The sequence below is a fragment of the Chenopodium album genome, chromosome 9 (assembly GCF_948465745.1).
Source record: "Chenopodium album chromosome 9, dcCheAlbu1.1, whole genome shotgun sequence".
Classification (NCBI taxonomy): Eukaryota; Viridiplantae; Streptophyta; class Magnoliopsida; order Caryophyllales; family Amaranthaceae; genus Chenopodium; species Chenopodium album.
Genome location: NC_137842.1, coordinates 22,500,900 through 22,572,988, shown reverse-complemented (window position 1 = coordinate 22,572,988; position 72,089 = coordinate 22,500,900). Strand labels below are relative to the sequence as shown.

The following is a 72,089-nucleotide window of genomic DNA, read 5'->3' as shown; positions in this document are numbered from 1 at the left end:
GCTGTGGAGCCGGGTTAATTAACAATTACTTTCTCCCGGAAGGGGTCCGGTTAACATTTGATCCATTGCAACCGTTTGGTTGAATGGACTTTTATGAAATGCACCGACTAAGTCGGTTTTGATCATTTTGCATTTGAGTTTTTAATTTTTGCCTAACTTATGAAAAGCATGCGGCGATTTCTTGCCTAACTAGTCAATAGTCTGGCTGTCCTTGCCCCTGGACGGCTGTGTGATTGGTTTCAATTGGAGCTGGTTGATTGACTTGAAAACGTCTGATGCTGCAAAGAGCATGATATGTTTGTAAGTCAATCAATTACAGTAGTGATTGCCCCAAACCAAGTGCACAGCCGTACACCAACAGGCGATTCGGTCACTACCCAGACGGCTTATGCCCGTATTGGTAGAGATTTCATAGCCATTGAACTCTTGCCCCAATTGGGGTGAGGTGCAATTTTTGGAATAAATAACCTAAGTGAGAACTTCAGTCGGTGACCGACTGATGCCTATGGGCATCCGGTATTTAGGAACTTATTCGTTCTTCGTAGGTTATTTCGGTCAGACGGCTATGAGTTGACCAATTTGGTCGTTCAATTTTTGCCGTCTGCATGGATACGTAGAACCGACAGATAATCTGTTCTCTGCGACGATTGCACCCGGAGGGGTGTCGCCGGACGCCTTTGTCCATGTTGGGACAGGCGATTTTATAAAAAGAGCAACCATCCGGCCATTTTAGCCTCTGGTCTTGTTTGAGACCGGTTGTGTAGCCACTAAACGTTTTTGTGCTTAGTTTCTTAATCAGTGTTGAATTTACACTAAGTATCGAACTTGGTTTTTTAAGCAAACGAGTCTGTCTGGGTATTACCCAGACGGACGGGCAAATACTTGATCATGCTAAGTATCAAACTTAGTTAGATAAATGGAGAATCCGTCTGAGTATTACCCAGGCGGATAGTTAAGCAGTTGAATAAACAAAGTATCCAACTTAAATTGGAGAATCCGTCTAAGTATTACCCAGGCTGATAGTCAAGCAGTTGAATAAACTAAGTATCCAACTTAAATAAACAAGGGATCCGAGCATTACCCAGGCGGATAAACAAATGTAACCTTCACTAAGTTTCGAACTTAGTTAGGTAGATGGGGAATCCGCCTGGATATTACCCGGATGGATAATCAAACAATAACTCAATTTTGCAAACAAAGACTGAATCTTCAATAATTGACTCATTGTTTACAAAAAGTTACATTCTCAGAAGTAGTACTTTTTTAGATTGTCTACATTCCAAGTTCTAGGCAGGCGCCTGCCGTCTGGGGTTTCCAGGCGGTAGGTGCCGTCCCTTACTTCTTCATAGATCCGGTAGGGACCTTCCCAATTTGGTGTTAGCTTTCCCAACTCATTGGCCCTACCGGTTGCCTCCATTTTTCGTAACACTAAGTCGTCAACTTTCAAAGGACGCTTGTGTACTTTTTTGTTGTAGGCTCTAGTCATTCTCAGAAGGTAAATCTCATGACGCAAGGCGGCATTGCCCCGGCATTCTGGGAGTGAATCCAATGCCAGGCACATTGCTTCCCAATTTGCCTCTTCATCATACAGCATGACTCTGAGAGTCGGCTCGTAGTGCTCGATGGGCAAGACGGCTTCAGCACCGTAAACCATGAGAAACGGGGTTTCACCGGTTGCCCCTTTCGCTGTTGTCCGGATGGCCCATAGGACATGGATTAATTCTTCTGCCCATAAGCCACCGGCTCTTTCTATTTTCTTTTTAATGCCGTCTGAGATGATTTTGTTGAAAGCTTCAACTTGGCCGTTTGCTTGGGGCCGGCCAACAGATGCAAAATAACTTGAGATCCCCTGATCTCCCAACCAAGTTTTTAGCTGAGGCGTCTCAAACTGAGGACCATTATCAAACACCATAGACATGGGTACCCCGTACCGGGTGATAACATTCTTCCAGATGAAGGAAATGACGTCTGAGGTCTTGATGTTTTTAACCGCTTCAGCCTCAACCCACTTGGTGAAATAATCCACAGCCACTAAGATATAGCGCTTTCCGCCTGGAACAGTCGTGTAAGGACCTAAAATGTCCATCCCCCACTTTGCAAACGGGATTGGGCTGTGGATGGCCGTCAGATCAGTAGCCGGACAATGAATAAGTTTTCCAAACTTTTGGCACTTGTCACATTTTTTCACCAATTCCTTGGCGTCTGCCTCAAGAGTGGGCCAAAAGTAATGTCGTCTGGCTCTGACGGCTAGGGACTTGCCGCCTATGTGGGAGGCGCAGAATCCCAAGTGCAAGTCTTCGAGAACTTCTTTCCCTTTTTCTGGGGTGACACACTTCAACAAAGGCTTCAGAAACCCCGCCTTGAAGAGTTCTCCATTTTTAAACTCGAAGCTTGCAGCTCGCTTCTTCAGGACGACTGCTTCCTGTGGCGAATCAGGAAGTGTGCCGTCTGAGAGATAAGCCCGGATGCCATCCATCCAGGTAGAGCTTCGGTCCAAAACTCCAATGGGATCTTCATTGATGCTTCTCTTTTCCAGAACTTCCCAAAAGACGGACCGAGGCGTATCATGGCAGGCGGAAGATGCCAGTTTTGACAACGCATCCGCCTGGTTATTTTCAGACCTAGGCACTTGGTTCAGCCGGAATTCCTCAAGTGCCCCGGCCTCCTCTTTGACTGCTTGAAGATATTTGATCATAGCCGGATGGGTAGCCTCATAACTTCCCTCATACTGGCTAACAACCAATTGAGAATCAGAGTAGGCGTCAATTTTCATAGCCCCCGCCGCCTTACACATACGCATGCCGGCTAGCAGGGCTTCATATTCCGCCTCATTGTTAGAGGCCTGAAACTTGAAGCGTAGTGCATACTCAAATCTGTCTCCTTCAGGAGACTTATAAATTACGCCTGCACCACAGCCGTTCTTTGTAGAGCTCCCGTCTACATACACTTTCCAAACCTGATCAAGATTATCCGGAGCCACCGGACGAGTCATTTCTACAATGAAGTCGGCAAACGCCTGACCCTTCACTGCCTTTCTTGGTTTGTAAGTGATTTCAAGACTTTGCATTTCAATAGCCCATTTCAACATTCTCCCGGATGAGTCCAAGGTAGACATTGGCCGCTTGAGTGGCTGGTCTGTGTAGATCACCACCGGATGTGCCAAAAAGTAAGGCTTTAATTTTTTAAATGCCATATACAAAGCAAGACCAAATTTTTCAACCATGGGGTACCGGAGTTCAGCATTTTTAAGAACATGGCTAATGAAGTAAACCGGGAGCTGCACGCCGTCTCGCTCAGCAAGGAGAACGGCACTGAGGGCATGGTCTGAGACGGCTAAGTACATGTACAACGTCTCCCTAGGCAAAGGACTGACCAACCTAGGCAGAGAGTGTAAATGCTCTTTCAGCCTCTGGAACGCCGCCTCAGCATCATTCCCCCATTCAAATCTGGTCTTCTTCCTGATTGCTTGGAAGAAGTAGAGGCATTTGTCACCTGACCGGCTAAGGAATCTTCCCAAGGCGGCCAGGCAACCGGTGAGTCTCTGGACTTCCTTGACAGAACGGGGTGACTTCATGTCAATCACCGCCTGTATCTTCTCAGGGTTAGCCTCTATCCCCCTTTGATCAATCAGGAATCCGAGAAACTTCCCAGACTCAACACCAAAGACGCATTTCTTAGGATTTAACATAACCTTATGCCGCCTGAGTGTGGTGAAGGTTTCTCGGAGATCAGCAAGGTGATCCGCCTGCTGCTTGGATTTGACTATCATGTCATCAATGTACGCCTCCACATTCCTCCCAATCTGATTAATGAAGACCGTATTAATCATCCGTTGGAAAGTGGCAGGCGCATTTTTCAAGCCAAACGGCATCACAGTATAACAGAATAACCCCTGATCAGTGACAAAGGCCATCTTCTCTTGATCTTTTTTCCACAGGGGTATCTGATGGAAGCCGGAATAGGCATCCATAAAACTCATCAAGGCGTGGCCGGCTGTAGAGTCGACCAGACTGTCGATCTTTGGAAGCGGATAACTGTCCTTTGGACACGCCTTGTTAAGATCTGTGTAATCAACACACATGCGCCAGGTCCCATTCGGTTTCTTAACAAGGACCACATTGGCCACCCAGTCGGGAAAGTTACAAGGCCGAATGAACCTGGCGTCTAGCAGCTTTTTGACTTCGGCAGCTGCCGCCTGACTTTTTTCCTCGCCGTGATTTCTTTTCTTTTGCCGGATGGGCTTCTTTTTGGGGTCCACGGCGAGCTTGTGGACAGCAAGATCCGGGCTGACGCCTGGCATCTTTTCCACTTCAAAGGCAAAAATGTCTTTGAATTCTTTTAGCAGAAGGTGCAAGCTTGCACCCAAGGTAGCATGAGCAACCGTCCCAACCTTAACAGTTCGTTCTGGACGGTTGTCATCCAGAACGAGATCAATGCTTTCGCCAGCCGGTTGGGGACGGAGCTCATCTGACCGTTCACCGGTCAGTGATTGCTATTTTTTCTCTTTCTTCACCTCCACCAGCAGAGGTGCCTTTCTTTTCTTCCCGGCTGCTGGTGGGACGGGAGCCGGATCGGCATCCTTGACATTGTCAAGGTCTATTGGTTCTTGACCGCCTAGGGCCACAGTATCTCGGACGGCTGAGAGATAGCACTCCCGGGCCGTCTTCTAATCCCCATTTAAGGAACCGACAGAGCCGTCATCCCTCTCATACTTGATGAGCATGAGAGACGGGATGATTACGGCCTTGGCTACGTTAAGGGTTGGCCTGCCAAGGATGATGTTGTAGGCGGTCAACTCCTCAACGACCAAGAATCTGACGACAATGTGTCGTCCCTGGCCTTTCTCCCCCAGCCGGATGGGTAAGTCAATTCTCCCGGCTGGGTAGACCATCCCACCCCCAAAACCAACCAAGGGGTGGGTGACTGGATGCATGCTGCTGACATTGTATTTCAGCTTTTGCAGGTACCGGAGGCTGATGATGTCTGATGAGCTGCCGGTGTCTATAAGGATCCGTCCAACCAGTTGGTTGGCAACCTTACATTCAATGACCACCGGGTCATCATGCGGGCGGCGGACGCTGCCCCTGTCCTTCTCAGTGATCAGGACGTCTGGGAAGGAGGAGTTGGCTTCCGCCTGCTCATCATCATCTTTGTCCATCTTTCGAAGATGGCTCTTGGTGCCCCGGATGGTAGGGCCACCACATGAGAACCTGCCTGCTATAGTGTAGACCGGCTCCTTGTCGATATCCGAACTACTAGCAGGCTGGGGGTAGTCTTGGAGGACTGACCCTTGTTTTTCTTTTTTGCCCCGGCTGGGGACTTAGAAATGTAGGACTTCAGCAGCCCTTTGTCAGCCAGACGGTCCAACGCCCGCTGAAGACTAAAGCAGTCGTTGGTGTCATGGCCAACTTCCTCATGGAACTGACAGAATTTATTTTTGTTCCGCGATTGGACAGAACTCTTCATAGGATTCGGCTTCTCAATGGACAGCCGGTCCTTTACCTCCATGAGGATGGAGTTACAGTCTTTGTTAAACTCGTACTTGGGAACGTACGGTTTAAACTCTTTCTTTTTCTTCTGGGACGGCTGGTCAGAGTCAGTAACCGCCCAGACTTCTTTTCTTTTCTTGCTCTCTTCTTTGTTTTTGGCCGGCTGAGCTGACCGGCTGTCTTTCTGCTTGTCGGACTTTTTAAAGTCCGACTGGCTACCAGGCGAGCAGAGGTCGGTAGCTTGGATGTAGCTCTCCGCTTCCCTCAGGGCCGCCTGTAAGGTGAAAGCCCCTTTTCTGACGAGGTCGAACTTAAAGGTCGACCCGTCTCTCAGACCCTTAAAAAAGTCTGTAAAAGCTACCTCGTCAGACAGTCCTTGAATCTGAATTCTTATCAGATTGAACCGCCTGACATATGAGCGCAGCCCTTCTCTCTCTCCCTGCTTAACAGTGCTCAAATCAAGGCTCGTTTTCTTAGCAGGGATGTTCATTGAGAAGTTGGAAGCAAACAGGAAGGCGAGCTTCCTGAAGCTATCGATGGATCCGGCTGGCAGATTGCCAAACCATTGTTGGGCAATGCCCTTCAATGTAGCCGGAAAACACCGACACCACGTGGCATCATCCAATCCCTGCAGATACATGAGGTTGGTGTACGCCATGAGGTGGTCTTCCGGGTTGGAGGTACCGTCATAGGTACCAACCAACACATTCTTAACCTTGGCCGGCTGAGCCGCCTCGGTTATCTCCCGAGTGAACGCTGAAGGTTGTTCACCCAGGCGCAGCAGGCGAAGCTGCCAGTCCAATGGTTGGACGTTTGGGTATGCCGCCTGACCCCCAAAGAAGGCCGGCTGCATGAAGTGAGGAGGATACTGCCCGTAGGCCTGAGTAGGCACATACGGGACAGCTCCGATCATATGAGGGCCAGTATGGACGGTATTACCGCCCGTCTGACTCTCATGCAAGGAAGGTGCATTTTCTGCAGAAATGTTTTTGAAGCTGTCTGGGAAATTCGTCGTTGAAGCCGACTCAGACAGCGATTGATTTCTCTTCCGGTTGATGATCTCCCGGGTATCAATAATTGATTTTTTACTTCTCACCGGCTGCTGAGGCCGGCGAGTGTTGTTGGTATTGTTCCCAGGAAGGAGAATCTTTGACCAATCAATGGTCCCGGCTGCCTTCTCCTTTGGATGGGGAGTGGGCTGCCGGTTTCTGACTGACTTCCCCTTCCCTGGAGGAGTCTTCTTCGCCGACTGGCCTTTACTTGGACCAGTCCGGCTCTTGGTGATCAGCTCTGTGATTTCACCCTTGAAACTCGTCATGAACCTCATGAGTTCGTCTCGGGTGACAGGGGCTGATCCTGCTGCCGTTTGGGTTGCCCCATCCGGCTGCCCAGTGGGCCTGCTCGGACCTGCCTGGGAGGCACCCCGCTCCAGAGTTTCCCTGGTCCGGATGTGCTTGACTCTAAGAGAGCCGTCTTCGGCTGTGGAGGTTTCGACCTGAGGATCCTCATCCTCCTCATGGCCTATAAAAATTCTGGGTCTTCACCCAGACGGTTAGGAGGTGGTACAGACTCTTGAACCATCTTCGAGGTACTCTCCCCACAGACGGCGCCAAATGTTTTGGGTGTTTTTGTCCCTCGGGAGAGTTATAACACGAAGACTTATCCGGGATGAGCTGTACCTGCAAAACAAACGGAGACACCTGTTGGGTGGTGCTCCGCCTCCAACGATCAAGTTAGTAACTTGAAAAGGAATAAAGAGTACGGAAATTTAGGTGGGTATCTGCTCGGATTCCAAGCTCAGGTGTTTCTCTGATGTAAGAGAATGCAGGTGTATTAGATTATCAAAACGTGCCCTCAAAATGAGGGACATCTCTCTATTTATAGGGTAATTGGGAATTGTGCCCCTGATTAGGTCACTGAACCCAAATCATTGGTGGGCTGCGCCGTTTTGCGGCATTCTCGGGATTTGGGCCTGAAGGCCGCCTTTTCCCTTGATTTCTGGAATGACACGTGTCGAGCAGGGATTGGTCCATTTTAGACCAATTTGGGGCTGACACGTGTCACCCTCTGATTGGGCCACGTGGCAGGGTGAAATTACCCTAAACACATTCCGTTCATCCATTCACTATATGTGAATGGCCCATGCATTTTACAACGATAAACAAGTAACCATGCATAAAATACACGCACGCACACACGCACGCACACAGCACTGCCGCAGCACGCTGCTGCTTGGCTGGTGCTGCTGCTATGGCTGGGTGCACTAGCCACGCACATGGCTACACGCACGTACGGACTGCATCCTTGGCAGTTACATGCGGGCTGCTATGCAGCCCGGCTAGCCAAGTGATGTTCTTGCCTCGTTTTGCGTTTCATAGCCTCGGGATTTCAATCCCAATTTCGCGTGACATATAATTAATTCTAAATTAATTTTAGAAATAATTCAATGTGCAATAATTGAAAATTTAAAGAAGTCTAACTAAAATAAAATTTATCAAGGTGCATTCAACCAAAATAATTCCCAAGAACCATTCTTTAATTAAATTGGTTTAACTAGGTGCAACAAAATAAATAAGGCAATTTCTCATTATTAATTTAATCAATTTAAATTAATCTTGAGATTTTGACAAAGTAAGAGGGAGTTGGAAAATATGAACTTTACTGTTCAAATGAAAAATCCAACTACTAACATTTGTGAATCCTTGAAAATTATATCTTCCAACATGAAGATAACCAAATTTCTATCACAAAGTTTGAAACTTTATGTTTCCAATCAACCAAAAATGATTAAAACAACAAAGTTCAACATAAAATTCATGGAATTCAGTAGCTTTTAAAGTTTCAATCACTTAACATAATTAAAGATTGGATCTTTATCACTTTAGAAGCCTCAAAAACAAAAATTTCACACTCAATGCAATTAATTTGCAATTATGTGAAAAATAAAACCAAGCTTTCAAACACAAATTACCACCAAGTAATCATGCCTAAAGAGGTTTAAAATTGCATATAAAATATGTATTAAACCAATTACATAACCACCATAAATATGCAATTAATTTTCAAGGTTAGAACGACTTAAATTTTTCGTTAAAACAAAAAACCCCTCGAAAAATGCATTTATGGTCGTTTTTGGCTAAAAAAACGAGTACAAAAAGGGTAAAACCATTTCTAAAATGCCTTTTTCACCCAAAATTCACTATATTTGGGTTGAAATCTGGGTTTAGGAGCTGAAGTCTGCTCTAATACGAGGTTAAAATGGATAAAACGAGCTACTAATCTAATTAGCAACTTATAACCTCAAAAATTAAGCCATAAAAATACCTTGAAAAATATTATGATTTTAAAAATAAACAAGCGAGGCTCCGATACCATTGTTGGGGTTTGGTGAGTCATACACACCGCGGAAAAAACCCGAGCCAAGGATCACGCTCGCAATAAATAATATCACTAATGCATAAAATAAACACCAAAAGGGCAAAATAGGAAATATACCTTTGTCGCGTGCTTCGCCCGACCGGTTTGGGCTCTTACTTGAAAGCTTAGCCCCGAAAACACGAGAGCCTCCGACGGAGATCCACCCGCAAAAATGACTACCGACTTTTAGGTCCGTTACCTCGAGGTTAGCGAGGTCCGATCAAAACCCGAGTATTATATGAGTTTAAGGGTTTTTGCAAATGTAATGCCCTATTAAACTCCTACTCAAGCAAAGAATTCTCAAGCCATGCTTTGGCTATTTATAAGGAAGGATAGCTTGTGAATTCCGCTCATCTTTCAATGTGGGACTTTTTCATAAAAATATCTCACATGGAAAGATTGATGAATTCAACCCTTAGTTAAATAAACCAAGGAACAAGTAACAAGTGTCACATGGTTAGGTGAGGACCACTTTCTCACTTGGTCCCCAGGGCATTTCTCATGCATTGTGAACTAACCATGTGTCACCCAACCTTGAGCCCCAAGTTGGGTTCGGTTGGGCCATTTCCTTTTGGCCCGTGTCCATGACCCGTCACCCGGGTCCACGGCCTTCTTGCCATACGTGCCGCCACCGTGGCGCGCTACCACTGTGGTGCGCTGCCACCATGGCGTGCTGCCACGTGGCACGCTACCAACATGGCACGCTGCTATTGGGCGCGCTTTCCAAGCCTTTCGCGTGGCTAGGATTTTACTTGTTACTTGAAGCATTTTCCCGTCTTTCCAAATCCTAAATTTTGGCTCGACATTTGAGATTCTCCGATGCTCGGTTTCGACGCTCCAAGATCGAATTTACGACGTCTAAATATTAATTACTCGGCCGACTTATTAATTTCTTCCGAATTAATTCGTCGAGTCAGTTCGTTAATTGCTTGGGTGTGACCCGAAGGGTTCAGTCAAGATTAAGGTGTAATATTAATTATACATTAATATTACTAATCGGAAGCGGCCTCCACCTAGGCATTCCGAACACTTGACCTTACTGAATATATTAGCTTTCTAATAATTCTGAACCTATTATCAGAATAATACACTTGTTTAAAGGACACCATTCCTTTCAAGAAGCACGGTCAATTTTAGCAACTAAAGACAAGCCCTTTAAACCCCTAAATCGCCTTAAAGGACAAGTGTGCTCTCGTGAGGGTTTCCTAAGAGCTTAACCCACAACTCTAGACAAAACCAAAACAAAACAAAAAGAAAAAGAAAAGCAAAAACAACCATGACCAACATAACATGACAAGGTTTAAGAAAACCAATCAAGCACTAAGACGGAAAATGCTTCATTTGGACTCAACGAAGAGTCATGCGCCAAAGAAAACTCACCTTTCTCAATTAAACAAAGGAATACACGTTCCAAGATGCTCATGGTTGAAAGAGACAAACCTAAGATAAGCATAGAGGACTAGTGATTTCATTCTCTGCACTAGTCCCATCCAAGACGGTCCACGTTCTCTCCACTAGCTTCAAATCACCCCCTAGTTAGCTCCTCGTGATTCCATGAAGGAACCGAAAAAGATTCAATTTGTGGAATTAGTGGGCCATCCCAACATCTCAACTATGCATACTCTCTCCATAGGGTTGAAATCTATCTCCCTCCACTGGAATTTGACCTCACCCCTCTAATGTCTAAGGGTCTTAACTAGGGTTGTAACGTAAGGCAAAGGGTTAAGGCGGGGTAAAAATTTGAAAATTTTGGTGATATTTCCTAAGTGAAGCAAAAGGGAGATCAAAACTTTAAAACAAACTCAAGAAGTCACCAAACATCAAACAAAAATACCAATAATGCCATCTCCCCCAAGCTTACTCAACACCAACACTCCATAATAACAAAAACGAAGTAACGCTCCCCCCCAAGCTTGAACGAAGCATTGTCCTCAATGCTTAACTTAGGGAAGAAAACGAAACCTACTAATTATTTTTTTTTACTCTTATTTGATGTCCTTGCATATTTTAACTATGGACGGATTTTTTTTGGGATGCATTTGCTTTATTACACAAAAAATATACAATTTACTTTCTTGCTTGGTCCAAAGAGCATAATACTTTCTCATCTTCATTACAACACAAAACAACCTCTCAAACCAAAATTCTTCACAAAACTAAGGGTAAGGGAAACAAAAGGTCATAAGTCTTGTAATGTGGCTCATAATCAAGAAAGGGAATAGACTCAAAGGGTTAGAAAGAGGAGCAAATGCAAAATAAAAACAAAATATGTAACAAAACAAAAAGAAGATAAAGAAAAATGAGAAAAGGGTGCCCTTTTCCTCCCCTAGAGTTGTTGGGTCATGATCTTAGGAGCTAGAGGACAACACAAGGATTAAGATATGCATAGTCAAGGATCCTAAATGCCGCTCAACAAGATTGATGAAGGCTTGAACAATATTAGACCTCACAAGGGATGGGAAGTAAGCAAATACCAACTAAAGGGAATCCTATCCACTATAGAGAGCAACACCATCTTACCACTTTCCCGTGAACTAAGGGTTCAAACGTCCTCAATAGTTCTTAACCTTGCTACCTTATCTAAAAAATTTGTCTATCTCAACCACAAGCACTCTCAGTCTGTGTAGGCCATCAACAATTAGGAAGAGAAACATTCTTTGGCACATTATCAAAGTAATCAGTTCCAAATCCATGAGCGATTTCCAAAACAAATTCATTCATATTGACATAGTCACTCTTGTCACACAAAAAAGAAAGAAAAAAAAATAAAATAAAGAGAAAGAAATCTAAAAGGTTCACATACGAGGCATAAATTCCAAATAAGTCCCAATCGTCAAACAATTGATCGTTCGATAACAACATCAATGATCCCGGGTTCCATAGAACCAATGCAAACAACCTCGAACCATTCAACTTCTTCCTAAACTAATCCTAATCTAAGCACTCAAAGAAAAATTAAAAGAGTGAAAACAAGAAAGGTCTCACCGGGAGGTTGGCTTAAAAGAATAAAGGAGCATAAAATAGAGTTCACCAAATGTCACTCAGCTCCAAGCTTCCAAAAAGCAACCTACAAGGCAAGACAAGACACAAAAGAAAACATTAAAAGAGAAAAAATAAAGGAAATAAAAAGAAAAAGAAAGGAGGGGGAGAAAAAGGGTTAGAAATCCTCCGGGTTGCCATCCGGGAAGCGCTTGTTTATGGTCTCTAGCTTGACCCTTCACCTCATTTAAGGTGGATTAAAGAACATCACCCTCATCAACTTGAGGATTGAATCATAGATGCCCCCAAGCTTGAGAACTAGCACTCCTTGAGGTCTCACATCACCACAAAGGAAAGGAGGGAATGAATCAAGAGCCGATGGTGGCTCATCTTTTCTCTTTCTCTTTTTCTTGTTGTTTCTTCTTCTTTTTTTCTCTCTTCTTTCTTTTCCATCTAAATGGGCGATTAAGCTTGGAATCCTCAATATTAGGAAGGGAAACCTCACCTTCCTCAAAAGAGCCATCAAACAAAACGGGAACTTCAAGGAAGTCATTATACCTCATTGTCACCTTATCATCACATGGAGGTAAGCTCTCATTAGCCATCACACCATTGACCACATCAACTCTACATACGCTCACCGCCATAGGGCTCTTCAAAACAACATTATCAACTAGCCTACAAGAAAAGGGAACCGGGCCTTCAAACTTGTTTGGTTCACTAAAATCAAATGGCTCCTCATTTTGTTCTTGAACCTTCTTCTCAACCACATCCTCTACAACCTTGTCCTCCTTGCTCTCATCCTCCTTGCAAGTTTTGGGTTGATAAGTATGTGAAGGGTTAGTAGATGATTGTAAGGGGATTTTTGTGGTTAAATGGAGAGAATAAATTTTGGCTAATTGGGAATCAACAACTTCATTGTGAGATTAGATCTCTTGGAATTGTTGAGTGATAATTTGACGTTGTTGAAGAATTTGGGTTTGTGTGTGGTCGGGTGGGGATTGTTCTTCATACGCTTGAGGATTTTGGTCATGATGTTGATCTTGAAATTTCCCTATTTGGATGGAAGGGTTGAAAAAAATTTGGGTTGGTAGATTAAAGAGAGGTCTATCATGGGGATAGGAGTTTTCTAGTCTTGGAGGTTGTTAAAGTTGTTGAGATTGAGTTTGGGTTACAAACTCTTTTTCCCTCAAAGTCAAAACCTCACCATTCTTGGGATTGAACTCTCTACAATAGGATGCATCATAATTCGTCCCACCACAACGAGCACATGAGAAATCAATGATTTGTGACGGTTTTGAACCCAAACCAACACTTGAGTTCAACTTGGAAAGACCTTCATTCAAGAGCTCAATTATGTGCTTAAGTTGGCCGACTTTCTCCAACTCATAAAGATCTCCTTGCTTCCCTTGGGACCTTTTTTGGCCTCCCCATTAATAGCTAGTAGCCACTTCTTCAATAGTAGCTTCAACTTGGCTTTGAGGGATTTTAATCAATTGGCCACCGGCACCCGCATCTAGATTGGTCCTTGACATTGGCTCCAAGCCATCATAGAAGAGTCTCATGAGTAAATTATGGTTGAATTCATGATGAGGACATGCTCTAATCAAATCCTTAAACCTTTCCCATGCTTCCCCAAGAGTTTCATCCGGTTCTTGCTCAAAAGAAGCTATCTTCCTCCTCATTTTTGCGGTTTGCTCATCCAAAATGAACCTCTTGAGAAAGGCCTTCGCAACTTCCTTCCATGTGGTGAGAGAGTTGGGCTTCAAAAGCTTGAGCCATTTCTTTTCTCCTCCGGTGAGAGATTGCCGAAAGAGATGCATACGAACGTAATCTTGGCTCACTTCATTGGTTTGCATCATTGCACACAACTCAATGAATCGGTCCAAATGCTCAATGGGTCTTCACTTGCACCTCCGGAAAATTGCTCAATTTGTACCATCCTAGCATATTGTGTATGGATAGTGAAATTAGTCTCGGTGGTTGGGAGAAGTATTCCACTGGTGAGCTCATATATTTCCGGATTTCCAAGCTCCCTAAAAAGAAGGTCATCCTCTTGCCTTGCCATATCTCTTTTTGAATACAACAAAGCTAAGCACACGATTAGCAACGACAAGCAGGATTAAACAAGCGAAATAAAAAACAAAGAAGGCAAATAAAATGACTCTAACAATAGAAAAAATAAATGTTAAACAAGCTGCTTCCCCGGCAACGGCGCCAAAATTTGATCGAAGGTTAGATAGGTCGTTAAACTACTACCCTAATCAAATTAACCATCTATATTCCTAAACTACCCTAATACAAGTATAGGGGCATGTAAAGGGTCAAACCACTAAGGAAGCTCACTCATTCAACATCAATTTTAACTAATGCAAGAGTAAAAAGGGGAATGTTTATGTCGGTTTTTTGATAAAAAGCACCAAGACTACAAACAAGCAAAGACAATGATGATTAAAATCTAGATAGAACGACGCTAGGGGTACGGGGGTGTCAAACATGATTAGAAAGAGGGGAACAATAATGGTTATCATGACGAACATGCCAAAGAACACAAGATTCTACCTAAACAATTCATTCACATGCAATAGTCTAGGCTAATCAATGAAAGAGGTCTATACTAATTAGGATCATTCTCATGCATCATATTAGTTACAATCAAATCAAGATAATAAAGAAGCACAATCCATAAAACTCCACTTTAACAACTTATTCTCATGTAATCGTTAAAATAGAGATGATCTTAATCTAGTTCAAATCACTTTCATGCATTTAAACTAGAGAACATCAAATAAAGTGCCACAATAATCTCAAGCTATCAAAAATCATGTCTTTCAATCCAACCATCATCATTTATCCAATATCAACACATATTTTCTACCCCCTTCCCCTAGCTAAGAAATTAGCCTAGGGAAGGGAGATTAAGCTTAATAACAATACTAAACATGAATTCAAGAAGCACAAAACTAAGCATGATGAAGAACAGTGAAAACAATACCAACTAGTTCACCTAAAACGATGAATGAAAATAATTAACAATAAAGCAAATAAAAAAAAGCTAAAAGAAGGGTTTAGAGATTACTAAAGATGAACTTGATTAAAGATGAAAACTTGGAAGAATTGCTTGATTGAAATGAACTTGACCAAAAGTTGAATACAGTAGAGAAACTTGAGCAATAATCTACTTTCTCTTTCTAAAATTATCTAATCTAACCCTAAGAGGGAGAAGCTCTCCTAAAACTCATTAAGAGAATAGAATAATTGGTTCCTCCCCTTAATTACCCTAAAAATGGGTATTTATACTAAGCTAAGAAAATAGAAAAATAAAGGAAGGAAAGAAAAGGCAAATAAAAATAAATTAAATTAAATTAAACTAAGAAAGAAAAATAAGATAAAAGGAAATAAATAAAAGGAAAACAAAATTAATAAAAAAACGAATTCCCCCCCCCCCCCATCAAAACGTGACCCTTAATTTCTTTGAATTTCAGCTACTCTTACTCTTCATCATCACGCATCACCGCCGCACATCACATCATCAATGGCTATCATGGAGCATCATCTTCGATCTTCAATCTCAATCATTCGATCTTATTAATTATCATGTGTGAAGCTCGTGAAATGGTTCGATCGAACCGAGAGCAGGTTTGACCGAACTACGAGGTTGGTTCGGTCGAACCGTGGGTGTGTTCGACCGCTCCTCTTCAAATAAGAAAACATCCAATGTTTCTGACTCTTTTCACACTTTTTGGCATTTTGATCGAACTTCTATGCGGTTTGCTCAAACCCAATTGAAATTGAATTTTCTTTGATTTGGGGCTGTTGCTGTGCGATTTGTTGTTGTGGTTGGAGAAGATGTTGCTGCAATTTAGGGGCAACGAGAGGAGAGATGGGGTTGATTCGGGTTTGCGGTGGCTGCTGCTCTGAGTTGCGGTGGTGCGTGAGGAGGGAGTGCGCAGAGATGTTGCGGGTTGGACGGTGGTTTGTTGTGGCTGCCGATTTGGGTGGCTGAAAGTGGTTGATTGTGGTGGTAAATGAAGGTGGGTCAGGGCTGCTAGATGCGTGAGAGAAGTACAGGGGCTTCTCTGTGGTTTCGGTGGTGAGACTGTGAGAGGACGCAGCTGTGGTGGTGGCTGAAGATTGAGTTGCTGCTGTTGGTGGAGGTATGTGTGGGTTGCTGCGGTTCTTGCTGGAGCAGGGGGGATCTGATTGGTGTAGTGGGGGTTAAGAAGGGTGGGGTGAAGGATAGGAAATGGAAGCAGCCTAGTAAATGAGTGCTTGGATTAAAGCCCGAACTTTGGAGTTCCGAACACGGCCTCAAATTAGAACACGAACCTTGACCCAAGCGCATACCTACACACATCAAGAAAATCGAGAAGAGAAGTAAAATAAAAATAAAATGAAAATAAATAAAGTAAAAATAAAAACAAACAAAATAAAAATAAGAGAAATAAAACTAAAACTAATAAAATAAAGAAGTTAAACTAAAACACTCCAAAATTACCAAAAAAAAAAACTAGAAACTTAACCAAAACACTCAAATAAAAGACGAAAGACAAGAATAAGAAAATAATAGAAATAAAGGATAAAAAGAGTGAAATTATTAGAAAAATAACTAGAAAATGACCATATACGGACCCCTAAAAGTGAAATAAAAGTCACTTATCATACTCAAGTAAGACCTTTACTGGGATGTTCATTAGAGAAATTAGAAGCAAACAAGAAGGTAAGCCTCTTGAAGTTGCCAATACATCCAGCCATCAGACTACAAAACCATTGTTGGGCAATACCCTTCAATGAAGTCGGGAACCATTTGCACCAGCTGGCATAATACAACCCTTGTAAATACATGAGGTTGGCTTAGGCCATGAGGTGGTCATCAGGGTTGGTGGTACCATCATAGGCGCCCACTAATATATTTTTAACCTTTGTCGGTTGTGCCGCCTTGGTTATTTCCTTGGTGAACACAGAGGGTTGTTCACCAAGTCTAAGCAGACAAAGCTGCCATTATAAAGGTTGGATGTTAAGTGTTGCCTGACCTTCGAAGAGGGCCGGCTGCATGTAAGGTTGCCCTTATGGCCCGTATGACATCTGGGGCACAATTGGGGCTGAGTTTATCATTTGAGGGCATGTATGGATGGACTTGTCACCTGAATGGCTCTCATGAACAAAATGAGAATACTTAGCCGAGGTATTTTTGAAGCTGTCTAGGAAGCTCGACGTGAAGACAAGTCAGACATCGTCTTATTTTTCTTTTGCTCGATGATATGTTGAGCATCAAAAAATGATTTTTTGCTACCGTCCGGCTGAATTTGCCGAATGACCTTCTTGTGGTCCATCTCGAGCATACGGACTTTAGACCAATCAATCAAGGTCCTGGCCTTCTTCCTATGACTATGGTGTGGAGTTGGTTGTCGGTCCCTGACGGACTTATTAATTCCCCTCAGCATGAGGAGACTTTTTGGCCGACTGACCCTTGCTTGAGCTAGATGTCCTTTTGATGATCAAGTCCTTGATCTTCCCTTTAAACTAGTCATGAATTTCATGAGTTCGTCTCTAGAGACGGGAGTCTTCCTTCTTGCCGCCTAGGTTTCCCTAGTCAGCTGTCCGGATGGTTTGCTCGGACCTGCTTGGATTTTGCCTTGTTCCAAGTTATCCCTGCGACGGATGCGCCTTGTTCTGAGTGACCCGTCAGAGGCCACACATGTTTCACTTTAACGTCATTATCAGTATCATGGTCCGAATGGACCTCCCTATCAACCGCCAGTTGTGTGGGATCAGGAAGCAGTACAGAGTGTTGTGAAACCATCTTAGAGATACTCTCCCTAAAGACAGCGCCAAATGTTTTGGGGTTTTTCTAGTCCCTCGAGAGAGTTACATCACTAAGACTGGAATCAGGCCGTCTGTACCTCCAAAACAATTGATGCTTCAGTTGGTCGGATTTCCGCCTCTAACGATCAAGTTAGTTGAGGTTTGAAGTAAAGAATGCGGAAAAGTAAATATCTTCTCGGATTCCAAGATCAGTTGTTTCTCTGTTTTCGAGAGTAATAAATGATGTAATGATTGTAAGTTGCCCCAATATTAAGGGAATCTACCTATTTATAAGGTCGTAGAAGTTTATGCCCTTATCCTAGGGTTTGGTGACCTAGGAACATGGGCTGCGCCGTTTTGCAGGGATCTTGAGAATTGGGCCTTGAAGGCCGCCTATCCCTTATGGGGTATCCGCCTGCCACGTGTCGTACCCTATTTGGTCCATTTGGACACCTTCCTAGGGTGATACGTGTCACGCTCTGAGAGGTCCAAGTGGTAGGGTAAAAATACCCAAAACACAACAGACAAGCTAAGGGCAAACTATTATGCCAAAATTTTCACTACAGTTTCAGATGTCTGTAGGTTGTTAGATTGCATGTTACAGGTTGATACGATGTCAACGACTAGGTTACCAGAAGTCCAAGAAAGTTAAATGAATATATTACCAAGGAATATTCTAAGAAAATCCAAATTTGAACAAGTTAAACTTGTTATAAGTTTTCCTACAATCAAGGAAGGGATATTTCCCAACATGAATAAGTTAATTGGAAGTGTAAATTGTATCCGCACCACAAACCAGTCCACATTCGTCAAAGACCAAATCAAAGAGCCAAACTACTTCTCCGAGGACACTCCCACTACTCTCCCACTACTACCTAAGCACCTTAAAAATAGAGAAGTCTTCTCCCACAAAAGCCAATTCATTCCTACGTACACTAACTCCCTAAATAACCACTGCATTCATGTAGCTCTCCCACTACTACCTAAGTACCTTAAAAATAGAGAAGTCTTCTCCCACAAAATCCAATTCATTCCTACGTACACTAACTCCCTAAATAACCACTGCATCCATTTAGACATTCCACTAAAAAATATATGCCAAACCTTCTACCACTCGTAGCCTGGTAAATACTCTTGTCAATGCTATCTTGTTACTCCAATATGCATTTGTATAATCCACTAACCAACCTACTATAATTTATCTAAAGTTATATATATGCGAAGACCCCTCTGACATGCATTTAAATAATACACAAATAATAATCCTCCAGTTGTTCCTCCGATCGTCATCAAAGCACCGTATATTCTCTAATCTCATTCCTTTTAAAACCTTTTGTATTTTTTAACTCACAACTTTATACTATCAAATATCATATATGCAATGTAATTGTACTCACTGGCTTTACGCCTACGTACTAGTAGATTGGTGGAGTCAACGCCCCTTGCGGTTTTTACCCTTATTCCTGGGTTTTTCAGTATCATCATCTTGTGTCTCTTCTTCCATGTCTTCCCCCTTTGTTCATCTTTTGTAGGTTATTTATCCTTATTCATTGAGCCTACATAATTATTAGCATCTTTATTAATCTAGATGTTGTCCTATTGACTCTAGTCAAATCTAGCGATCAGATTCTGTCCTATGTTCGTTTTTTAAATAAACATTATCTTCAAAGAGGTAAATCATCTACTACAATTCTTGGTTAATTTACACTTGTTTTTTTTGTTTGATTTGGGTTTGTTTTTCATTTTAATCGTTATTTTTTGTTGCATTACTCAAATTAAAGTATACCCTAAATTTGCGTTATCCTTCCAATTGTACTTCGCATAATAAGTTACATATGTAGTTGTAAAATTCAGTTGTTATTGAAATATTAATTTAAGATATAGTTTAATGATGTAGGTTTGCTTTTTTTTTTTTTTGAAAAAATTGTCAAAAGTAATACAAATTTAGAGCTGTCCACCAAAAACAATTCAATCTTTTAATTAGTTTTGAATAATACAAATTTTGAGGGCATCCGCTTAAAACAAGTTAAAACTGATTAGTTATCTCATGAACAGGTTTTATGGAGCACGTGACATTGTATTTTTTTTTAAAACTATTAAACAACTTTATAAGATAAATAAAAAAAATTAACCGGCCAAACAAGTTGTAGGTAAAATTACTTGTTTTAAAACAGGTATCCCTCAAAGTTTGTATTATTTAGAAATAATTAAAATATTGACTTGTTTTTAGCGGACCGTTCAAACTTTGTATTATTTTTTACAATTCTTTTTTTTTTGGGAAAATTAATGTACAATACACGAAAAAATTAATAAATTATTTTTGTTTTAGACAATTTATTTCAATTAAAATAGTTCTTATTCTATGAGTTGTGCCCAATTTATTTTCCATATAAATTTGTTTATCTGGGGTATAATAGTCTTTTCAAGTACAATTGGGGGGGTACATGCATCTTTTTATATAGAAGTTGAGGGGTACATGTGCAATTTCCTAAATGCAAGTTGCAAATAGTCTTTGGACAGCTCACCAAAAGTACTGAATAAATGACCATGCTTTTTGAATATATTTACAGAAATGCCACCAGATTAACAAAGATTAACAAAAAAAATCATTTATCTGGCTGATAAAACTTGTATCTGCCCTTATTGTTTGAAAGGAGAAGTTGGGTATCTGTATACACCTAATTGTGTCTCTCCAAAAACCAAAATCAGTGATGAGTACCTTTCACGTCGCTTGATTATCGAACGAAGTGAAAGTGTTAATAGTCTTGTGATGCAGTTGTTTTTATAAAAATTACTTTTCTTTCTGTTTTCGAAAATGTACTCTATTTATTGAAAATTTTCATTCCAATTTAGTTTGGTCCATAATAAGAGTTCAATAATAGTGTAGTTGGGTTGGGCTCGAAAAGACCTTTTCCGACGATATATTATAAGCCCAATTTCGATGAATAATGAGGAAGTTGTGCCCAAAATGCTAAATTGGGCCTGAAATGGTTTTATGGCCCAATGATCTAGTGGAGGGCCCATTAATTCATATTCCTAAAGTTATTAGGATTGATTTTAATCTTCCAGAATAATCTAAAGGTTGTTTTGAGTTCTAATGAGATTAGGAATGATAATTATATCTTTTATGAAAATAATGAATTGTATTTCGATTAAAACAAGTGTTTTTAAATAGATTAAATCTGATTTTCAAAGTATGGACTTTGTTAATCAAATTTAATTAAATTAAGGATTCCGTACGAGTTTTTAGAAAACGCGTGAATCAGCGCGGAACGACAAAGCTAACGCTAAACGACAAGCCTTTCGCACAGCGATAGGGCTGTCGCGTCGCGTTGGACCTTGTCGTTCTGCGACAGGGGCAGTTTTATTCCTAATAGGATTCGGTCTTTTTCTTATCATCTCCGGGCTATTTTCTCTGTAAATAGGGTCGTATACCCCGTTTTTATCAATCAACATCATTCACAATCATTAACAATCTTCTATTCTCTTCTCTCTCAAGCTAATAGTTTTTCTTTCTCCCTTTTTCTAAGCCTTCCAGTAGGGAATATTTCAAGCATTACCCCAAACTTGAACCCCACTGTGATCATACACTGAAGCATGATGGCGTCCAAAGGGAAGGAAGCTAGAGCTAAAAATCGCCAACAAGTTTTAGGAACTTGTAAACCGTTCACAGGGTGAAGGTTACACCCCTTAACGATCCAGGAGATTGTCAACTCCAATAGGTATGGAACCATGACTGGTAGTTCGGGGATGAAGGTACAAATCCAACCTAAAAGAGATTGAACCTGCCCTAATAATAGGCCTCTACTTTATTCTGATCGTATTCATATGCGCTTTCTAACTAACATGCAATCAATAGGTTAACCCTAAACCTGTTTATCTATGTTGGTTGAATATTAATGCACAAATAAATCTATTATTGGCGATCACTTGAATTAAAATCACATTAGCCCTGAACAAGATTATTAATTATCTTATATAAGCGTGATTACAAGTACTAGTTCCTTTTAAACATGCATAAAAGGTGTGATCAAGCAATAACAATAAATATCAAGCAACATAATAAATAATCAAAATAATAACAATTATAAAAATAACCATAATCATAATCATAATCATAATTGTTTAGGGTAAAAATACCCTAGACATGTGGACCAATGAGAGGAGGCCACGTGTCAAGTTCAGGATGGCCCAAGTGGCCCAATAGCCTCCTGACACGTGTCCCCTTCAGATAAGCTTCTGAAATGGCGGCCTTCAAGGGCCCAAATCCCAAGAAGCGCCGTAAATCGGCGCAGCCCACTAAAACCTAGGTCAAGTGACCTAGAAAGGGGCACTTCTACCAATGACCCTATAAATAGGGAGATAATTTTGGGGACACATTCAATCATTTATTACACCTACTTTCTCTCTCATCAGAGAAACACCTGAGCTTGGAATCCAAGCAGATCTCCACCTAAATTTCCGTACTCTTTATTCCCTTTCAAGTTACTAACTTGATTGTCGGAGGCGGAGCTTCACCACCCGGAGTCTCCGTTGTTTTTGCAGGTACAGCTCAATCGGACCAATCTTTGTGACGTAACTCTCCCGAGGGACGAAAACACCCAAAACAATAATTATGATAATAATAATTAAAATAATCATAATCATGTTAAAGCATAATAATAGCAAGATCCTAGGCATGATACTAACAAGATTAATAACGTACCCTAGCATGTCACTAAACATAAAAGATCAAATATATAGCCCTAACTTGATACTAACATGCTATTAAGAAAGACAGTAGGAAGCACCATAGAAATCATAATTGATATAAGCAAATCACCCTAAATATCATACTAAGGAAAGCATCCTAACATGATACTTGGAATCAAAATAACAACCTAAACATGATTTCTATATCATAATATCAAATAAAGTACTTACTTGGATGCTTCGTATCTCTTTCTAATAACAAAATAAACACGTTAGTAACTTCAAGGAAAATAATAAAATCAAACAATTAAATTAAATAATTGAAAGAGAGATTTGGGACCAAACCCTCAGAAATTAAAACCTTTCACGTCTAGGGCGAAGGCGACTTCGAACTTGGCTAGGTGTGTCTAGTGCTAATGTATGAGGAATTTTGTTTGTAAAAGGGTTGGCTTAGAAAGAGAGAGAGAGAATTAAGAAATTATTGATGAGAATTGGTGATTTGAAAAAGGGGATATAAGACCTCTATTTATAGAGAAAAAAGAGGGTCGAAAAATAAGAAAAGAATCTGAATTCGAATCGAAATAAAACTCGATGGACAGCAGTTCTTGCGGATTTTGTTTTTATCATATCTTTTTATCTAGAAGTCCAAATAAGGAATATAATATGTCGTTGGAAATACCTTGAAGTCTACTTTCCAACCCAATTAGAATCAGGTTAAAATCTTTTGTAGATAAAAAATATATGGAGGAAATAGTGGAATGGTGTCAGTTTTGGATGGAGTTTTATATTTCATTCATATCTTTTTCATTATAGCTCAGAATTAATATTATAATATATCATTGGAAAGATAATTTCAAGATATATCCAGCCATATAAGATTTGGATAAAGATTATGAGGCACGAAAATAAAATTTGACCGTCTTTGAACATCTTTAAATTCGAATAGAATTAGGATTTTAAAAAAAGGAAAGTTTTTATTTAACTCAAATTCTTTAATCTTATCTTTTCAAAAAGGATAATTAAGGTCTTTTAGAAACTTATAGAAACTTCTAATTAATCCTAATTAGTTTAGGAATAGGATTAGACCTTCGGACCCTCCACATGATCATTGGGTCGTAGGTAAAAACCGATTTGGGCCCAGTTTAATATTTTGGCCATAACTTCCTCATTATTCATCGGAATTGGGCTTATAATCTATCATTGGAAAGGTCTTTTCAAGCCCCATCCAACTACTCCATTTTTGGAACCATATCATGGACCAAACTAAACTGGAATGCACGTTTTTCAAAAATAGGGTAAGAAAATAAATATTTTCAAAAACAGAAAGAAGATATATTTTAATAAAAACATCCTCATCACTAGACTTTTCACACTTTCTCTTTGTTCGATAATCAAATGACATGAAAGGTATTCATCACTGGGTTTGGTTTTGGGGAGACACATTTGAGTGTCTACACTTCCCTTTTCAAATAAAATACCGCGTTCACGAGTTCTAGACACACCTAGCCAAGCTTAAAGTTGTCTTCGCCCTAGACATGAAAGGTTGATAATTTTTGAGGGTTTGGTCCCAAATCTCTATTTCAATTATTTAAATTAATTGTTTAATTTAATATTTTCCTTGAAATTACTAACGTGTGTATTTTGTTATTAGAAAGAGATACGAGGCAACAAAGTTAGTTGCTTTAATTGCTATATTTCTTTAGAAAGCGTGTTTATATTATTTTAATTCGTAGTATCATGTTAGGATACTTTTATTGCTTTCTAGTACCATGTTTAGGTTGCTTCCTATTTCTTCTATCATTTTAGTATCATGTTAGGGCTAAAGATTTGATCTTTAATGTTTAGTGACATGCTAGGTCTTGTTAGTTTCATGCCTAGGATCTTGCTATTATTATTATGCTTTGATGAGATTGAGATTATTATGATTAATATTATCATGTTGCTTGATATATTATTGGTATTGCTTGATCACACCCTCTCTTGTAGGTTTAAAGGGAATTTGTACTTGTAATCACACTTAATAAGATAATTAATAATCTTGTTTAGGCTAATATGATTACAATTCAAGTGATCGCCAATAATAGTTTTGTTTGTGCATTAATATTCAACTAACGTAGATTAAACAGGTTTAGGATTAATATATTGATTGTATGTTAGTCAGAAAGCGCACATGAATATGAGGAAGAATAAAGTATAGGCTTATTTTTAGGGCATGGTTCAGACCGCTATGGAGTTAGCGATCTCATGGATCTTGAAGGGGCGTAACCTTCACCTTGTGAATGGTTTACAAGTTCCTAAAACTTGTTGGCGACTCTTTTGCTCTAGCTTCCTTCCCTTTGAACGCCACCATACTTAAGTGTATGATCACAGTAGGGCTCAAGTGTGGGACGTTTAAAATACTTCCTACATTATCTTTCTTTATTATAGTTAACTAGTGTGTGGCCAGAGTGATGCCTCAGATTACCAGTTTGTACTTCTTTAATTTATAATTGTGTTTGACTATTTATATAGTTAGTGTGTGGTTCGGACTTTGTCTCTTGTGTTTCTGTTGTTTTACCTCATATGTATTTATTTTATAATGTTATGAAAATAAATGAATTGTATAACCTCTAATTTACTAATAAATGAAAAGAATATAAAATGTTAATTATGTGAAATTTAAAATATTAATTAATGTTGGTTGAGAAGATAAATGTATAACCTTTATGTGTTGGAGGATATAGGTTCTAATCTAGCTCAAATCATAATTTATTTTGTTAAATGAAGTGGCAAGCTTACGTGACGCATATACTTTGGATAGTGACGTGGCTTTGTGCATATACTTTGAACTTGTCACGTGACTCCCTTTCTTTGAAAGAAACACCTTTTAATACTTCTTTTGTTTTTTTTTTTTTATTGCACCATAAATGTTGGGCATAGAGCAATCAATTTGGGTAAACAAGTCGGGTTTGGGTCGGGTAAGTGTGAATCGGGTCAACTATGGTCTGATCAATTCGGGTTAATGTCGTAACCTATGCGGATCAGGTTCGGGTTAGGTCATGCTTGAATTGAGTCATGTTTGGTCATACATTTTATCGGGTTTGGGTTGGGTTAAGGTTGGGTTAATAACAGGTCAGTTACATTCGGGTCGGATAATAATAAGCTAGACAGGCTAGGGTCATTCTCGGGTTCGATTCAAGTCAATAATTTGCGGGTTATAATCAAGTCGGATCATTATTTGGTTTGAATCGAGTTCGATTCAACTCAATAATTTGCAAAATAATCAGGCCGAGTCATTCTCGAGTTCAAGTCTAGTTTGATTCAAGTCAATAATTTGTGGGTTACAATCAGTTCAGGTCATTTCCAAGTCGGGTCATGTTCGAGTTCAAGTCTCAAATATTGGGTTAGTCTGGGTTTCGGGTTGATTTCAGGTAAGGTCATATCGGGTTTAGGTACATTTTTTAGGTCAGTTTGTTAACAGTTCATGGAATGATTCAATTCCTTCATTTATTGTAAGAGAAATAATTTCAGATAAGTTTAGATAAGATATACATAAGATATAATAAGTGACAACATAACTATATAACTATACTTTTATCAATATTAATAAGGTGTTCTAAATTGAATAAGATTATTTGAAATCGGGTCAGGCCAATAACAGGTTAGGTTGAGTTCTAAAATGGGTCGAAACAATTCGGGTTGAATTTAGTTCGGGTAAAAAACAAGTCGTTTTGATTTTGAGTCAAGTTAGTAACAGATTCGATTGAAATTCAGGTCGAGTTAGTCATAGGTCGGGTAAAATCCAAGGTCGGGTTGAATTCGAATCAGTTAAATAACAGACCGGGTTAAATTCAAGTCGGGTTAAAGACGGGTTAAAACAGGTTTGGGTCAATTTTGGTTCAGGTCAGATTCGATTCATGTCAATAATTTTCGAGTTATATTCGTGTCGGGTCATCTTCAGGTCAGTTTATTTTCGGGTTCAGGTCTGTAATACTCGAGTTAACTCGGATCTAGGGCTGGTTTCAAGTCGGATCTGCTCGGGTTCGAGTCACTATTTTTTCAGGTTCAGGCGAGTCGGTTAATAATCGGGTTCGGGTTGGTATTTCAGGTCGAGTTAGCTTTTGACTGTTGTTGAAGGGCGCACACATTTCTTTGGGAAAGCACAAAAATAGTCATGTGATGTAAACATAAAGTAAAGAATCAAGTGTTAAAAGTAAGATATTTACAGTTTGAACACACATATTTTGTTTCTTGAAATGGAAATAGTGCAATATTTATGAAATTTCACTAAAAAGCAAGTGAGTGCAATTATAATGGAACGGAGGAAGTATATAAAATAAAATATAATACACTTGCTCCTTTTTTTTTAGTTGACACCTGACTTTTATACTATTCACATAGTACACTTTTACTCGCTTTGGTGATTTATAGATATAATAAAACATAGTCATGGGGAATCTTATTTGAATCGTCTATATTTATATTTTAACAATATCTACAACAACAATAACAATAACAATAATAATACCCAAGTTGCATATACATATATATTGCTTGATATATAACTTCTTCATCACCACCCAACAAGTTGATGATATGTGTATTTACATGGAAGGTTGAATGAAACTTGACCTGTATCAGTATGAATTAATCAGATTATCTAGTCAGCAATTTGTTGTGCTTAAACTTATCATGGCGAGCTGCCTCTTGAAATCACTAATGACTAATCATGCTCTTAAAGCATCTATTCGGATCACCTAGCCAGCACTTTGTTGTGCTTTAATTTACCATGACGAGCACGACGAGCTGCCTCTTGAAATTGACGATCATGCTCTTTAAGCATCTGATCCAGATCTTTTGAAGGATAGAGTAGTGGGCCAGATAAGTGAATTCTGTCACTGTCAGGTGCAAGACTTTGCTGGATAGACGGAAACAGAAGAAATAATGCATGAATTGACAGTTAAACATTTCTAGTGTACTTTCCAGAAAAATTTTGAGTTTCCAAGTAGAAGACAGCCAGCAGAGCATATAAATGTTGTTACATATGTTGAAGGAAAGGAAGTTTCAATATGATGACTCAAATCAAATGATGCAGTTTACACTCAAACTCGATAATTGACTAATGTAACGCACACAAAGGATTAAACTTACCAAAGCCGGTCTCCTTGGATGTGTATTTTCCTCAAGCTGATGGGAACCCATCATACTTCCAGAGTAATGCAACCAATCATCATTTCTTACTCCATCCAACCCATTAATAGGCCCTGAAAATCTTTCTGCTGCATCAGTTGCCTTTTGATTTTTATTTTTCAAAAGGCCAAATCTTCGGCGATTATCATCAATAACTGAAGTCCTACTCGGCACCAAAGTAGATGAAGTTACAATTGGCAGCCTTGAAAATGATGGAGGATTATTCAATTTCTTCTCACCATTTGACCATCGATCCACACGAGCTAATGGACCTGAATAAACACCTCTCTGGTGAAGGCGGTCAAAGATTTCTTTACTCACTTCTTTGACAGCTTCTGAATTACCCATAGAACCAGAAGAAAAATCCACTTGAACAGGCCATAACTCATTTTGAGGCTTTAATTGGGATTGACTCTTCTTTTTCTGCAATTTAATCATGGTATAATGAGCAAGAGGGCATATGAGCAAGTCAAGCAACAAATTGGAGGAACTTTCTAAAGAAGGAGAAATACAAGAACAAAATGATATACAAAAGAGGATAGACAAAATTGCCTATCCATAAATATATACACAACATCATTTGCAAATTAATATGGGACTTGCAAAACCGGAGGCAGCAAAATTTGAATCAAAATACTCAAAATGTGAAGGTTAAAAGGTTGTTCCAGAGACCTGTATAGGTCAATAATTCTCCAGATAAAATGCCATTCAGCAATAAGGTCTCACATTCAGGAGGGAATTCACAATAGCAAGTTAGGAACACACTTCTCCCGCATGCTAAAAGACAGGGCCCAACATACCAAACAACGTGAACTTGGTTCGAGCCCAACAACGGATGAAATTTAACGCTAATAAGAAGAGGAATTTCATGGGACTGGGTTTATTTGAAACTCCAGTCTTATAGGAAGAAATCTCTTGCAAAAAGACCGAATGAAAAGTTGGCTCCGCGTTTCCATGGGCCCTTCAAGATGGTGCAGCGCATCGGTCAATAAGCTGGAACCGCCAGGAACGTGTCGTATCCACCTGGTTGTCCATGTGTCCCAACTCAAAAGGGCACTAGGGGATCAAGTGGCTAACCCCATGATTCCTACCCAATTGACCGTGGAGTTGGAACTCAGAGTTAAACCTGAAAGCGTGTTGGATATCAAGACTTCCCAGAGCAACCCTGAAATTCTGGAGGTCCTAATTCAGTGGCAATGGGCTGCCCGTAATTGAAGCCACCAAGGAAGAAGCTGCTACAATTCAAGAGAGGTTTCTATCCTTTCACCTTGAGGACAAGGTGACTCTCGTAGGGGAAGGAAATGTAACGAATGCCTTGAACAACAAGAACAAAGGTTGGATCACGTATGAGTGAAGGAAGAAGAAAAGACAGCAGCAAGGAATCAGGGAAGGAGCAGCCACCAAATCAGAGCAGCCAAGGACTGCTGTGAATGAAGGCTGGCAGCAGCCCCAGGCGACAGCTGCAGCTTTTGTGATCTTACTCTTTTGGCTGATTGTGTACATATAAGTAAAGGGGGTAGGAGTGTGCTAGGTAGCTGGTAATTTGTAAACACTTGAGTGTAGAGATTTGTGCCCTCAACGTACTAGTGAGAGAGTGATGGCCTCAAGCCTCCTAGTGTGTGAAAGATTTTCCCTTTATTAATCAATGAAATAGCTTCCTACTTCCCTAAAGAATTCATCTTTATTGCTTTTCCTTCAATATTACAGTAATATATAACTCGAACGTTACAACTCTATCAAAAATTCCTTATCAAGTCTAAACCCAGTTAATGATTGGTTGTTTATGTTTAGTCTAGGCTTTGAAGAAAAATACTAGAATTTAAATAAGTAATTAAACCTCAATTATATAATTCAGATATGTGAAGCTCTAAATTAGATTTATAACCCTTGCATTTTGAAAATTGAGAGAAGATTTTTAATCTTAGTTCAAATGCATCAAATTCCTTATGAATAAAAGTTGAACATTTGAGGATATAATAAGAGTGATTCTGCAAGTTTTGTTTGGGATGTGCAATAGCGAGCAATAGATGCACCAACAATGAAAACCTAGTGATGAAAATGAATTTACATGAGCATATATGATGCCGATCTTGACGACCTTAGGATATAAATTAGAAGACAACAACTTCTAAGGGTTCTAAGGGTGACTGTAATGGCAACTACGTTGAATTCCAGGTTAATAACATGTTCGAACTCTTTACGATAATCCTCTCACTTAGATTTAAGCATTAAAGCTCTATTCAGCTAAAATCAATCTTAAAAATAATAAGATAAAAGAAATTTTTAATGGTATTATATTTAATAATGTCCAGTCAGCACATAGCGAACGAAAAAAGCGTTCATCCTGGATTATTTTCCTGAATCCACTTATAGGCGGCCGTCCGTCCTACAGCCGCCCGAAAAGGAACTGCAGTGATCTTGAATAGGGATCCTACAGCGATAAAAAGAATCCCCATAAAAATACCACTAGATCGAACACCAGTGATTTCGTATCCGGTCAAAATCTTGGCCCACCGCGGCCGAAAAGGCGTGTTCCCTTCTTTCGAAAGAAAGATTGACATTCTCGGTCTTCTTCGTTTTCGATGAAATGGTAAACAATAAAATATCAAATTAACTTCGGTAATCTATAATTTTAAAAAACTAATTCAGTGATAACATTAGTAAAGCATTTTTAGAAAATATTAACCATGGTTAACGTTTTAAAATGGAGTGAATAGTGAAATGCCTAAAATACCCCTATTTTAAAAACATTAAAATAAAAAATCAACCAACTTCTTCCCCCTCCCCAACCCAGCTAGCCTCGGCCTACCCAGTACCCACGACCCCAACGCTAGCGCAACCCCACCTGTCATTTCCTCTTTCTCTCTTTCGCGACACCCACCACCATCATCATCATTTTTACCATTAACATAACACCCACCATCATCATCATCATCATTTTCACCATTAACAACATTGCTAGGTTTCGATGAAGATCAAACTGAGCTAAAACATTTCCGGTTCAACGAATCGGGTCAATTTCCGTAGGCGTATCTTGACTACGACGGTCAGAAATCGATTTTAGATTGTTGGAGAGCGTGGTTTTGATGCAGATTTGCTTCTAGATGTTCGTTGGAGGTTTTGCCATCGGTAACATGACTCTAGAGCTAACTTCACGAACCCTAGGTCGAAATCGACGAGGTTGGGGTTACTGGGTTAGGGTTGGTTGGGGATGGTTGGGGTTTTTTCGAGGGTTAGGGTTGTGCCCTAAGGGTATAGAGTTTCGTGGTTCGTGCTCTGAGCGCGGCCAACGTTGGAGGAAGGGGGATTGAGGTTGGGAGGGTGATTGGCTGGATGTGGTGGCGGAGGAAAGTGTGGTTAATGGTTTTTTTAAAAAATAATTTAATTGTTAAAATAACAAAGAAAAATCTGATTTTCAAGGATATGTTAGTCATTTTGCCTTTAATTAACTATAGTTAAGCTTATAATATTAGATTAATCTCATTAATGTCACCACTGAATTAATTACACATTGTCGATGACCAAAAATAATTTGATTATTTGATGTTTACCATTGAGAAAAATAAAAAACTTAAGAGCACCATTGATAATTTCCTTGATAATTTCCTAACATAAATTTAGATTCCTAATGAAATAAATCAAATAAATAAAATGATGATCAAACTATATATTTATTCCGTTTTTTTTAAAAAAAAAAAAAAAAAAACACTTATATATAAATATATATATATATATATATACGATGTTATTTAAACCGCGATTCGGCAGTAGAATCATACATCCACCTAAACTGTGCAAATCGTCGGCCGTAGAATCGCTCATAGAATCGGTTAGAATTGTTGAAATCGGTACCGATTCTAACGATTCCACTCTTGCAAAAAGTCTAATTTTCCAAAACCCATATCTTCTAATTGCGAAGTTATAATTGGGCTTATAATATATCATTGGAAAGATCTTAGAGTCTACTTTCTAACAAAATTGGTCATGTACCATATAATTTATATATTTTATGTTATAGCCTAAAGAGTGTAAGGGTATCATAGTTGAGTCTAAATTTAGTCAATGACTAATATATCATTCAATCTAAATCATAATAAAGCTTATGAAACATCAATTTAAATAACTTTTAAGATCTTATCCAACCACTTAAATTTTGTAGGCATAAGAATGTATTCATGAGTCAAATGCACTCAGGGCATATAAAAAACACTTATATAACATGAGTTTGTTGAAGTTGTCCTTCTTTAGCAATCCCATTAAATGAGTCAACTTGACACTTAATTTTCTATTATTATTGGATTTTTTATTAAGGGAAATAATTTTGCGAGTCAACAACTTTTTTTTTTATCTTTTCATTATTTAACAACAATTGTCTCGTACGCTCATGCTTAAGAATGTGTACCAATAATCTGACTCTATAGTTTATAGTGTATTGTGTATTTGTTTGAGTTATGCGCGTGCAAAATTACTTCCAAAACTTTTTTTTTTTTTTTTTATTGTCAATACTATATTATCAACAATTTACATTGTTATCATTCTCATTGCTTAAAAATTATGTATATAGTCACTTGTTACTTTTGAAGCCCAATTTTACAATTTTGTAGAATTGTACGATTCTACGATTTGATTTTACTGATTTAATTCTACCCCACTCACCGATTCAAGGTAGAATCCCAATTCTGATAACTATGTATATACATATAATAATTAATAAAAGTCGTATACTTGCTCCAACATCAATATAGCACTAGATAGTAGATAGGAGTGAATGAAGGAAAAATATTCTTGGAGGACCACAATAGATAATATCTTAGTTCATGTAGCCAACCTCATCTTTTTGGGATTCAGGCTTTATTTTTGTTGGCATTGTTGTTGTAATAACTCTTTAGTCTATTATTATTGGTAAATGGTAACCAAGTGAAAAGGCTGAGCCACATTAAAGTTCTGTTATTTCTATTTTCGAAGTCTGATTATTTTTTTAATCATTGTAAATCCTTGGGACTGCATCCTCTAATGTGATTACTGGGATTCATTCCAACACTCTGTACACAAGTTAGTTCAGCTTAAATTGAGCAGCAAGAGATAACTCAGCTAACAAATTATGTATGTAATATAGCCTCATACTTCATACTGAAAGAACATGTATAGTTTACACTACCTGCAATGATGAAACAAAGTCCGCATTAACTTTGGCAGATACAGTAGCAATAGATTCTTGTGAGTTTAGTTTTCCTTGGTCAACCCTATCATGCCTGCCTCCTGAAGCATGACGTCTACAAAATCAACCAAAAAAACATAACTGACCAAAGTTAGGGAAATCATACCTGATGAAAAGAGAGGAGGGAGAGAGGGGGGGGGGGGGGGGGGTTTGGAGACACTGAGGATTGCAAGCTACACATGTGAAATTAATCATAAAGAATAAAGATCTTAGCTATAAATTGTCAAATCTTTAGAACACAATTAAACATGTAAATATTATGCAAGTAACAAAATTAAACATAAGAGATAATTGCATTAGTCAGACCAAAAGAAAGCACAACTAACGAGGACTATAAATCTTTTGGAAGCAAATGGAATATAACTTGCATGCCAAAAATAACAGCACAATGATTTACACGAGAAGGCTGATTTTATTAGTTGTGAACTACACAAAAACCCTAAATTGGCAAAGAAAACATAATTTGAAAGAATTTCCCAAAGCATAACTCAATCTATCCACAGATACACCAAACTAGATCATGATCAAACCAGATACGCCATCTTGTTGCCGTCTCCCGTACCCGATACGTTTCGGGGACGAGTACGGTGCGGATACGCCATGGAAACGTCCCTAAGCTGTCCCCGTCGAAAGTGGTACGGCAAGCAATTTTGGGGACGTTTAACCTCTTGCTTGGAAACGTATCAGGGATGGGGAAGCCCATTTTCTGACGTTTCCATTAAAGCCCATCCCATGTTTTAAAAAAAAGCCCAAAATTACTCACCAAAATGTCGATTTCCCCCAATTATCAAAAACCCTAAAATTGCGAACGTTGATTGTGCGGCCTGATTCAACCGTCTGCTGCGACCCCTCCGACACCAGCAACCGGCCTGATTCAACATTTCTGCTTCTGGTTTCCTTTTTTCTCTTTCTTCGAACTATTTTTTTTCTTTATGTGAATAATGGAGTGATGTTTTCTACAAAGCATGTGATTACTTGATTTTATTTTTTTTTTAACTTAAAGTTACTGTAGAATATAGATGGCAGTAGGTAGAAATCACATGGTGCTTTTTCTTTCCCATATTTTGTTTTTTTTTAAACCCCCATATTTCATTTTAAATGGCAATGTGATTATGATTATGATTATGGTACTTTAATTATGAATTTCATGAGTTATGAATTGTTGTTATGAGTTTATGGATTAAAAAAAAAAAAAAAAAAAAAAATTTAAGGATTTACGTTTTGCTGAATTTTTATTTGCCGTATCCTAGCCGTACCCGTTTTTGGGAATTTTGATTTTGCCGTATTTGTTCCCTTTTTTTGTACCCGTATCCGTATCAGTGCAACCTAGATCAAACCTGCCTTTTAACTCATTCAAACACTTGCGCCAAATCACTCAGTATATAACCAAAATGATTGGTTCTAAATTCTAATGAACTTCATGAAAATAATCAGAACTTGAATACCAAATTAAGTTGTATTAACCAGCAGTAAAAGTTACCAGTTTTGTATGAGAGGTGCTTGGGAATTAAAAGTTGGCACTTAACAGCATTTAAACATGTATAATGACATAATATGTCACGAGCAAATACTATAATAAATTTAGATATATTGATTAATCTACTCAAAGGCTGAAAAAAAAAAAACACCAGAAACTCTCAATGGTAGCCCCGTATTTTTTTACTTTCATGAATGGTTAGCTATATGTTAAAACTAACTTTAATTAACCATGGTGAACTATCTCCATTGTCTACTACCCTACATCAACTTCCCACTATCACCATTATTTTCTCTCTCCTCTGCCTTCACCTCCATCTCGTGTCTCTCTCTCTTCTTTTAAAAATCTAATATAATTCAAAATATAACAAAAAACCAATTAATCTTTCTCAATTCATTCTACGCCAACCCTCTGATTTTTTCATTCAAAGAAGTTTTTGATATTAATATTGGGGATTTTTCAAGGAAATTTTCAGATTTCTTTTTTGGATTTTCAAAGCATTGATTTAACCGTACTCCATTTTTACTTTGCTCTTTGATTTGCAGTACACCTCAATACATTACCATCATCCACATTATATTTTTTATCACAAATCCCAACAACACAACCTTATCATCATCATAAATCATATAGCTAGGATTACAGAATGGTCTTCACTCCTATGAAATATACAAACCAGACAAGGGGGTAGTAGTGGCAGCGGTGGAAGCTTATGCAGTAGTGGAGGTTAGGTCTTATAATAGAGGTGGTGGTTTGATAAGGAATTGAGGGGGGAAAAGGAGAATTGAGTGGGGTTGACAAGGGCTTTCATATTAATAAATTATTTACTGAGTTTGCCTTCATTTTTAAAAAGTAAGATTTAATAGAATCTATAACCATATTAAAACTCCAAAGAACAATAAGTTATTATTATGTGTCATCCATCCTCCAACATTATTTGGTGCCACATGAGCAATGACATGGCGAGTGCAAGTCTTATATTAATCTTCAATCTACAATTACTTTATCATTCTAAAAAAAAGTTTTTAAGATTTGAACTTAAAACCTTTCACTAATAATATATCTAACTTACCATCTAAGCTATATTATTTTATATCCATTCATTCATCATAACTACTATCTTGAATTTTATATGTAAGGGACTTAAATTCAATAATTAAACAACAACAAAATCTCAAGCAATAATTAATCTCAATGCACTAATAATAAGTCTTTTTTTTCCATTACATATACATGTTATGTCTTGTATTATTTTTTATTTATCCATAATTCTCAAAAGTTTGGTTCGTGGTATCACTTGGTTTTGTTATTGTTCTTGTTCTTGTTGTAAAATCTGACCACTATGTTTAATCTCATAACATTATTGACAACATATTAATATCCAACGCATTAGAAATACAAATACTTGACAGCAATTCTAACCTCATATTATAATGACCTTCGGGCTAAAAACTAGTTTCTAACTAAAAATACATCATTAAAGCCAAATTTGATAAATTATAAATGTTTAAAGCTACCATTGATAATCAATAAATAAAATAAAAAATTAATACCAATGAAAAAAAAAAAATTATAGCAAAAGTAGAGGACTACCATTGAGTTTTTCCCTAAAAATAATAATGTAAAATGACATAGATGTTGATGGTTTTAAATGGCTAATCTTACATTGACATTTAAGGTTTCATTGATATTAATATATTATAGAGTGACAAGAAGTTTGAAACAAAACAAACCAAAAAAGAACGGCTATGTCTTATAATCATCTTACTCACTTTTCACTTTGCATATTTTAGGATGTGCAAAATAAACTTCAATTTTGTGTTTCAAGCAAGCTTTAAAATTTTGAACTTTTTCTTTTTCTCTGCTTCCCAACAATATATTCTTTCTTTATCTCCACAATTTCTCTTACTTTTTTTATTCTTTCTATCCAATAGTCAAAACTTCTTCATGCAAAATTCAAATTTGAAATTCAGATTAAGGGATTAATATTATTGCTTCCTTAGAAGGAATACAAAATTACAAGTAATCAACCATGACAATACCTATATTACAAGTACTCAATCTTAGTCTAATAACTGAAATTGTAAGTAAATTTGAGATTTGGGCATTGTGGATCAGCCAATATCAGAATACTAAATTAGCAACTGGCCATGCCCAACCGCCAAAAAAAATCCTAAATAGGATAAATTTAATTCTACCATAATGATTTGGGAGCAATTACAAGTAACTGACACAATAAAACCAATTCAGATATTCTTGAAAGAAAGTTACTCTTCCAAAGGAACAGCTTGTAAAACACAGGTGGCTGTGCATTGCTTGTAAATAGTATGAATGCACAGGGAAATCACTTTATATATCCGGATTTTTCTTGAAGGTGAAAGTAGAATTCACAAACTTTTCCAGCGAGTAATCAATAACTTTAATATTATAAGGATGAAGTTATGGCATTATGAATTTAAAGTCAACACGGTAACGTATTCTATTGCCTAACCTAAGACTGTTTCTCATCAAAACTTTTGAAAAGTTAACAAATGAGTTGACTATTTTCTTCTTACTTTGGGTAGATTAAGGAGTCTAACAAGGAACATATCAGTTTATATATATATATATATATATATATATATATATATATATATATATGTTTGATATTTATAAAAAATTTCAGATTTTAGTTTACTATTTCTAACCTTTCTTTAGGTATGTAGTTCTATAAAGACAAGGGAATAATCCATAACAAATTTGACTTGGTATTTGAGTTAGTAAAAAGTGATTTGTTCCTTCCAAAATTATGTTTTCTTTTTTCTCTTCTTGAGTTGAATTTAGATTTTAAAATTTCACTTGATGTATGTTCTTTAACGCCAGATAAGGAAATAATATCTAATACTTTGGGCTGTAAGCAATTTTTAATAATTTTTAATCAGATTTGATTATTGCTCCACAGTCAACTTGGCATCATTATCTTAGTGCAGAGTCTAAGACCCCTAGCCAGCGTCCACCCCCGCCCCCAAAAAAAATGATAAAAATATTAATAAACATTTGTTTGTAAAAGCTTACTTAAGCAGCTTGTTAAAAAATAATGGTCTGTAATAGCTTGTATACTTCACTTTTTTATTGCAAAAAATAATAGTAGACCAAAGCTCCTTCCCCTCAAGAAAAGGTTGACACCAATTTTTTAGAGCACAAACTACTTGTTGTAAGGGGTAAATACTCTGGATTTCTGGAACCATGCATTAACTTCTGGTTTCTAGAACTGATACCATCACGCATCGAAATCCTTTTTCCAAACGTTCTCAAAGGCTGAGGTTTGTCATAAACTCGTAACTGCCCATAACAGAATACAAATCAGCTTATTACCCCAATTGCTGACCATTTTTCCTATCAGTTGACTCTTGATATCAACACAAGACTATCTAAATCCGTATTTTATCTCCCCTCCATTCATCAAATTTTCTTTATGGTAAAGAGCAGGTGATTCATCAAATATAGATCATTACGAAATATGATTACAGACAGAGGACAGTAATATAATAACAATAAGCTCCAGAAAATGGAAAGTACCTTCGGATTTCTTCCTCACGTCTTCTTGCATCTATCTCTTTGCTAGGGGGATATTTAGGCAAGGTTGAAGGATCGCAAGCATGGGGCTTTGACGTAAAAAACTGCAAATTAAAACATCAAATGACATCAAGAAATAATAGCAGGTACGACACAATTAACCAACTGAAAAAGTGAAAAGCAACTACCTATTTTGATATGTGCTCATTGAAGATCCAAAGCAAGATAGACAAACAAAATCAAGTACATTCACATGGTAGAGCAAGGCATATGAGTACAAAGCAAGATGAAATAAAAGCGTAAAACAGGCAGTAGTTCTCGATCAAAAAGAAAGAATTTTTAGCTCAAGAGAAATGAAATAATAGTATTACAAGTTTGACAAGGTGTTCCAACAGTCAAAAGTCTTGGATGAAAATTAGTTTGAGATAAAATGCACTTTAAATGGTCTAAAACAATTTGGGAGCTGCACCTAGCTCATTTCGACACTAATATAATGCAAACGGACCTGTACTGTTATATCGGCTACCGTTTAGTTTAAGACAACAAAATCTGTCCTATTTTTGCAACTCTGAGGAATTTGACAATTGCAAGCCACAGAAACAAAGCCTTAATTATGAGGAGACGGTAGCAAATGTTGTGGTGTGATGTGAGAGAATAATCAATAATTATATAAGAAGAGATATGAAAGATCTTAGGAATCTCCTCACTAGGACTAGCATACAAGGGGTTTTAAGAATTCATATTGCTTGACTGGTATTCAGTGCAAGGCACATCATCATGAAACAATTTGACACTGTCAATCCACCATTGGCAAGTCCAAGACATGGGAGTCTCTACTCCTATGTTTTTCTAACAACAGACCTTTTTCCAAATAACAATCTGCTTCTCACAAAGACTCATCTTCATAAAAATCAAAATCCCAGATTTTTTCTAGAGCCACATCAGCCTTTAGAAAAAAAATCTGAAGAATCTATTTATGAGTTGACACCTTAGAAGTATCGTCCGCATTCGATTTTGTAGAATATTATGCATCCGTTCTTGCTTCTCCCTTAACCTCAACAGCCTTTCACTAATCTTTACAGGCTTATCTAGAGTCCCATTCGCCTTGCTAACAGTCAAACAAATTTGAGAATCACAATATCTTCTGCCAGGAAATAATAGAGAAAGACCATATAAATCGAACACTCAAACAGCATAATCAATAACCTCACCAACCATCCCTTACTCTTTATCATCCATAACAGGGGAAACAACGGGAGGATAGAGAAGGGGGAGGGGGGGAACCCTGCAAGCAATCTCCTCTTTGTTTAGCTCAGTGCAAAGTTAACATACTCGATCAAAAGGATAAAGAATCAATACATCCTTCGTTTTTTATTAGATGATCACTTTCTAAAAATAGAAGCTTCAATTTACATGCATCACTTTCCCTTTAGGTTACATTATTCTCCCTATCTCTCTCCTATCACATAGGCCCTCTTTATTTTTCTCTCTATCTCCCTCTAATCCAAATATCGCGTAGGAGTCCCCAATTACAAAAGTGATGCAACTAAAAAAACGGATGAAGTACTTTAAGACCAATAGTCAACCAAACAAAGTGAGCAAGACCATCTTTTGACAAAATTGCGCTCAAATATACAACAATGAGTTCAACATGCTACAACAACTAGTGTTTTTGAGGATGGTATCAGCTACATGTTATTGATAATTCCAAGGATGTTTTGTAATGTCTGGTAAACAGAAGGACATTTGATTACAAAATTAAATAACAGGAAATTAATAATATAATGTTGAGAGCACTCACAAATCACAATCTAAGATACTTCAGATTCAATTTTAAGTGTAATTGCAAAGTGATTATTTCATAACATGATACCAGATCCTAATTTCCAGAGTTTATAAGGATTCAATTTACTTCATCAATCAATTCACACACCTCACTATCAAGAGCAAAAGCAGCAGTTCCACGAGAGGCAGGGTCTATAGAGAGTAGAGTCTCGACAAGGGACAATGCAGGAGCAGATATTTCTTGAAATCTTTCAGCAACACATCTTCTATAAGGTCTTTGAGGTTTGAAAGCCGTTGAATGGGGTAACTTTGATTTTTCCCAAAATTCCTCGGGTGGAGAGCCACAAAGTTTGAAAATCTTGTGCAGCTGTTCAACCTATTAACATATCCAAACTTCCATTAGAAAATAATTTTACCAAAAGGAAAAACTTTAGTTATAAGAAGTCCCTAACACAACATACAAGCCTATTTTATCAGCTTATAAACTCAGTAGCCAAAAATCAATAAATTCATACAATAAATACTTTAGCTGTTTGTCATCTTCTTCCTAAGGCATTGAACATTCACAATGCAACTTTGATGCAGCATAAGTAGGAAAAAAAAGAAATATAAATGTTCAACAGTCATAATTCTTTTAATACCTTGGGAGTTTGTTAAAAAAAAATCCCTGTACCATGACAAACATGTTAGAATGACTATTTAAGCATTTACCCAGTACAAGCAGCACTGCAGCAATCCCCTCATCCCATATCATATTCCACATACACCTTATTAAGTGTTTTGGTAAACAAACACATTCTTTTTATTGTATTTGCTCTCCTTTTGCCTTCACTAAGAACTACCTACATCACAAATCTCTTAAGTATGCAGAATGGGAATAGAATCAAAATTCAAAGGTTGGTGATTTTTCAATTCATGGAGTGGGGTTTTTCAGTATACATTTTTAGATTATAATTCACCATAGGAATTTTGCTCAGTGCTCTAACTCATTAAACTATACTAGTGAAGCAGTAATTAATAGGTGGGTTAATTTATTGTTTGATTAGTTTCTCAAGCAGTGGATCTGTAAAGATAAACCAATTAAAAGAAAGGCATATTTTGAATTGAAAAGGTCAAAGGGGAATAAGAACGAGAGTCTTTAGTGGCCACTCCTTGCAATTTTATGTGGGTTTCTACAGTTTCAAACATTTTTCTACCAGTCTTTTGTCCCTTCATTACCACATAACTTTACTAGTTACAAAAATAACAAACTCCACACACCCCCCCCCCCCCACCAAAACACACACACACACACACACACACCATGTATATTACCTCTGTCCTTCCAGGCATAATGGGTTTTCTAGTATATAATTCTCCAAGAATGCAACCAGCACTCCACAAATCTACTGAAACCCCATAATGAGTTGCTCCAAGCAAAAGTTCAGGTGGTCGATACCATAAAGTTACCACCCGACTTGTTAATGGCAGGCTCTTCGAAGGATCGAAGAAAGTTGCTAACCCAAAATCCGCAATTTTCAAGATTCCACAATCATCAATCAAGAGATTTGAACCCTTTATGTCACGATGCAATACACCATGTCTATGACAATATTCAAGGCCAGAAAGAAGCTGATGCATAAAACATTTTACCTAACAAAGAAAACCTATTTGAAATGAGGAATAATACATTCAACAAATATAGTATAAAAACAAGTACACAAGCAAACAATTATAATGCTGGTACCTGTGGCTCTGTAAACTTCAGGCCTGGAAGTGATGCAATTCCTGTAAGGTCATGTTCCATGTACTCAAATATAAGATATAAGCTGCTAGACGTAGCAGATGCAATTAGGCCTTCCAATTTAATTACATTAGGGTGATCAAGTCTACGTAGTATAAGGATTTCTCTTGACATGAACCTTACACTCTCCTGATCGAGATTATCAAATCTTACTCTTTTTAAGGCAACGATCTTGCCATTAATAAGATCCCGTGCCTTGTAGACACTACTATAAGTTCCCTCCCCAATCTGCAAGAATAGATACAAATATACCTTAACTAAATATGCATAATCTAACCACTGTAATTTACTTATGTATAATTAATGAAGGTAGTATTCTAGATTTAATTATAGAGTAGCAGATTGGTAGCAAATTACAGAGCAACAAACACAATTTTTAACATTGACGTAAAATTATAAGGAAAAAAGAATAGTAGTTAATAATAGACAATAAAGTTTTCTCCGCAATAAGACTATAAGAGTAAAACACTAATAGACAATTAAGTTTTCTCCATAATAAGACTATATGAGCAAAAGACTTTGTCCTGTATAGCTTTGCTTTGCAAGCAGGACAAAATATTAAAGAAACCCTAAAAATTCACGTCACGAGCATCTCTACATAGTTAACACATGAGATATAAATTAGCTTCTAAAGTAGTAAATTAAATCCCCAAGTAATAGTCATAGAGAAACTCGAGCCACAATAATTTAAATTTTTCTAGGAAGTGTGAAAAGAGTCATGTCTAAAGGTTTGTACTGCTGGGATCAGGAAAATTACTAAAGGATAAAATTTGTGCACGAAATTGAAAATGTATCCGGCTTCAATTTTTCCACGTGAAAACCCTTTATCTCACTGGACTTATTCTCTTACCCATATTGAAATATTAAACAGCAAAAATAATTTAAATTCGCTAAAATAATTTCAATAAAACTAAGCTAAGTTCAACAAAAATTAGTTAAAATTAGATTAGTTAAATAAAGCAAGTAAAAATCAGTAACATTAAAGAACAAATATAATATAGTATCAGTAAAAATAAGTTTTAATCAATAAAAATAATTTTAAAGAATAGGGCCTAAATTAAAGTTACTAGAACTCATTTGTAGTAGTAAAAATATAAATTCCTACTCAAATTTATATGAACCTACTGTTTTAATGTTGAGATAAAGGTATGGATGTCCCATTGAGTTTGCCCCATTCCTATGATAACGTTGAAAGGAATGGTGTCCTTCGAACAAGTGTATTATTCCGATAGAGGGTTTGGAATTATTAGAAAGATAATTATTAATGAATGCCTAGCTGGAGGCCGCTTAATTAGTATTTCAGTTTAATCTTGGCTAAACCCGAGTCACACTCAACCGAGTAACCAAACCGAAACCACAAATTAATCCAAAAGATTAAATGAGTCATAAGAGTATTACAAACAAAGACGTTGGATTTCGAGCTTAGAGCGTCGAAACCAGGCGTCGTAAGTCGAGTCGACTTTATGAATCGACGAGACGAGAAATCTAGCAAACATTAAGGGTATGTTCTCTTACGTTGAAATTCAGTTCAATGAGCTCAGTCAGCTCAACTCAGCTCAATTCAGCTCCTAATTTCCTTCTCTTATAAAATATTCAGTTCAGTTCAGCCAGTTTAGTAATGAGAACAGGCCCGTCATAGCGCGGACGAAACCTAGCCTCAAAATGGCCTAGCCAATTGAGGGCTAGGATGGCTAGCATGGATAGCCAGAGCCATGGCCGCAAGGCAAGGCTCGAATGCAAGCTGCATGGCCGAGCATGCTCGCCTGAGTGAGCCTTGCGTGCAAGGCATGGCCAACCAGCTGCTAGCTCACTACCATAGCTAGCTAGCATTCAAGGCACCCGACATTCCGGCAAGCTTGTTGGGCTTGGTCGGGGGCCTCGCTAAGCATGTCGTGCCCAGCACTAGCAGCCCGCAAGCATGCGAGGCGTACCTGTTGGGCCGCACAAGCATGTGAGGCGTGCCTGCTGGGCCGCACAAGCATGCGGGCACACTAGCAGCCAATCGAGCATGGCGCACCTTGGTGCCTGGGTGCCACCGTGGCGCGCCCTCGTTGGCCGGAGTGGGGAGCCAGTTTTCAGGTGTTGCTTGGGGAGCAAGGGGAAAGTGGTCCTCCCCTTGTGGTCCTTAGTCTCCTCACCTAACCCCTCCCATGTATGCAAAGTAATGTTTGACTATTTGTCTTGTTATTTAATAACTTACTTTTCTCACTCTATCATTTCTCACACATGGAAAGATGATTGAACTTTTTGCCTTTTTAGGAGCCTTGCCTATATATACCAACTTTAGGAACTGGGATTATACACTTGAGTTGAACTCAATAAGCATCTCCCCGTGAGAAAACCTTTAAGTTTGTAATAATCTAGTATTTTTCTTGGCTAGCCCCGACTAAGCTTTAGGGTAGGGGCCGTTCCAGTCGGGTCTCGAGGGTGTGAAACATTGGAGCCTTGCGCATTTGCGGGGCACTACGCTTTCAAGTTAGAGCTCTAAGAAAGAGCGAAGCACGCATCAAGGGTATGACCGTCTTTTCCTCTTTCTCTCTCTTTGACAATTAACTAATATGCATGTTTAGTTACTTTAATTTGTATGCGGTTTTTGGCAGGGTTTTGTTCCGCGTGATGTCAAACATCACGAAAACCAATAAGCATTTCCGCCTAACCCCCCCCCCCCCCTCCTCCATGAACAACCACAAGAAACAAAAAGAGTGACATGGGTCAATCTTAGTGGGGTGTGAGAGAAACGTGAGAAGATAATTTTTAGTCCATGATTATCTCACCAATATTGATACTTCAATGGGAAAATGTAATTGAAATGGTTGCAACAAAAGTTAGCACAAGATAATAGTCATCACACTCGTATTATCATCATGACACAAGAAAAATTGTAAGAAGCAAGTAGCATGGTGTTAAATTTCAAATGCGGTCGCGATCACAGTAACAGCCACATAACCACTTTTGCGAGCAATGTGGGTGGAATGCGGTAGTTGCAACCTAATATATGTGTCGCAGTATGCTCAAATTCCTTTACAATGATCGCAATGTGTTGATAAGGCTAAGATTTAATACAATGGCAGGTAGTTGATATTTGCCATCGATTTCACCTTAGGTCCAATCCAATTACAAAATTTTCAAGCAGATACACATAAAAAATATTAGCCATCTGTCTAAACTTAGGGGCATTTATGATCCTAACTAGCTCCTAAACGGCTCAAAAATATTACAAGACACAATTGCTTGACTTGAAAAGCTCATTCACAGGATAAAAAGCTTAGAATTACGTTATAAGTATTTATTTTTCATATTATAACAGCTCACCTAAAATAAATAGTAAATATTGTTACAATATTATTAAGAAATCCAAAAGCAATAGCAAAAATAAAATTATATGAGCTAACATAACAAAAAAGATTAAAAATTCAAGTTGAATTTTAATGTAGGTCGATGTTGAGAATTTAAGTTCAAAAAAGCTCAAGGCACCACTCGAAATCAAAGCTTTATCTCGGCTTAGCTTTAAACATCTAGAGTTTTAGAGATAAAGGCATGGAAACCAAATAAGATCTTTTGTAAGTCTCCATGCTAACTAGCCTGAATTATTCCCTTTAGGTATCTCTTCTTAATTTATATCACAAAACTAACCAAATGAAGAAGAGTCACTGGTCCACTACTTACAACTTTATAAGTATACAAACACACAATAATGACTTAGGAACATCAAAGTTCTTAAATAGAGGTAAGGGGGACATTAAGAAAGTAGAAACGCGAGTAAATTGGAAAGAAGGCGCATACTTTGTTCAATCTCTCGAAAGAGTCTGCACGCCGAGGAATCCAACCTAAGACAGCTTCGCCAGCCGCCTTAGCAAGCCAAGAAGGCCAACCAGCAGCAACCTGCTCACCTTCCCAAGCTTTAGGAACTACGATAATATCTGATTGATGCACCAAAACATCTTCAGGTTTCAGTCTACTCTTCTCAGAACGGTCCTCACATAATCGAATCGAAGTGTTTGCTTTTCTATCAATCAAAGAAGTTCTACTATCACTTCTGCTCATCATTTGGGGACCTCCTTCTCTACTCGAAGACGTCGTTCGAGACAGTCTCTTACTCGGTACTCTCTGCCTAGGACTCCCACCACCATCTTCCACAGCCTTGGGCTTACTACTTACACACCCCATTGGTGTATCAATGACACAGCTAAATTGAACGCTCAATTTAATATGTACATACGTTCACTCACCTCCAATCAACAACAAATTATGCAAAAACACCACAAAATTATAGAAAATCTAACAATTCCCAAAAACTCAACAAATTCACAGCTCAAAACTTGCTTCTAAATCGCACCAAGTATTACATTTATGCACTTTCCAGCCCATCAAAATTCATTAACCAATCTTAAAGCAATCAAAAACCCACGTAATTTGGAGGAAATTAAACAATAGATTTAAGAATCGGAAAATACCCAGAATCTCAAAATCACAAGAAATTATTTGGGACCTTGAAAGGTTGAACTGAGTCAAATCGCGTAACTGGTAGCGTGTTGAAACAAGACCCTGAAAAGGAAAAAAAAATAAATAAATAAAAAGTAATTAGGGTTTCAAAAATCAAATGATGGGCGCTATTTGTTTACTTTTTCAAATAATGAATAAATTAAATCGGTTTTTCAAAGTTTTGGAAAAATGGAATAAGAGATTTTCTCTCGTATTAAGTGAGTGAATGATGAGGAAGTATCACCCACTACCAGGTATTGGCTCCCCGTGCCCAATACCCGAATAAAATAATAATATTTTTAAATTAAAAAAAGAGAAATTAAAAAAGGTTGGGTAAAAAAGTTAAAGTTGGGTAAAAAAAGAGGAGTGAGGAGAGAGAAAGTTACCTGGCCTCCTGACAGGGTAAAGTCGTATCCCCTAATCAAAAATAAATACCTAAATCACTAACTAAGGTAGATAGGGAAGTAGGGTCGATCTCCACAGGGAAACAAGTCTTTTTACTTCTAATTAATTATTATAATCTAAATTATTTAAGTAACCAATATTTATAATTAAGTATGAGACTAAACTACAAAGAATAAGAGTAGGGAGAAAACAATATATAAAGGGATCTAGGGTATAGGTTCACCAATAAATAATACTCCAGGGTAAAACATAGTAATCAATCATTGACATTGCATAAATAACATGATTAACAGGCTCTCGCAATTTATTAATCAACATAGATCTAACAGGCTCTCGCAATTTACTAGATCTAAGTCCTCATTGAAAATAGCCTTTAATATCAAATTAACATCTGCTCGATTCATCAATTTAATATTGCTATACTTTTACAAGCCGCAATTGTAAAACATTAAAACAATCCAATAAGAAATTATCATGCAATACCAATAATCAATAATAGTCAATCATCAATGCATCAATTAAGCAGATTGTAAAGGGCTCTCGCTACTTATTACAATCACACAATTAATTTATCGGTATTAAATCTCATCTCTCGAATCTTGACTTAACCATTTATAAATTAACTTGCCTATTGAAACTAGACCTAAACATTAATTCTCATCTCTCGATTCTTGAATCGATATTGCCAAACTCATGCGTAAAAGATAGGCCTAATCTAGTCACAGAGCATTAAAACAATTCAATAGGAAATTAATCTAGCATTGATAATCAACAACAATAAATTACCCCTTCATATTATTTATGGATCCCCACAAACCCTAGAAATTAAACTACTCACACATATTAAAAACTAAACTAATCAAAATAATAAAATAAATCATGATGAAAGAAATAAAATAAATAACTAAGATTAATGGAAGAGAAATCGTTACCAAAATAATCTGGAATTAATCAAAGAAATAAAAACAAAGGTTTAGAGAGAGAGTTTAGAGAGAGAAGTCTAAGTAGAGAGAGGAAGTCTAAGGAAGAAGAATTAAGAGAAGAAGAAGAGGTCTAAGAGAAGAGAATACGAAATTAATCCGTACAAAACGTATATATACTTCTCTTAAAACAAGAATTAACTAAACTTAATCAGGTTCTAGAAAAACACGCGCCCGATCGGGCGAAGGGGGCGCCCGATCGGGCCCGCCTTTTTTCTCTATGCCCAGCCTAAAGTGTCGCGCCCGATCGAGCCTACGCTCACCCGATCGGGCGCGCCTTTCCTTGATAGCTGGCATGCGCGCAGCTCGCCCGATCGGGCGTATGCTTGCCCGATCGGGCCCGGCTTCATCTTCATGGTTTGGACTTCGATTGGGCTAGATTTCTCGGCCCAATCCATATTTCCTCTTGGGTCTCGAATACATGGTCCAATTGCCTCGTGATCCAAATAACCGAGCCCTTAATCACCGGCTCGATGGCTCTAGCCGGCCTTGGGCTCCAAGAATGGTCGTGTTCCTCCAATGCTCGTAGTCGCTTCATAAAAATCCCGGGAAAAATGCTCCAAAGGTGCAATTCCCTGCAAAACTTAACCAGAACTACGAAAACACTAGAAAACACATATTAGTAATAAAAGTGGTCCTAAAGGGCCAAAAACACTACTAATTATGACCAAGGGACGGGGGTAAAATACTATATAAAATAGACATATCACCTCCAATTATAATATTTTTCCCGCAAAATTGAACTCCGGCACCGGCGTTAGAGAGAGAAACGTGGCGCGCCGCTCTCATCTCATCCTATCCTGGTGAATTTTTGACGGTTTTGTCGGTAAAATCTGCAGTGTGGCCTGAGTAAGGTTTGTTCAATTCATTTTTGGAAAATTGTTAATTTTTGTAATTTAGGGTTGACTGAAGTAAGTATTGTAATTTGAAAATGTGCTTTTTTTTGTAGTTTTAGAGGAAGAATTGTAAATGGAATTGACTGAAGGTTTAGGTGGAAGTTGCGAGGAGGTTGCTGACCATGAAATCGATGTGTTTGATTTGGATCTGGAAGTTGCTGAGGAGGTAATGAATTGTTGCTTTGTTGCTTTGTTTCATTTTATGTACTGTTTAGCGGAGCGAATTGGTATAATTGTTTGAATCTTTACATCTGTCATTTTTGCAAAATTTAAGCTTTAGAAAGTTTATAGCTGTGAGTTTAGCAAAATTGAAGCTTTAGGGGTTATGTTTAGTGCTGGAAATTTTATATGCACGGTGATAGAAATGATTTTTGTTAGCTATAAAAATCTGTTACAAAGTTTGATAGTTAACTTTAAATTTACTTCAAATGCATGATTGTTCTGGTTTTTTAGGTGATTGATTTAGTTGTGATAAACTGTAATATATGATTTCTACAGGTTGGTGTGGTGATGGACACCCCAGTGGTTGATGTTTTAGAGTATGGGGGTGTGTTTGAGGATAATGATGGTAATGCAGCAACAACACCACTTCGGTGTGTAGTTGAGGGTGATGAAGGGGCTTATGAAGATTTGCTTGACCATCCTCAAGTTGGTATGGTGTTTAGTAGTTGGGAGGATGCCGATAAGTTTTATAGGAAATATGGCAAACAAAGGGGATTTGGAGTATACCGAGCTGCTGGGAATTTCAAGATAGAGAATGGAATAACAGACAAGAGTAAGAGGAGGAGCTACATTTGGCGTTGTGAATGCGCTGGTAAGGCAGACTTGCGTAGAAGAGTAAACGGGAAAAGGGTATATGGTGGTGGCTTATCTTTGGATCTAAATAGGAGGAAGACTAAGAAGTGTGGATGTCCTGTGGAAATGAGGTGTGTTTGTAAACCCGATGGTTGTTGGGAAGTGAGGAAGGCAATCACAAAACATGTGAATCACAATCCAACTCCCAGAAAGTCTCGATATATTTCTATGTACCGGCAGGAAGAAATTACAAATGCGGTTAGGAGGAGGTTGTTCAATGATTGTAGTGCTGGTACTCAGGTTACACAAGTCCATCGTAGTTTAGCAAAGGAGCGAGGGGGGGTAGAGAACATGGCCCTTACGGAGAGGGACTTGAGGAATGTACTGGCTCGTGAGAAGAAGTTGCAGATGATGAGGGGTGATGCTAATGCCATGCTTGCCTATTTTGACAAGATGAGTTCTGATAATCAGAAGTTTTTTCACAAGTACAGATTAGATGAGGGGCGCCTAACGGATGTGATGTGGGTGGATGCTCGTAGTAGGGTAGCTTATGAAGAGTTTGGGGATGTAGTCTGTTTTGACTCGACATATGTTACAAACGAACACGAGCTACCTTTTGCAAATTTTGTTGGTGTAAATCACCATGGACAGACCATTCTTTTGGGCTGTGCTCTAGTTTCCCATGAGAACACAGAAACTTTTGAGTGGTTGTTTAGAAATTGGCTTGATTGCATGGGTGGAAAGGAACCTGGGGGGTTCTTGACAGATCAATGTCCCGCCATGAGGAAAGCTCTTAGTAAAGTGATGCCCAATGCCAGGCATAGGTGGTGTTTGTGGCATATTGTGAATAAGTTTGGTACCAAGCTTGGAAGCTATGGTAACTACCAGGAATTTCATGATGATTTACTAAATGTTATCTATGACAGTTTAAATGAAGATGAGTTTGAGCTTAATTGGACATTAGCAATGGAGTCCTATGGACTTGGAAATGATGAGTGGCTCTCAGGTTAATTTTTTTTTTATTTTTTTTATTTTCCCTCCTCCATGTCTTTGATGTATTTGTTCATTTTGAAATTAAATACCTTTATCTGATTGAGAGTGCAATTGATTATTTGTATATCTTTCATTTTATTAGATGAATCCTTAAGGAAATGAGAATTGAATTATTTGTTATTTGTTCAACATTTTTGTGTTTTCATCGAGTATTAATAAATGGGGCAAGGGCAGTTTGAACTGTAACTTTGAAGAAATGTACGTATTTTTGATTTGTTATGCATTGTTTTGCTTCATAGACCATAGACCCCTTTGATTAACTTATGCTTCTGATTAACTTACTTATGTGTTTGATTATATTAGAGTCAACATTGCAGTTCCATATGACATGAGTCAAGTCCTCTATGCTTCTGATTAACTTATCTTTTGCTTAAACTGATATCAGTGCTGTTTTGCTTAAACTGATATCAGTGCTTTTGCTTAAACTGATATTATGTAGGTCTGTATGAGGAGAGGCATATGTGGATTCCAGCGTACATGAAACACCTGTTTTGGGCAGGGATGAAGACCACGCAGCGTTCAGAGAGCATTAATAGTTTTTTTGACAAGTACGTGAAGAGGGATACTCGTTTGTACCAGTTTGTGGAAAGGTACTGTGATGCCATGGAAAACAGGTCGAACGCCGAGAAAGAAGCTGATGCAAACAGCGCAATGAGAACGAGGCATGCTATCACTGGTTTTTCATATGAGAAAGCCTTCCAGAAAGTCTATACGGATGCAAAGTTCGTTGAGATACAGGAACAATGCACAAGGCTTATGTATTTGAGCGTTGTTGGGAAAAGGGAGGTGTCTGACAGTGTTATGGAGCATTTGGTACAAGATCGGGTCTGGTTCTTTGATAAGGAGTTGAAAAAGGAGATTCCTATGGATAGGAAGAGAGTGTACTCTGTAACTTTCAACTCCGAAACCAATGATGCATTATGTGAGTGCAAGCTTTTTGAATGTCATGGAATCATGTGTAGGCATCAGTTTAAGGTGTTTGATGATAATGGGGTAAAAGAAGTTCCTTCAAAATATATATTGAGGCGGTGGTGTAAGGACGTCCATAGACGCCACACACGGGTCAAGGTTGCATACCATGATCCTTCCAAAACCGATGAAGTGAAGAGGTATGATAGATTAATGGTGCAGTTTGAGAATGTGTGTCTCAAGGCAGCCAGCCGTCCAGAGTATGTTAAAATTGCATTTGATGCAATAAGCAAGCTTGACAAAGCATTGGACGATGCTATCCTCAAGGATAGTGGCAGTGATACTATCCTCAAGGAAAGTGGCACTGATACTATCCAAAAGGATGTTGAATGTGATAATACTGGTATGGAATCATCTCCGTCGGTGAATAAGGTTTATGTTGATAAGGATTCGGATTCTGTGATGCTGCTTCATGATTCTGTTGTGAACGAGAGCTTTGCATTGGGGCTTGATGAAATATCAATGGACCTAGTACATAACACTCCATCTCCAATGGAGCTGGTGCCTAATGAGGGTGGGTTTTATTCCGGAAGTTCTGTGAATGAGAACCTTTCTGGTGATGGATCGGTGCAAAAGCCCTTGTCTGTTGGTGATCCTATATCACGGAAAACACCACATAGACCCAGGGCTAAGCGTTTCCTTTCATTTGCAGAGAAATGTGCCAAAAAAGCATCGTCGGCTCGTACTAAGGCAAACAATGTGGTAAAACTTTGAGTTTAATTTTTGCTAAACCTTATTTTAAATCTGTCATTATTATAAAACTTTGTGTATAATTTTTGCCAAACCTTATTAAAAATCTGTCATTATTATAAAACTTACTTTGTGTTTCATTTTTGCCAAACCTTATTAAAAATCTGCCATTATTATAAAACTTTGTGTTTCATTTTTGCTAAACTTGATTGTAGGGGAACTGTGGTCAGCCTAAAGGGAACAAGGGTACAAAAAAAGAGGAAGGCCAAGGAAGGTGAAAGAGCAGCAAGCTCCTGCAACTTCTATGGCTGTATGTGCTTATTGTGTGATTATTTTTTAAAAATAAACATACATTATATAAAATGAAAACTTTGTTCTTGTTTTGAATGGTTTGCCTTTGGACATGTGCAGGTGGATGGAACTGTCCCTACGATGTGGGTTGGAGGGATTGGGTATGGTCCAGCTTATGGTGAGCTTGGGTACTTTACCAGGTCAATTCAATCATGTCCCGAGTGGGTTGCCCGGGATGTGTTGCAATTTACTGGTGCAAGCATTAGTGCAGCTTCTTATGTTCAGCACTATAATGGGTATTAGTTTATGTATTTGGGACACTATAATTTGGTGAAGTATTAGTTTATGTATTAGTTTAGGAAGTATTAGGCTAAGCATGCAAGCAAGCTTAATTTTGTGCCTTAAAACATTTGACAGTATGGCCAAGTAATGTAAAACAAGTCATTAACTCAAAATGTATTTGTCCCTAAATGTTGCCCCTAAAATTAACAATAAATGTAAAAAATAAAATACGCATATAAATAAATAATTAAAAAAATTATATTTATATAAAAATTATATTTATATAATAATTATTATAATAACACAAACATATGTATATTAATATGAATAACAATATTCTATATATAAATAACAGTATTTTGGACATATATTTACCAGTAAGTATGAATATTTTATGTTTCAATGAGTAATCTATTATTGCTAATTATATACATATGTAATACAAGATCCCACATGGAGCCTATATGTGAGCCTAACAAAAGGAGTTTGTAAAAATAACCTCTTTTTTTTATTATTTATTATTGAAGTCAAACTTTAAATCATCAATATTGAAAAAGTCAAACTTTTCATCATCAATATTGAAAAAGTCAAACTTTAAATCATCAATATTGAAAAAGTCAAACTTTAAATCATCAATATTGAAAAAGTCAAACTTTAAATCATCAATATTGAAAAAGTCAAACTTTAAAGCTAATATTGAAAAAGTCAAACTGTTGCATGTAGATATTATTACGTGAAAAGACTCAACTTATGTATGTTTGTCGAACAAGGTTTACAATAATAAACCTCTGATATGTAATACAGCTTATGTCAAATTGTCACCTAATTGTCGAACAAGGTTTACAATAATAAACCTCTGATATGTAATATAACTTATGTCAAATTGTCACCTAATTGTCGAACAAGGTTTACAATAATAAACCTCTGATATGTAATACAGCTTATGTCAAATTGTCACTTAATTGTCGAACAAGGTTTACAATAATAAACCTCTGATATGTAATACAGCTTATGTCAAATTGTCACCTAATGCTTCCTTTGAAATTTAAAGTTATTATTTCGGTTGTAGTTTTGTTCCTGATTATGTTTGTAGTTAATAATTTTTGTTTGTAGTTTTCTTAATGTTATTATATAACGGATTAAAGATCTATATAACTGAAAGTATTATAATATAACTGTATTGAAGAAACTAGTTGTTATGATCGGTCATTCTTATAATGACAAAATAATTTAAAAAAAAACAAATTAAAGATCTATATAACAGAAAGTATTATAATATAACTGTATTGAAGAAACTAGTTGTTATGATCGGTTATTCTTATAATGAGGACAAAATAATTTTAAAAAAAACAAATTAAAGATCTATATAACTGAAAGTATTATAATATAACTGTATTGAAGAAACTAGTTGTTATGATCGGTCATTCTTATAATGAGGACAAAATAATTAAAAAAAAAACGAATTAAAGATCTATATAACAGATAGTATTATAATATAACTGTATTGAAGAAACTAGTTGTTATGATCAGTCATTCTTATTGACACGCAAAAGAACTTCAATTTTCTTTTTTCTTTTTTTCCCAGAATTTGTAATGTAGTTCATATTTATTTATCATTTAATTTTATTATAATGAGGATTTGTAATTTTAATTCTTTTTTCTTTTTTCCCAGAATTTGTAATTTTATCATTTAATTTTATTATCATGTAATGTAATTTTAAAACGAATTAAAGATGAATATAACAGAAATTATTATAATATAACTGTATTGAAGAAACTAGTTGTTATGATCGGTCATTCGACACGCAAAAGAACTTCAATTTTCTTTTTTTCCCAGAATTTGTAATGTAGTTCATATTTTTCATTTTCATACATCTCATCTCATGATCTTTTTTAATACATCTTAATGACACTAACTTAAGATCTTCATAACACTGACACTAACAAGAACAAAAAAGAAAATGCATAGTAAGAGTAATGTTGAGTCGTTGGTTGCGGTGTTTCGGTTTTGATTAAATCTTCGACTTTCCCTTGACAGCCTGTCATTTTCAGCAGCCATACATTCCAATCTTCCCTTCATTATGCTTATTTTTGTAGTTAGCTTGTGTTTTTCATCGAGAAGGACGTTGGTTACATCCCTTTGCCAATCGACCACCTCCTCGTCAACCCACTCAAAAAAATCGCACCCCTTCGCGCCAGTTTCGAAATTGTAGAACTTGCACGCCAGAAATCTCCTTCCCGGGTTATCATGAGTCCAACTCGTCCTCTTTGCTGCTGGCAATCCACATCCGCATCGCCTAGTAATCCTTGACATGTTCTATTGGAGGTTTTGAAAGAAAGGGGATATATTTGGAGATGGAAAGACTGTTTTAATGAATGTATTTGTATTTATTGGATGAGTGGATGGTCAAAACATCACTAGGGTCTATAGTTGAAGTGATGGCTGGTGACTTCAATTAATTTATTAATTACCGCATAAAACTTTGTGCCCGCTGTTATAAATAATTATATACTGTAATTTGCTAATAGCATACAACTATAATATACTTTTATCCTGCTATATCAGATGAATTGAATTGAAGTTTACAAGTAATGAATTGAATCTTACCAATGGAGACTTATTGTAAAAAAAATTTGCATTGCGATTTACGAATGGCAAATAAATGTATCAAAATCTATGAACATAAAATTATTGACATAAAATTAGTACACATTGTCATAAAATTAGGTCACAATCAATCCCATAAAATTAGCACATAAGTCACATAAAATTAGTACACCTTAACTAATCGAATACAGAAGGAACATTTTGATACTTATGTAAGACTTGTTATATATATATATATTTGACTTTTGTTACCACTTTAATTCAATATTTAAAATACTGTAATTAAAAATACTTTAATATATATATAAGTAGTAAATACTTTAATTTTATATTCAATACTTTAATTTAAAATACAGTAATTTTATATATAAAAATACTTTCATTTTACATTTAAAAATATTTAAAATAGTTTAATTTTATATTTAAAAAACCTTAATTTTATATTTAAAAATACTTTAATTTTGTTTATGTAAAATACTTTCATTTGTATTTGTAATAGTTGATTATATATATGTATTTGATTTTTTACCTAATTTGATTAGTTAAATTTAAATAATGTATAAATTTAAATATTGCTTTTAAACTTCATTAAAACTTCAAATGGAGTAGTTCTCACGACTAGTTTAGGCGTAGGAAGTGATGGTATCGTCGCCTTTCGAATCCCTCGGGCTCGATATGTGCATACACGTATGACCCATCCTTAATTCCCGCTTATTCGACGTTCAACCGGTCATCCAAGTCCTTACCATTAAGCCATAGCCGTACTCGTTGAGGATCCACACGATTATCTGTTCCCCAACGTGTGTACACCGTTTCCATCGGAGTTTCGTTCCTCGCTCTGAATTAGAAGGTGTTACGACGTTCAAATAAGTCGGAGATATGGAAAACCTTCTTTTCCTTTGTAGTAACACCAACTGGGTTCACCGCAACGGCTACACCTTCCTGCGAAACAAAACAACACTATTACATTAGTATTAGTATTAGAAAGGTGGTAAGTGTACGTATTAGGAGTGTCTTGAGGGTCAAGTAAGAGCTTACGTTATTATATGCTAGCACAATTTCATCCTTGCAAAAATCTCTTTGGTACGGTGTCTCCGTTGGTGTAATAAGCTAACCCCTGTTATACAACCGAAGCTCCCTTGGGAGGACGCCGACACTTTTTGCGTAGTGTAGAAAAATTGAGTTGAAGGTTTGGTCAATAGGGACTTTGTATGTGATCCCTACATCATCAACATCGCCACCTTTGACAAGTAAATCACACATGGTGAGAAGAGGTAATCCAACCAACACAACACTATCACCGCTTTTGTCTGTGCCTTCAGAGGATGATGAAGATGACATATTTGACGTTTCGTAATTGAAAGTGCAATACAATGTTGAAAATGCAACACTGAGAAGTAAGGGATGATATTTAATTAGTTTGCATTTGATCTATTCCACCAAAATGCTAGTGGGACACCGTACTACTTTGCATATTATACAAAGTAAAGTAAGATAGCATTTACTCTTTTCCAACTACAACATTTAATTGAAATTACAAAAACGCAAACTACGCGTATGTGACTATCTCGGGGATTGGTAATATAAAAAGTTACGGTGACACATTCATTTGATTTGACAAGTTAATTCATATATTTATTTTCGTTCTACCTACCTATTGTTTAAATGATTTGACAAATTTAATTAACATACGGATACATTTTTTTATTCAAACAACTACTGTTCTATGAGTTACATTACTGTTATTATATTGATAAATACAGTTAAATGGATTATTATAACTTTAAATAGTACAGTTTAGTGATAGGTATTTTGTTTCGTAATCTTATTATTATTTATTATTACTTTGAACACTATTACTCTTTCCTCTAACTGAATTGTTACATATATAACTGTACTTATTTAACTAATAACAATACAGTTCCGTAAATATAACTAATAACACTAACTGTACATATATAACTGTACTTACATCTTCAAGTGCCTTATTGTGCATTGTCCCTATTTTATGTCCATTGTCCCTATTTTATTAGTGTATTATTTTATAATACCAATAAATATAACATAATATTAAAATTTATAACAGTTTATATCAATAAATAAGTGTCTCTAGTATCCTTATCCTATGCGGTTTTACTTTTTAACTTTGTGTACCCCTAGATTCGTCCTTTCTTACGTGTAGTATGTGTTTCCCAATATTTTTAAATATAACTGTATCTGTATTTGGAATGACAACATGTGTTACGTTAGTAAACAGTATTTGCATGTCACATCCATGTAAACATTAAAGCATTTCCATGTAATATATATACGTACTTGAACATATAGAAATAACCACTTTTGAACCATTTCTAAAAACACTCATCCAACCATGGCAACCAACCTAACCAACTTAATCCCCGCTGGTTACTTTGTTGTTCCTACACCACAACACTCTGAATTTTGGGAACCTCCATCAGGCACTATACCGGAATTGGATTTCAATTCCTACAAGTATTTCATGCGCAAAGATGATGGTGATTTGGTAGAAGTTAAAGATGAGGTTGTGAGGGAACTTTTTGTCCGGCCATCCAATGCTTGGGACAAGAAGTTGTTGTCCATGGTTATGGTTGGTGAATATGGTGGGGAGCCAAAACCTGTTCATCTTCCAAACTATGTTGATGTCATTGGAAAAATGAATTTGCAAGACGTGATATGGCGGTTAACCCGTTGTTACCTTCAATTCAGAAGTGAATGTGAATCTGAAATTGTGCCTTTATTTCTCGAAGATATAATAGATCCAACTCCAGAATTGCTTTTTGAAGGACCCGTGTATTCACTAAAGCTACAAAATGTGGATATTGTTATGGGCTGCTTCACTGATGGCTTACAGATATTTTACACCGATGCCCCGTTGTCCTCCATATTTTTTATATTAAGGAGATCAAGCCTGAAAGAGGATCCACTTCGACGGTTCCAAAAAATTGGACTCCTACCAGATTACCAGGGTGGGGCCACCATATTCCCATTAGGGTCTTCCATAATTATATGGAATTGTCGTGGTGTCACTCGACCCTCGTTCGAAGAGAACTTTGATAAGCTTATGGCAATTCACAACCCAATTTTGTTTATTTTAATGGAGTGTAGGATTTCTCTTAAAGGAATGGGGAACCTTAAAAATTTTGGGGGTGACCACTTGGAATGGGAACTTGATTCAAGCATCGGGTTAAATGGAGGTTCTATTGTTTTGTGGGACAAAACCAGGACAACCATCGGCAACATATCAGTTTGTACAACAACATACCCCATTCGAATTGACGGGACACTGATGGTATTTGTAAATTGTTTATTTTTGCAATTAATAAAAAAATACATGGACTTATGTATACATTTTTAATTTCCATTTTATATTTTCCCCTACAGGCACTTCCCCCTCAAGACAATGACAATGAAGATGATTTTGGAGGGCCGTGCACCAGCCTTGATGATTGATTCATAAATGTTATATGTTATTAATTATAGTTATTAGTAATTCTAGTTATTTTATGTATCTTGATCTTGTTTTATGTTCTAAGAATTTGTTTTATATATGGTTTTTATGATTTTAGTTGAAGTCATTTTATGTATCGTTTACATAAATTATAATAAGTAACTTTATTCATAAATGATTAAAACTACTTCATACATTTAGTAAAAACATTACAATTGACCTAATAATCTGGCCACGTGGTCTTTAATGAGCTTCATTTGTGATGCGTTTTCTGTTTCTTCCCTATTTCCATCTCGGCCATCATTTGCATCATTAGCTTTCTGCGTCGCACTTCAGAAACGTCCTCTTTTCGAACCTAAAAAAAAACAAACAATTACATGGAGACTTATAAGAATACTCAGACGAACCATGTACTGAAAATAAGTATGCGTATCATTTCATTTACCAACGGCACCGAAGGCAATTGGATTTGTTGATGATCTGCCATTTTCGTAGTTTTTGATCCTTTGATCACAACATAGCAAGCCCTTATATATGCGTAAACTTAATGATTACATTATTCAAAACCATTACAATATTAACAACTGTATTGAAATACATGTTAGCAGGTTATGTAAAACTAATAACAGTTAATATACTTCGTGTAATAGTATTTGATCCTTCAACAGTTAATATACTTATGTCCAAAAATTTATGGAATGACCTTTGATGGGACATATTAGTAATGTCATACCAGTCTGTGAATGACATTTGGGACATGCTTTGGTAACATATTTCATTTAACGGTATTCAATATATGAAAAACATTATGTAACAACAATATACCAAAATATAATTAGAGATTAATGGTTTTGTAATGCATTTAAACACTTTCGTTCTTGTAGATTCTATGTCATTTGGTGTTTTGCAAGTCTGGACAGCCTTTAAGGCACTTTTTGTAGTTGTAGATTCTATAAAAAAAGTCCAATCATACAGTTCGTACTTAGATTCTAAATAAGTACCAGTTTATGAATGTCATATTGATATTGAAGCTCCCTTTTACAAATAGTATTGTCAAACTTAATAATTTTATTTACATATATTTAGACAGTTTGTAAAATAGAATAACAGTAGATACAACAACATTACAACAGTTACAGAAAAAGACAACATTCTAAGCCCTCTTTTATGTTAAGCATCTTGTATCCTATTGAGATCAGATCAAAAAGATCAACAATCACTTATTCATCCAATGTTATTTGATATTACATTATGAATCAAAAATGCATAACCCAATGTTATTTGATAAAACTGTTATATTAACTAGTTATTTACTACTTACATACAGAAGTAATGTTACTAAATACTGTTATTCTAGTTAATCTTTATTTACTTATAAATACTGTTATAAATGAATAAAGAACTGGTTTCTTATTTATATATTCAGTTATGAACTGAAATTGAAATATACAATATTAAATTATGTATATAAATAGTGGTTTTTACTCCCTCCCATATCATTTCATTTCCTTTCTTATCAAACACTGAAAATGGCGTCCCCCTCTTCATCTGCGTTGTTAATATTATTATCAATGATCAAGCCATTTGACCCCACATCGTACGATTTCTTGTCGCCACCATTCCGACGCCGCTGTGACCCCACATTTGAACCACAGGAAGATGTGGAGACCTTGCAGGAGGGCATTAAAAATGGGCCTCCAATTATATCGAGTTTGGTGGCGTTTGTTACTCTAAAAAGACGTAACCGTTCTTTGATGTTTTCGCATCAACTTGCAACGCTAGGCCGTGGCTATTTTGCACTAAAAGGTCTGCAATTTCATCCATATTTTCCGTATCTTTGTCCTTTAAAGTTAACAAAGCCCGTGGAATTCCGAAAAGAGGCCTTTTGCTTCATGTACTATTGTCTCGATTTGTATAAAATTTGTTTTTCAATCAACCTAGGAGAGTTGCGTCGTTATTTATGGCTATGTACCAATTGGGAGGTTAGGTACAGGTACTTAATCAGGTTCTTCTATATGTTCTCAAGTGTGGGTAGATTAACCGACATTGTGGAAGAACTCATTAACACACATGGGGCAGAGACTTTGGCATTGTTGGCAGTTGGAAGGGAGTTTACTACTGGGTTAGTTACTGGGACTAACGACGAGGTTGTGTCGATGGAATGGATTAAATTTGGGCCCCTTGATTTTGCTGATGTTGTTCAACAAAACCAAGCTGAATGTAACAAGTTTATGGCCACAATGTGTGCTATGAATGGAGTTAACATCGCCGACTACCCAGAGTTAATCAATCGTGCAGCATATAGTGAAGAAGGCTTTCCCCCTGTGTATAAGGATAATATGGCCAATGCTATTTTGACTTACGCCGAGAAGATTGCAGACAATTTACCAAGGGGTTCATCCGATTCAGATTATAATGGTGGCGATTCAAGCGACGATAGTGATGAGGAGTGGTAAATGTTGTGGTTTCAAGCTTCTGTTTATGATTCAAGTTGATGAGAACTATAATAATTAGTTAGTACTTATTAGTGGTAATTAGTAAATTTAGTATAGTAAATTTAGTATTATTAATAATATTATTATTAGTAGTAATTAATATTATTATTAGAAATTAATATTTATGCAATATTATTAGTAAATTTAATTTATGCAGTATTAAATCTTAATTTCCGCACTATTAACTTCATAATTTTTAATTGTAATTTTTAATTTATGCAATATTATCTTATGTGTGCTTGTCAAACTCGTATTTTATCTTTATCTTGGATTAGACTTGTCCAAGATAAATCAATAATACAGTTGTGCTCATTAATACTGTAAACCTAATAATATATACAGTCAACTAGTGATTATATACTGTTATTGATACTAACATAATTAGTTAGTACTTATTAGTGGTAGTGGTAATTAGTAAATTTAGTATAGTAAATTTAGTATTATTATTAATATTATTATTAGTAGTAATTAATATTTTTATTAGAAATTAATATTTATGCAATATTATTAGTAAATTTAATTTATGCAGTATTAGTAAATCTTAATTTCCGCATTATTAACTTCACAAAACTCGTATTTTATCTTTATCTTGGATTAGACTTGTCCAAGATAAATCAATAATACAGTAGTGCTCATTAATACTGTAATCCTAAGAATATATACATTCAACTAGTGATTATATAATGTTATTGATACTAACCTACAAATAGATAGATGTCAGTTATAACAGGCTACAGTTAGATCTTGTCAAACTTATTATTTTACTCGTACATTCTGTTATATTTTAACAAGTTTTAGTTATTATCTTATTCTTTTAGTTATTATCTTATTATTCTAGTCGATTCTTTTATAATTTAACAAGTTTCACTTACTTTTTACTATTATGGAAATATATTCTGTTATATTAATATATAAATGTTGTTAATATTGTATAAGTTTTGTTATTGATTGTTCGAATTCTGTTATTAAAACAAAGACATATGAGAAATTGATAGTTAAAAATACCCCGCCTAAAGTTTGAGAGTTTGAGAAATTTGCGCGCCATAGACATTTCATATAAGACATATCCTTCCTTAAAGGTAAACAACTCACCATTTGTTAGCTCTTCTTAAACAAATCTTCATTTGTTAGCTCTTCTTACTCAAAGTAAACAACCCACCATGGAAGAAATCATTATGAGCTCGGTGATGTTGGACACACACAAAATCAAAAATAAAAGGTCACTCCCTACCACCTTTGAATCACCAAACAAGAAACCGAAATCAATAGCCGTTCTATTATGTCAAAGCTCTTCTAAAACAATTGTCAAAATTAAGTTCCTTCGTAAAAGGGAGCTGTTAAATTTCATCCTTAATCCAGAAACCCCGGAACACACTTCCACAAATATTGTCCAGCTTTCCAACAAGGGTCGAATATTACCTTTCCACATACTTGATTTAAGTGATCTCTCATTGCTACCAAAGCCGCTAAAGGTTTACTTCGAGTGGCTAATTGGGAATACAACGCTGGCCAACTTGTTGACAACGTTAGATGAAGTCCTAGCTTACACAAGTCCTATGCCTAACAATATTAAAAGAAGCACCATTACCGACGGTGAGTATTCGACTTCAATGCATAGCTCTACAGATGAAATTAGGCTGGTGGTCACTCATCGCCTTCCAAAAACCATTCGTGTGGCTTTGAAGTCATGCAATGCGACTTCAGATGGAAGGGATGGACGTGTTTTAACTATGAAGCTCATTGAGGAGGTGCACCCAACTTCAACGATGATGAATGATGTATCTTTTGGAAATTACAGAATACTAATCTGGAATTGCAAGGGATTATCTCATAAGGATTTCCCAACTCGAGCATCACAATTAATCGATCTAATTAACCCGGACATCTTAATTGTTGCGGAGTCACGGGTCTCTAATGTCGTAGCTCGTTGGGTGTTGAGGGACTTGAAGCCGTACACGTTATCACTCGCTGAGCCACAAGGGGTCTGCGGAGGCATTGCAGTACTGACCTTTAACAATCAATTTTCCTTTAAAAATGTCACCACTTCAACTAATGAGTTAAGTGGCTTAGTCCTAATTAAATAATTTGGGCCTTATGTAATGAGTTTTACTATGTTATGGTATTGCAACAGAATGAGTTCAGTTGGTATACGTGAGGTGATTGCATTTTATGATAGTAATAGTTAATAATTAGTCACCACTTCAACTAATGAGTTAAGTTAGTCAACAAAATGTCACCACTTCAACTAATGAGTTAAGTTAGTTCCAACAATAATAGTAATAGTTAATAATTAGCCAATATTTCTAATAATTAATAATGAGTCATAATTAGCCAATATTATCAACAGTGGGTCCCACCCTTTGAGTCCAAAATTTACAACCAAACCTGGTAGGGGGTGATGCTTCGAAGTTTAACATTACACTTAAACCTTAGTCCAAAATATGCAACGAAATAACAGGCCTGGCCCATCAATAATTACAAACCTACTACTAATATAAGGGTTTTTAAAAGACCAAAATTAAACCCAATCATCCTTCTTCTACACTAATATGCAGCCATGTCCCCCATCATTTGCTCACAGCTTCTAACACAGCATCTCGAGCCTCGTTGAAATCAGACATTAAGTCCTCATACAACAGCCACGAACGCTCAACGTTGATGTCTGGATCCTGGGTTAAAGCAACACCACAGACTTAGGCAAAATGAAGCTAACGCAAAACGGGGAGGAGAGGAGTGGATGTAAACCAAGGTTCACTCACCAATCTCAAATTGGTCAATAGTCTGTCCGCATTTTGCTTTATTGCAGCAAGCATATGCACTCCACAGCTGTGCCTGGTAAAATAATTGATCTAATTAAGAACAATTGTAGTACTAGTCATAAATGGGACACAGATAACAACACATACAAGTCTCCCTGTTGATCCATTGTTAGCGATGACTTAGTCCAACTACCAACAGTGCCGAGAGGCCAATCTTCGTCAAGAAACTGAAAGACCAGATCCATTGCATATGCCTAAAAGTCAAGAAAACAAGAGAGGTGAGTGTGGAGAGCAGCTGAAATGAATCATTTTGCAACACACAACGGATACCAGTTTCTGAACATTAATCGAGTGGACATCTGCAGCCGTCGACGTCTCCATGGAGTCCATAACTAGTATCTCTTCCCGATTTAGTGAGAATGCCACACACCACCAATGATTCAATCTCACTACAGGCACAAAAACCTGATACAGCACCAGTGTCGCCATAATTATGAAACTATTACAGAAAAACGAGACCATATTTATAAAATTTTTATAAACCTCAGACTGCTTACCACATTAATGCGGTTTGGAGATAAACCTATCATTTGCCGACTATACACCCTTGTGGTCCTGTCCAACTCCTGAGGGTACTCCATGTTTAACACACCATTCTAGCAAAAACCAATTCGGAAATCAATTCAGTACCAACAACAAAGCAACATACATTTACTTCAAAAAGCCAAAAACATTCTAGAGATGACGTTTCAAAGACTGCATGATCCTTTTATTTTGTATTTTTCTACAAATGAGTGGGGTCTCCTAAGGGTGCATGATCCTGTAAGTAAAAGCACAAAGCAGAAGGGGATAAAGGTTTCTTGAGGACAATAGAGCACCTTAAGAAATGATTGGAACATTTAGCCCCTCAATTAGAACCTTATACACATGAGATCCCTGAGGAAACTACACCTTCGGGTTTTTTTGCAAGAGGCTCATACAGTGCTAAGTCTAAGGTGAATGAAAATTTTCAGCAAGTTTGAAATCGACTCTTATATACGTAGTACTACTTGTTTGTACCGTGATTATTTCTAAATACTTTGTTTAATTAATAAAGTCTCGATAATGATAGAGATCTTATGACTAATAATGTGATGTATATGTATTTTGATTGTTTCAGTTTCTTGACGATGACAACAAATTTTACTTGGAGATCAAATACACGTTCGATATTAAAAAAGAATGCCATCCGACTAATTAAAGTATTTTTTTCATTTTAATCTTGTTTGTAGCAACAACTAAAGGAAGTGTTACTAAAAAAATTCAGGAGAAAAAAAAAATTGAAAAGCTAATATATGTGAGATATGTAGGTAGGTGTACCTTTCTAACTAATAAATGTTTGGTATTCATAACAATGTACCGATTATTATGTAATGCTTGTATTTTACAATTTTGATATCTTTGTATTTTATTTTTACATTCTTGAATCTTGATATAACAATTTTGATATATCTACATGCAATGATGCAATGCAACTCGATCTGGCTAGTAGCTAGCTAACCTTTTTTCTTGACGACAATAGAGCACCTTAAGAGTGAATGACCAAAAATTGTAACCTTTTATACATACTGACATACAGACAGGCATTAAAAAGCATGTATTGGCAGGCATTTACCGAGAATGCAGGGTCCAGCATGAATCGTCGACTCCGGCCTTCGAATCGATGAGCCCAAACTTTTTCATACAATTTAGCAGCAACCCTTACATACTACACACATAATGATAAACTCGTATCAACACGTAATAAAAATTTTAAAACAATCTAACATAAATTGTTTTGGTAGCCTGCTTACCACAAAACAAACAAATCATACTATACGTGTCAAATTCCTTAAATTTACCTAGTCTACAACCTGCCCCCTAGACAGAGCAATACCAGCACAAAGACTAAGCCTTGCTATATGGCCATCACAACTTAGCATAACCGAATCATCTCCCCTACAAAAACATAAATTGTTTGGTAGCAGTTTGTTAGCAAAAGCACTTACTTATTAATCACATCCTTATTAATCATGCAGCAAATTCATTATCACATCAATGCAAAAGTACATACATGTCAATTTGCTGCCTCCTTGGAGAACAACTGCTGTTCAGTCTAACATAATCTGAAATTGCATGCCGATATCTTCGGTTCTTCTTAGGCCGCTAAGTAAGAACATATCCTTGTACTAATAGGCTCGGTGATGGCGTTGTCTTCCGTTTCCGACGACTTCGTTCACCTTGACCAACCAAGCTCAATGATAACCCCCCACAGTTGTCCTCACAATCTTCGTCTGAACTGAAACCAATCTCTTGTTCGATTCTTTCCGGACTCTCTGGTCCTCGGACTACTCTCTTGTTCTTGTTCAGCCTTTCAGATTCCTCTTTCTCTTTCTTCTTCTCCTCCATATCCTTGAGCTTTTCATATTCCTCTTTCTCTTTCTCAAGCCTTTCCAAGGCCTCTTGCTCTTTCTCTGCCCTCTCCCTTTCCAGCCTCTCCTTTTCCTCCATAGCCAGCCTCTCACGCCTTTCCAAGGCCTCTTGCTCTTTCTCTGCCCTCTCCCTTTCCAGCCTCTCCTTCTCCTCCATGGCCAGCCTCTCCTTTTCCTTGGCAGCCAACCTCTCCTTTTCCTCCTCCATGGCAGCCAGCCTCTCATTTTCCTTGGCAGCCAGCCTATCCTTTTCCTCCTCCATGGCAGCCAGCCTCTCCTTTTCCTCCTCCATGGCAGCCAGCCTCTCCTTTTCCTTGGCAGCCAGCCTATCCTTTTCCTCCTCCATGGCAACCAACCTCTCCTTTTCCTTGGAAGCCAGCCTCTCTCTTTCCTCCATGGCCAGCCTCTCTGTCCTCTCTTTTTCTTCTAATTCCAGCCTCTTTCTTTCTTTCTCCTCTCTCTCCCTCCTCTGAGAGTCCTCCCACTCATTATTAATAACAAGTGTTGAACACATTAACCCAGTTGCTATGTAGTCATTCACATTGATGTCATTCCTATGGATATCATTAGCATTCATGTCATTACCATTCATGTCATCAGCATTCATGTCATTTACATTCATGTCATTACCATTCATGTCATTAGCATTCATGTCATTAACATTCATGCCATTACCATTCATGTCATCAGCATTAATGTCATTAACATTCATGTCATTAACATTCATGTCCATGTCTTGTTCCGGCTCTGACATATCATGCACACCAGATGCTGAACAAGAACCTTTTGCAAAAAATTAAAAAAAGAGATGGATACCACAAAATTAAAAACACAGATTTAGAAGTTAATATTATTATTCCACAAAATTAAGAACCCTTACCTGAAGCCTTATTATTATTCCATCCAAAATACCCTGGTCCTTCCCTTGGACGCTTTTTAAAACCTTGAGTGGATACAAGATCACACTCTAATTCCTCCTCTTCAACATCAACAACTTTCATTAGCTCTTCAACGATCTGTTTCAATTACACTCAACTCAAACCACATATACACTCAACTCAAACCACATATACACTCAACTCACCTCTGCAGCCATAACACTTCTTTTCACCGGCATACGGTCCAATGCAGCCCTTTCATGTGGCCTCCCATATGACGCATTGACACACTACACAAAATAAAGTGAAAAGGTGCAACTGATTCAGACAGCTCAAACTGATATTCCACAAACACACAAACACAATTTAACCAAAGATAAGAACAAAATTAAGACTTACACCCAATTTCCCAAAATCTCCACCGATTATGCGATCAGCCTTCTTTGCCTTGTTAATCTCAGCTTCTGTCCACGCCTTCAGCCGAGGAAACACCCCCCATTTCACAGGGGGCCTTCTCAGACGATCAAGATACATTATCTGCACCCATATACAACTTTTATTAAAATACAATGTCCAATAAATGCAACAACAAACAATTTAAAAATAAAACAACTTACCGCAAGAAAAATTGTACAGCCACCACAACCCTTTGAAAACCCCGATGGATAGAACCTCCTTGCAAAGCTTGAGACAAAATACATAAGTTTTTTGAGCACTAAGGAGCACCAGTCATAAGACTCAGGGTCCCCTGCTGCAATTGTTGCTGGAAGTAACTTGGGGCAGAGCCTATATGAGGTTGTGGGACACAGTATATCCACTAGGGCTAGCAGCAAAAAAGCCACCCTAAACTCATACTCATCTTCAAGTGGAGCTTCAACTGCTTGTACCAAGTTTTTCCTCGATATCCCTTCAACATTGCTAAAGCGTGCAAGTACACCTTCAAGAAAATGCTTCGATTCCTCGTCGACAGCTTCCTTCGGAACAACCAAATGCCCCTTAGGAATACCTAGAACCCAATGGACTTGAATGGGATCAAATGTAAACTCCATCCCATTAGGAGTTATCAAACAGTATGAGGGTACATCTACCCTAGTAGCAAGCCAATAACACAACTCCCTAGGAAGCTGCTTGTCCACTAAACCAAACAGTCCAGAAAATCCCATATTCTTCACTATCTTCCTTTTTTTCTCACAAAACTCATTAAGAATCATACCAAAATACTCCACCCGACAATTTACATTTTCAGGCTACAATAAAAGTACAATTATCAATACAACACACATAACTGATAATAGATCAATAATTAAACAAGGAGAAGCAATTTATTCATCAACTACTAAACAAGAATCATGGATTTTTACCCTCCGCTTTGTCACCTCCACCTTGCATCGTTCAATCACTTTACCATTTTCCTTCATCTTCCCTCCTTCACTAAGTTTATTATCCTAAAAAGAACACAACACAAACCAAAATATATTACAACCACCAACAATTTGACACAACAATAACAACACATGTGGAATATACAAATAAAAACTCACCCGGTATACGGCTTCATCAATTTTCTTGCAAACCTAAAATGTGCAACCAAATAAATAAATTATAAATATGATCAGTCAAAAACTAATTAATTGACTAATAATGTGTGTCAAAAACATTACCTTCTGCTTCGCACCAACCGATTCAAAGTCACATTGAAAGTCAGCTTCAAAGTCAGCTTCGGTTACATTCTTCAAATTTACATATATACAAGTATTAAAAATCAAAACAAACACTCTACAGGTAGGTACATAAATAAAGATATTACCCAACAACTTATTATTAAGGTATAATTAACACAAAAAGGGATTTAAGGGACTGGGTCCACACCCACAACAAATAGGGATGACATGGAAGATGTCACCAACAATGAAGCAACAACTCGCTCTATATAATACAACTAACTGACATGGAAGATTGATAGGGATTTTTCAAACTCTACAAACAAACACTATTTCCACTGCACTTTCGAAACAAACCACAATTCACATCAATAACAAACCACAATTCAAACATTATATCCACATCAATATCCACAATTCAAGCAGCATTCTCAAGTAAACACAATCACAATTCCAAAAGGTCTGCATCAATAATCAAGCTTAAATACTTAAATTGTACATTTGTACTAACTTTAACAACAACTAAACATACAAAATATACTAAAACTTCACAAAATCAATCTATACCTTTTCTTGGACAGTAGAACGACCTCCTCTTCTACCGCCCCTCCGACCCCTCCTTGCACCGCTTCTACCACCTAGTATAAACCCTAGGTTTGTTAAATACATAAACCCTACTCATGAAATGTAATTGTAAAATAACATCGTTTACCTGCCATGGTCGAGCCTGCGATTTGAAATTCGCCTTTGAAATTAGCCTTAAGGGCCTTTGAAATTTGCCTTCGAAATTTGCCTTAAGCGAGATCTGTTCAACGACCTCCAAACAACGACAAACCTACCGTAATTACGACTGCAATTTCTGTTTTCGGGGCGTTTTAAGGGCGTTCGCGTGGAGCTTTGAAAAACCTGGCTTTTGGTTTCCGGTGAGGTTTTCCGGTGGGGAGCGTTTTAGAGAGAGAAAAACAAGGGCTGTAAATTCTAGAGAGAGGACAGTAATGGCTTTTTACAGTCCAGTAACATGCAGGAGTTACTGCCCCTTCTTTTGTGCCGATTTTACGTATTTGCCCCTGGTATTGGACACACGTGTCCATACCGGGTAGCGGCCCATCACGACCCAGTGAATGATACGGCAGGTTTTCTTCATTCACCCATGAATGAAAAAAATAAGGAAAAACTAATGCGATATACAATTTGTTAGTATTTAAAAAAAAAAAATATTTTCATATTTATGTAATTAAAATTGTTATTATATTAGTTTTAAAATATTAGATAAAATTCCTAATCTCAAAATATACTCTTACCGTCCCTAAATTATATTCTTGGTTTCTATTTTAGGTATTTCCAAAATTACATTCCTCCTTTTCATATTTAGTAAGTTTTTTTTTTTTCCAAATATCCAAAATCAAGTCTCTTTTTCTGTTGTATATTTAATGTTTTCTCACTCTTACTATCCTAATCTCACTTTTATTTTCTCTCTCCATCTTTTTTCTCAAGTTTGTACTTCTCATAAGAGGCCTTCCAAACGGAAGTTTGATAGGTACTTGTATATATATATCAAGGGGCATTTGAGACATTTGGCATAAAATTTACCCATCTCTCTCCTTATTTTCTCTCACCCTCACGTGTTGGATTTAAGTGTACCACTGGGTGATTAATAGTATCACTAGATGATCAAATAGTATCATTGAATATTCAGTGGTACTATATATTCATTCAATGGTACTGTATATTAATTTAGTGGTACCAGCTACGTATAGAAATAATATCACTACATATTCAATGTTATTATATAAGCTTTTAGTGGTATATTTAAAAATTGGTCTCACTTTCCAATCTCTCTCCTCCTTTCTCTCACCCCCATGTGCTTACAATACTTTTTAATATTTTAAGGTTTGATATGTATTTGCAAATACATATTAAACCTTCATTAGTACTTCCTCCTTCTCATAACTAACCTAATGGATATGATTGGTTCTTAATTTTCAATTAGAAGCATGTTATTGGTCCTTTTTTTTTTTTTTTTTTTTTTTTTTTTTTTTTTTTGCAAAGGATTGATGACATGACATCATTAATCATTAATCTATCTTTGTTTTACTCAAAAACATCATTTAATGTTTTGTATTTCCCATTGAAATATTTCATTATTGTTATTTATCTTTTTCTTTCCTCCTTAATTCCCGTGCAATTTTACATACAGGAATGTAATTTAGGGACGGAGGGAGTAATATTTTGTATTTAATTAATTTAAACTTTAAAATCTCATTCGCCAATTTTGCTTACGTGGCATTTGAATTATTTAATTGTAAAAGAAATTAATAATTGTTATAAAATAGGGAGAAATATAAGAGAGATTGATAGAGAATAGATCAGTCTATTTCTATACCATATAATGGGGTATATATATACAATATAATTAGGGTTGTCTTAGATAAGAATATAAACCCTAGATTTATCTAGAATATTCTGGAATGATACAAGGAGTATAATGGGCATCCACACAATATTTCATAACACTCCCCCTTTGATGTCCATTATCGAAGACTGTGCCTCGTTAAAACCTTATCAAGAAAACCCAATGTGGGACAAAACCATGGTCAAGGGAATTGAAGACTTGAAAATGCAATTTCAGTTTAGGAGGATCGAAGATCAACAAGTGATATTTTACCAACTTATTAGAAGATATCCAACATATTGGATTCATTGCTGCGACACTAGAAGATCTCAAGTTATGTATTCATCAGGGGGAGAAAATAAGCGCTGCACTCTTTTTCGATCATGTGGACATGTAAAGTGTCTTCATTTCACCATATATGTGTTTATATCTAATACCACCCTTGCAAATCTCTATTTAATAGTTGATTATAAAGGTTAAACTCATGCGGTTATGACTTCTTCTGGAAGTCGTTAGTTAATAATAAATATTAGTGATCATTATTTGATTTAACATTCATTAATAATAATTTGATGACAAAACTTGATATTATTAGTGTCATTCTTTAATCTCATATGAATTATAATATAACATATATAATTATGTACGCTAATTATGGTTCTTCTGGACCATGAGAAAACATTCTCGCGCATAAGTATTCCATTGATATTATTTAGACGTTTCATAATTGACATGATAGCTCTCTTGTAAATACAAATAGTAAATCTTATTAACTCTCATATGCTCAAATTTCAGGTTGAGATGTCAATAATGTAGTCACATAGACTTTTCAAGAGTTTGATAATAATTGCAATATTCAAGGCATAAAAATTTGTAGGGCTGGGCATTTAATACGTCGTATATAAGTTATTCAAGAACCCCTTTTACATGATTCATAACATGTTATTAAATCAACGTCATCAATAATTTCATCACAACTTTAAGCCCATTGGAATATTTCTTTGTAAGTTCCCATCAATGTTGTTATTACGCCTTACTATACTTTGGACGAATATTAACACATACCACAATTATTATATATAAACTAGTGCATGCAATATGAGATATAGAAATCATGAAAAGATATTGAGAAAAACATATAATGAGTAATGTATCTAACAACTTC

At 37.0% G+C, this 72,089-nt stretch overlaps 2 protein-coding genes and 1 non-coding gene across 5 annotated transcripts; 2 read left to right on the top strand and 1 right to left on the bottom strand.

The window, feature by feature from the left end:
• Positions 1-13,466: 13,466 nt before the first annotated feature.
• On the top strand, positions 13,467-13,573 carry LOC145560894 (small nucleolar RNA R71). Its single transcript, XR_014093488.1, has one exon. It is a non-coding gene; the product is annotated as a small nucleolar RNA R71 (small nucleolar RNA).
• A 13,301-nt stretch (positions 13,574-26,874) lies between these two features.
• Positions 26,875-46,034, bottom strand: LOC145558473 (putative serine/threonine-protein kinase At1g54610). Of its 3 annotated transcripts, none has more exons than XM_081619724.1 (8): positions 45,153-46,027; positions 41,313-41,597; positions 40,901-41,218; positions 39,735-39,962; positions 37,805-37,905; positions 32,710-32,824; positions 27,513-27,974; positions 26,875-27,279 (listed from the first exon to the last, which is right to left on the bottom strand). In XM_081619724.1, the coding sequence occupies exons 1-8, from the start codon at positions 45,534-45,536 to the stop codon at positions 27,115-27,117; spliced, it is 2,058 nt and encodes a 685-aa protein (XP_081475850.1). In that variant the 5' UTR covers positions 45,537-46,027; the 3' UTR covers positions 26,875-27,114. The 3 variants fall into 3 exon arrangements, with proteins under 3 accessions (XP_081475850.1, XP_081475851.1, XP_081475853.1); XM_081619727.1 differs by lacking the exon at positions 26,875-27,279 and having other exon boundaries at positions 27,532-27,714; positions 27,791-27,974; positions 45,153-46,034; XM_081619725.1 differs by lacking the exon at positions 40,901-41,218 and having other exon boundaries at positions 45,153-46,028.
• A 2,171-nt stretch (positions 46,035-48,205) lies between these two features.
• Positions 48,206-52,233, top strand: LOC145557523 (protein FAR1-RELATED SEQUENCE 6-like). Its single transcript, XM_081618697.1, has 5 exons — positions 48,206-48,298; positions 48,413-48,487; positions 48,631-49,933; positions 50,420-51,651; positions 52,051-52,233. Exons 1-5 carry the CDS (start codon positions 48,206-48,208, stop codon positions 52,231-52,233), a joined length of 2,886 nt encoding a protein of 961 aa, XP_081474823.1.
• Positions 52,234-72,089: the final 19,856 nt, after the last annotated feature.

Bases quoted from the DNA above. Each gene is read 5' to 3' on its own strand.
- LOC145558473 (XM_081619724.1), bottom strand. From the start codon at position 45,536: ATGGGGTGTGTAAGTAGTAAGCCCAAGGCTGTGGAAGATGGTGGTGGG. The intron at 32,825-37,804 runs GTACTTTCCATT...TTGATTTTGTAG, and splicing joins CGTGAGGAAGAAATCCGAAG to ACGTCATGCTTCAGGAGGCA. The intron at 27,975-32,709 runs GTAGTGTAAACT...ATTAAATTGCAG, and splicing joins ACTTTGTTTCATCATTGCAG to AAAAAGAAGAGTCAATCCCA.
- LOC145557523 (XM_081618697.1), top strand. From the start codon at position 48,206: ATGGAATTGACTGAAGGTTTAGGTGGAAGTTGCGAGGAGGTTGCTGAC. The intron at 48,488-48,630 runs GTGATAGAAATG...TGATTTCTACAG, and splicing joins CTGGAAATTTTATATGCACG to GTTGGTGTGGTGATGGACAC. The intron at 51,652-52,050 runs GTAAAACTTTGA...GGACATGTGCAG, and splicing joins GTACTAAGGCAAACAATGTG to GTGGATGGAACTGTCCCTAC.